This window comes from Pempheris klunzingeri, chromosome 14, assembly GCF_042242105.1.
Source record: "Pempheris klunzingeri isolate RE-2024b chromosome 14, fPemKlu1.hap1, whole genome shotgun sequence".
NCBI lineage: Eukaryota > Metazoa > Chordata > Actinopteri > Acropomatiformes > Pempheridae > Pempheris > Pempheris klunzingeri.
In genome coordinates, this window is record NC_092025.1 from 17,982,835 (window position 1) to 18,045,437 (window position 62,603).

At 39.1% G+C, this 62,603-nt stretch overlaps 6 protein-coding genes across 6 annotated transcripts in view; 4 read left to right on the forward strand and 2 right to left on the reverse strand.

The window, feature by feature from the left end:
• The first annotated feature begins 1,872 nt into the window (after positions 1-1,872).
• Positions 1,873-8,897, forward strand: LOC139212966 (organic cation/carnitine transporter 2-like). The gene is made up of 11 exons (XM_070843554.1): positions 1,873-2,079; positions 3,166-3,348; positions 3,982-4,085; positions 4,586-4,740; positions 4,904-5,075; positions 5,277-5,409; positions 6,196-6,290; positions 6,964-7,178; positions 7,535-7,717; positions 7,828-7,963; positions 8,395-8,897. The coding sequence occupies exons 1-11, from the start codon at positions 1,873-1,875 to the stop codon at positions 8,462-8,464; spliced, it is 1,653 nt and encodes a 550-aa protein (XP_070699655.1). The 3' UTR covers positions 8,465-8,897.
• Positions 8,898-10,592: 1,695 nt separating this feature from the next.
• LOC139212674 (organic cation/carnitine transporter 2-like) lies at positions 10,593-15,906 on the forward strand. Its single transcript, XM_070843175.1, has 11 exons — positions 10,593-10,799; positions 11,323-11,505; positions 11,983-12,086; positions 12,263-12,417; positions 12,575-12,746; positions 12,944-13,070; positions 13,287-13,387; positions 13,842-14,056; positions 14,749-14,931; positions 15,143-15,278; positions 15,781-15,906. The coding sequence occupies exons 1-11, from the start codon at positions 10,593-10,595 to the stop codon at positions 15,845-15,847; spliced, it is 1,650 nt and encodes a 549-aa protein (XP_070699276.1). The 3' UTR covers positions 15,848-15,906.
• A 767-nt stretch (positions 15,907-16,673) lies between these two features.
• LOC139212675 (organic cation/carnitine transporter 2-like) lies at positions 16,674-24,584 on the reverse strand. The gene is made up of 10 exons (XM_070843176.1): positions 24,110-24,584; positions 23,590-23,693; positions 22,347-22,501; positions 22,063-22,234; positions 21,594-21,724; positions 20,707-20,800; positions 19,989-20,203; positions 19,622-19,804; positions 18,215-18,350; positions 16,674-16,906 (listed from the first exon to the last, which is right to left on the reverse strand). The coding sequence occupies exons 1-10, from the start codon at positions 24,506-24,508 to the stop codon at positions 16,822-16,824; spliced, it is 1,674 nt and encodes a 557-aa protein (XP_070699277.1). The 5' UTR covers positions 24,509-24,584; the 3' UTR covers positions 16,674-16,821.
• Positions 24,585-27,911: 3,327 nt separating this feature from the next.
• On the forward strand, positions 27,912-34,103 carry slc22a5 (solute carrier family 22 member 5). Its single transcript, XM_070843379.1, has 10 exons — positions 27,912-28,454; positions 28,593-28,696; positions 30,616-30,770; positions 30,872-31,043; positions 31,201-31,327; positions 31,581-31,669; positions 31,886-32,100; positions 33,144-33,326; positions 33,486-33,621; positions 33,971-34,103. The coding sequence occupies exons 1-10, from the start codon at positions 28,065-28,067 to the stop codon at positions 34,074-34,076; spliced, it is 1,677 nt and encodes a 558-aa protein (XP_070699480.1). The 5' UTR covers positions 27,912-28,064; the 3' UTR covers positions 34,077-34,103.
• A 1,290-nt stretch (positions 34,104-35,393) lies between these two features.
• On the forward strand, positions 35,394-41,018 carry LOC139212803 (organic cation/carnitine transporter 2-like). The gene is made up of 10 exons (XM_070843338.1): positions 35,394-35,892; positions 36,630-36,733; positions 36,826-36,980; positions 37,576-37,747; positions 38,395-38,521; positions 38,887-38,987; positions 39,213-39,427; positions 39,702-39,884; positions 40,432-40,567; positions 40,936-41,018. The coding sequence occupies exons 1-10, from the start codon at positions 35,485-35,487 to the stop codon at positions 41,012-41,014; spliced, it is 1,680 nt and encodes a 559-aa protein (XP_070699439.1). The 5' UTR covers positions 35,394-35,484; the 3' UTR covers positions 41,015-41,018.
• A 20,492-nt stretch (positions 41,019-61,510) lies between these two features.
• The window catches only part of irf1b (interferon regulatory factor 1b), a 4,574-nt gene continuing 3,481 nt past the window's right edge, over positions 61,511-62,603 (reverse strand). Inside the window, exon 10 of the mRNA XM_070843577.1 lies at positions 61,511-62,346. Within this exon, the coding sequence (XP_070699678.1) occupies positions 62,237-62,346 (110 nt within the window). The 3' untranslated portion in view covers positions 61,511-62,236. The remainder of the gene's footprint in view (positions 62,347-62,603) is intronic.

Here is a 62,603-nt window from a genome sequence, read left to right on the forward strand (position 1 = left end):
TTTTCATATTTTTCACATCTGTTTGAAAACACTCACAATGATACTTCTTTACACATAGAAACAGGTTTTCTCCTTTTCAAACCTTACAAGATCCTATCCTAATGTAAGTAAAATATAATAGTTGAGTTCGACAAATCAAATTGTTATCATCCAGTGTTAGTCTTTTTAGCACTTCCACTGCAGCGGCAATAAGGAAAATTGTCTGATCCTTTCTGAAACTGGTCAAGTGCCGGTTCAGAGGAGAAAAACTACTAACTATAAGGACAGCAGCATGGGTCAGTTTTACAGATCTAGCCCAGACTTATAGAGGCTCTGGGCCAAAATCTGGGAATTGTTTTACTGATGGCCTAACCTTTTTTTTTTTGCTCACGCATTACAACAAGCCACATTCCAGACATTTACTTTAACGAAATCTTGCACTGAAGGCAGTGTAAGCATCATTACAGTGTGTGTAAATTATATGATGACTTGTGGAGACAATGGAAAGTCTGGAAAGTTTAGCGGTATTGGTTATAGTTTTGTTGAGTACAAATACCTTCTTTCGATCATTCAGTAAAACAATTCGGGTTCAGGTGATTTTTTTTTTTCCCCATGAAACTTGCTTGCACGTTGGAGCTATTTATTTCAGTGTTTTTATTCTGTATTGGTATTTATTGCAGGTATTCCTGTGTTCTGACTATTTTACCGGTTTGTTCATGCAGCATGGATTGCCCATTCTTTTTCTAGGAAGGTAGGTGAGAGGATTACTTTTAGATCTACAGCAAGAACCAAAAACATTCATTAGGTTTGATTGCCAATGAGGAAATAAAACTACAAAGAGAAACTTCTTCTTCTTAGCGATGAACTCAAGCTGCCAGTGCTGTGCATCCTTGTCCCCAAGTTTGTGCTGCAAAAACTATTTCTGAATGACTGGAGAGTCACCAAAACCAGTCTTTTTGGGTCTTATTCTTTGCAAAGAGGAGCAAACAGTAACAGAGTGGTCCTGCAGTCTGTTAGAGAAGCCCAACAGGCGTTGTCCTTTTATTGCCATAGGATGGTGGGGGGTTATCTGCAGAACTGGTTTAAACCAGCCGAGATGCATTCTGTAGATCGCATGGCACTATTACATACCTTTCTTCAGTATTTTGCACATTCCATTACAATGTACAATTCATCCCACAGCGCTTTAAATAGCCTTGACTTTAAGTTTGATTTTGATTGTGGAAATACAGTGAAAAAAAGTGTGACATGTTTTTATGGTACCAAGCCAGCGACAGCTGTGGTCAGAGGCATTACGTTTTCCAGTTTTCCATCTTATTCAACACTATAGCTCAGATTGTGACCATATTTCACATTTGGTTAGTAAATGAATAAATTACACTAATCTAGGGTCTGGATCTTATCAGATGTCCATGTTTTATACAGGATATGTTATCGGTCATGTAGTGTCGGTCGGCTGATCGGCCACTCAGCTGGGTGCGGGACAAGACCTTGTTTTTAACGCGCTTCAAACAATGATTTTCCAGGCGATAGTGCTATCGGGTGAGGTTCCCATTTAATTTAAATCAGCTTTACATACAAAACATTTTTGCTTATGAGATGGTGGTTGCATGCGTTGTGATCTCCCCATCACCCATGCATTATTACCTGGCCTATAGCACCTGTGCAATATATACACTTCCATGCCACACCACTACACTACACTGCCAACCGTGGTAGACAAACCACACCTACAGGTCTTATCGTCTAGATGAGCATGATTGGTAGAGGCATACAACTGCAAGCCAGTAATTCAAGTTTGTATTTGTTTTTTTACCTAGCACAGGGTGTGCGCAAGCAGACTGCAGAAAGACCATGGACACGAGAGTAGTCCTAAAAAGAAGAGGATTCTTTATGAATGATTATGCTGACACCATCGCTTTTCTGGGACAGTGGGGAGTTTTCCAGAGGGTTGTCTTCTTCCTGCTGTGTGCCAGCGTTGTGCCCAATGGTTTTGGTGTGTTCACACTTGTCTTCCTCACCGACACACCAAATCACCACTGCGCTGTTCCTGATGTCAACCTGACCGAAGATTGGCTTAAAGCCATCATACCAATAAAGGTGAGACTGCCAGTGCTCCTCTTTAAAGATGCACATTTTTTTATCTTGTCTGCACACGCTTTCCTTCGCGTTCTCACAAGGAGCTCCACACGAGTGTTACGTGCAGCAGGGTGCTGCTCTCTCTCTCTCTGTCAGCTCTGTCTCCCACCTTCCTCTGCCTGAGTGCGCACCTGAGGTGAATCACCACTCAGGTAGAGAGGAGGAGGGGGATAAGAGGGAGAGGACTCAGACAGACGGACAGACAGGCAAGGGAGACACGCGGACAGACAAGAGACACACAGAGACACGCAGACGCATAGTGACATACCTGGCGCACGGCGGACGTTACCTGATACAGGTAGAGAGGAGCGTCTTTTTCCTCCTCCGTTTTGAGTTCTCCTTTCTCCACACCCTTTTAGTTCCAGGCCCGTTTGGAGGCTGGGATTTTGTTGTTTTAGTTTGTTTTGTTAGTTTGGGTTGGAGATCGCCGGTAGTTACGTTATTCGTCTTTTGTTTACTCTAGTTTTTTTTTGTCTTTATTAGGTTAGGGGGAGACGTCAGGAGCGACGATCCGCTGCAGGGTTGGCCTGGCGTTTCCCTTCTTTTGTTCCTTTTGGCTGGGGTCTCCAGTCCTTTTTGTTTACCTTTTTGGTGGTTTGGGGTTTGCGTGTGTGAAATAAAGATTGGGTGAAAAGATCACGACCGGTATTGGCGTCCTCTGTTTTACATATGTTGCTGCCTCCTGCCCCTAGACAGACTAAACTGAGTCATTTGTGGGCCGTAACAACGAGCCTCTGAGTTAAGTTTGTAGACACAAAAATAGAGGCAAATAAATGAATTACTACAGTACTTTTGTAATTGTTTGAGTTTTCTAAGAATAATGAAATGTACAAGATATAAAGGTTCTTTGCCATATGTGCAACATTTTCAGTAAAGTAGTCATTGGCAATGAAATTCTTGATTTTCAAGCTCCCATCAACAAAGCAAAGAAAAATAGGAGGAAAAAACCTAAATAGACAATAGAAAAATAGAAAAAGACTAAATAGTGCAGATGTGAATATTCAGCAATAAAATGTAATGTATATTCTGTGTCATTGTGACTGTGAGGTGGTGAGTGGGAAACAGGAGCAGAGCAGGTGCAGCAGATACAGGCTGGATGTGGTGAGAAATCTCTCTGCTCGGGGATCCATTCCTGGCAGGGACGTCAACCTCACTGACCTGGAGCAGGAGGCCTGTGTGGATGGGTGGAGCTACAGCAGGGAAATCTACCAATCTACCATAGTCTCTGAGGTCAGTGTGTCTGTCCAAGACTGGGTGAACTTGCTGTCATATTCTGCTCTGTTACCATCACTGCAGTCTCCCTCTTCATCCTTCTCTTCCTCAGTCCTTATTCCCAATCTCCGTACTCTTCATATTCATATCTGTATCAGCTCCTTTCCTGCCTGTGTCTGTATTTTATTGATTTGAGGCAGGGCTTTTCTCTGCAGCATTTGGATGTGTCTCAAACTATTGTTCACTACGTAGTGAAACGCCAAGGAAGTCACCCAATTTCTAAGATCTACCAATGCCAAAATGATGCCAGTGCCCCAGACACAGCACAATTAAAAAAGAATGTCTTGACAAGCAAATGTAAGCATTACTATAGCTTTATGTTGAACAGTTTGTTCTTATTCATTTGACTTTTTACACTTCAGACTACCAAACTTCTTGTTAACATGACTAGGGTTAGGGTTAGAAACAACAGTGAAACATCATCAGACCAGAGGTGCACCTTAAGAGAAGTGATGTTTGAGGTCGCATATCGAAGCAGAAGCAGAGAGCACATAAATGCATTAAATTAAATGATTATAATGTTAACACAGATATCCCAGAGAATCCCAGAATGTATTTCATTGTTTAATTGTTACTGTATTGATATTCCAGTTTGATCTGGTGTGCAGTGAGCAGTGGAAGCTGCCATTCACCTCCACAATTTTCTTTGTGGGAGTTTTTTTTGGATCCTTCTTCTCGGGGCAGCTCTCAGACAGGTAGTGAAAACACCAGTTCCATGTGATATACAGGATATAGACATTCAGGGAAAATTGCATTTGTACAAGCTAATAATTGGTACACACCAATTATCTTGTGTATACACAATTAATGTCATGTCTTAGGACTTTGGTGTTTCTGTGACTTTAAAACTCTAAACACTGCCATTCTTTATGTGTACTTTTAACTTTGGTACTACATGTTATGCATAGTACTAAAATTCTCTATTTTCACTTGTAAAAGAGTATTTTTATTGAGATATTGCTTCTTTTACTTAAGAATCTGACTACCGCTTCCACCCCTGATGCCATAAAGATTTTGTGGACATTTTTATCCAGATCATTTTAAATTGTGTTCAGTATGTTTGTGATGAGCAGTTCTGCTGATCAGGTCTCCAACTTTGTATGTGTAGAAGAAAACAATTGGCCTCTATGTTCATTATACATATTTTGATAATGGTGTTGACATTTTCTAACTTTTACTTGATCTATTGTAATAGATTTGGAAGGAAGCCCATTCTTTTTGCAACCATGGCATTTCAAATGGTTTTTACCTTTGCTGAAGTCTTCTCTGCCTCATGGACGATGTTCACCATCCTCCTCTTCTTCAATGGTCTGGGACAGATGTCTAACTATGTTGCTGCTTTAGTGCTGGGTACATAAAAACATCACACTCTATAAATACACAACAATAGTTTGACACATTTGACAGATTTTGAATAAATGTTGATAATGCAGAAAAATACTGTACATATTTACTTGCCTTCACTTGTTCACTATACATTTTTCTCTTTGTTCATTTTTATCTCCACGTACAGGCACAGAGATCTTGACTGGCAATGTGCGAGTTCTTTTCTCATCTCTAGGCACATGTTTGGGCTTTTCTGTTGGCTACATGATGCTATCTCTCTTCGCTTACTTTTTAAGGGACTGGAAGTCTCTCCTTTTGGCTTTGTCTATGCCTGGCCTGATGTACATCCCCTTGTGGTGGTAGGTTGCACTCACTACAAGAAAGCTTACCACAAAAGACCATAAACTCATGCGTCCATGTATAAGACTTTTTAGGAGTCGATTGATTGACTTTAGACTCAGCCATTTTGTTAAAAGATACATTGTAATTATTATTAATAACTAATTATACTATTATTAAACTATTATTAATAACTACCTCTCTGTTGTCTAATGAGGCAGGTTCATCCCAGAGTCTCCTCAGTGGCTACTCACTCAGGGAAGAGTGGAGGAAGCTGAGGCCATATTGAGAGAGGCTGCTAAATGGAACAAAGTTCAGGCTGCAACCCCAAGGGTCATCTTTCAAGATTACAGTGTAAGATGATTTGCTGATGCCTGTTGTTGGTACTCCCTATAAAACAATTACTGTCACAGTTTGTGGGCAAGTGGACCCAAATGCAAAAGCACAGGATGGCAAAAATAATTTATCATAACATATTATAATTTGTTAGCCGCAACAAACACAAGTGTACATTGACCACTAACTGACAAGAAACACGCAGGTATATATACAGAGAACTAATCACAAGAACTAGCAACAACACAAGGGCAGAGCAAACCGAACTAGTGCAAGACAAGTGTGAAGGGGAAAGTAAGGCTGTACACGGCTACTGCGACACAAGAGAACAAAGAAACAGGGAACCAAAGGAACAAAAATCAGAATTATCTCCTATGTTATCCCTGTAATGTATGTTATATTTGGTGTAAACAAAACATCCATGACACACTGGAGGTTAGTAATGTGACTAAATAGATGCAGGCATTTGAAAAACAAATTCTTGTATTTTGTCCATAAAAATTTATTGTCAACACATCTAAATTAACCTGTAATTTCACCTCATTTAACATGACAGTACATTTTAAGGAAAAAAAAAATTAGTTCAATAGATAAATGTATACTCTCAGTCAGGTTTTTTAGCACATCATTGATTGGCTTTTAACATTTTATAAAATGTGAAATGTGAAAACATAATTTAGCATCAGAATATTGTAGGCTTTAACTATAATAGGCTCACTGTTTATTTTATATATGTATATTTATGTCTAATATACTGGGGGCACTGATGAGATTTTCAAACTGCTGAGTTTGTGCATCTTGCAGGTCAATAAGACAAACTCCAAACAGCACCACAATGTCTTCGACCTGCTGAGGAACAAAGACATCAGAATCACAACACTCATTCTCTGCATGGTGTCGTAAGTAAACACTCTGAGCATTCAGTCACCGTACACTCACAACAAGATTCTTCTTGTTAAAGGGTGAGAAGGGAAGACAAGATCTTCACTGATTTAACAAAACATACATGGCATCAAGAACACACTGCAAATACAGAAGAGAGAAAACTAAAATACAATTGTTGACTTTTTTATCCTGCTTATCTGGTGTGTGCTTATCTTGTTTAACATTTAAATTTGACAAATTTTGCACAGCCAAACTTAAGGCTCATCAGGGCTTGTCTGCAAAAGTGTACATGCATGCAGTGATTCTCCAATGCTTACCAAGCTGGTCACAAATTGTTATTATAGGCAAGCCAGTTCACACACTTCATAAATAATCACTTGAAATATTGTGTACAACCCATATTACTAGTTACTACTATTGTCACCAGACAATCATTTCATAAGAATGGAAAGCTGTGTATGTACTTGATTTTGTGGTTAGAATTTGCTCAATTCTGTAGCAATGAATTCATGAATTCTCAATTCACCAAATATATTTATAGAATTTAAAATTCTTTTTTGACAGGAGAAAAAACCAAAGTCCAGTGATCATGATTTGCCACTGCAGATAAAGTATCTGTCATTAAATGTTTTTTTCTACGCAGATTTCTACTATGACATCTCTTCTGTGTATCTTTGTATTGTCCAGGTTCACCATAACCACTTGTTACTTTAGCCTGTCGTTCAACACAGCCCAACTCCACGCCAACCCCTATATCAGTTGTTTCATCTCAGGAGCTATAGAGATTCCTGCATTCATTTCCAGCTGGCTGGCTTTGCGATACCTTCCACGACGACGGTCTGTCATCAGCATCTTGCTCCTTGGAGCAGTGCCACTGTATTTCATTCAACTCGTACCTCAAAGTAAGGAAGGAATAATAGGCTAACATTGACAAGAGATTGAGAGGAGAAGTGATGGTCCATGTGGTGAAATTCAGAGAAATCATTTTCAAAGAGCTAAAACAAATTAAGCTATTCACAAAGCATCTTAACCTTTAACGCAGCTTCTTGGGTTGAAGAACTTTTGCGATTAGGGGGGAACTAATTATATAAAGTCATAGTGACTTGATCATTTCTTTATGACAGGAGTTAATGATACATCCATGCATTGACTATGCCTCACATTAGCATGTATGTTTTGTAACTTTATAAGAAACTATTGCAGTGCCAGAGGAGAAAGTGGCCATATGATACCATGAACTATTTCTTTATCCTTTCAGGTCTATCAAATCTGTCTCTTGCACTGGGTATTTTGGGTAAATATGCTATTACTATTGGTATCGGCCTGATATTTACCTACACACCAGAGCTTTACCCAACAGTGCTCAGGGGCACAGCAACAGGGACATGCTCCACATTTTCCAGGACGGGCAGCTGCATTACACCATTTTTATTAAAACTGAGTGAGTAAACTGGGTTTGGATGATAATTATTGCTATTATTTCTAAATCTTATTTACTTGTCAAAAGAATCAGACTTTTCCTCCAAGTTAACTTCCCCTTTTCCTTTTTAGGTGTATACTTCGAGTACCTTCCCTATATTATATTGGGTACTTTGGCCGTTGTGTCTGCCTTTGCTACTCTCTTCCTTCCAGAGACTTTTGGACAACCTCTACCTGAAACTATAGAACAGATGTGTAAAAGAGAAAGGTAGGTTGCTTAGGAAATACACAGAGTGGTACACATCAGACATAAGTTAAAGCAACATAATTAATGTTGTAATAACAATGAATCAAATGACATTGTGAGAACAATGTGGCAACATGTCGAAGGGGTTTCGACTTCCATTTGTCAGTTGGCCAGGATTATAAATTAATGATAATGCCACTCTATAAGTGTTGGAAGTCTCCATATTGTATTTACTTACAAGGTGATGGCATGTCAGTGTTGTGTTTACAACTTGCTTCCACTGCCCCCAAGTGGCCAGTGTTGTATAGTATGTAGGGCTTGAGTTTAAATCACAGACCTGTTCCTTCCTGTGAAGTGGATGTGATAATGTGACACCAACCACTGCAGTGAGTTCTGTATAAATCACTACAACCAGTAACAGTTTATATGTTTGTCTTTTCTCTTTATGACAGAATTAAGTGTCCATGCATCACTGGAGAAGAAACCCCAATACCCATAGTACTCCTGGACACTCCAATGTGATTATTATGGTGGTCTGTTGTTTGAAGGATTTTCATTGTTGTCTTTTTTTTGTCCCATTTAGACATTCCCATATGCACATATATTTTATCTTAATTGGTGAGGAGGATCACAAAATATTCACTAAAAACAGTTAATAATGGTTTTATGTTCAGACAATTTTTATACCTCAAATAACCATGTCACAAATGTGTTTTAGTCACATAAACATAAATATATTTTAATCCCATTTATGCATGCATATACAGCCTTCAGGCATGATGATCCTTAATGGAAAACACACACACACACAAAATACTGTGTTGTATGTTCCAGCAGTCAAGCAAAAGTTGAATGGTTCATGTTTGTTTAGTGAATCTAACTATAGTGACCATAACGTTTTTCCATCCAAAAAAATCATAAATTTTTATTACCTTTGTTATCAAGTAATGGAATACCCAAGAACAATAAAAAAAAAAAAAAACACCAAATGGCAACTTGGCTCAGTGAACTTTGACAAGCCCTGCTAGGGTTGTGTGTTTCTATTACTGTACAACTAGCATGCAGGTGACTACTTGTTGGAGCCATATAAACATTTATATTACGTTTGTTTATTGATCATCTCACCTGGTATTGGTATGATGTCACGAGTGTCGTATCGACAATAATAATTCTCTTTTTATTCACCTGATCAGCTGCATGGCAAAAGGAGAGAGAAGGTGAGTTTGAGTTCTCACAGTTCAACTTTGAACATTAATTTTACTCACTGGACTTTGTTCTTGTCAAAATGGACAGTAAGTCTTAATGAAAGGAAACTGGAATATTAAAACTGGTGTTCACTGTTCCCTGTCTCAACCTGTCAGCAGCTTATGGTAGTCTCAAGAGTACGCTACATTACTGGTTCACTGTTTTGTTTTGTTTTGCAGCTATGGCTATGAAATTAGTGAAGAGCGTTTCTTAACAATGTTCCTAGTCCATTGTAGTGCTTAGCGGTATTGCTTGGTCTTGGTCTAATGTTTTATAACACTGTACTGTAACCCTTCCTATAACTTGTGCTTTGGTCAGTTTAGTTCTTCATTATCCCACTGGGGGATATTTGGCTTGCAGAAGAGCACAGACAAACAATGATAGGTACACAGTACAACAATCAGCTCCATAAAATAGGTCTGGCTCTAAAACCTGGCTGGGGATTTTGCTGCTCACCCTAACAACCAGTGTCTTTTATGTTTTGGACATTCAGGATCTTAGTGAAAAGGATAAAACTGACTCAATGAAAGATCTATGAATAGCACCATTAGTTTATGGTCAACCCATATGACATACAGCCTGCAAAGGAAATACACAATGTTCAGATCAAAGTTTCTTGTCTGTTAATGTACCAAGATTTTTGTTGCTCTCTTTATGCATTGCCAGACCTTTGATAATGGTCTGGTCAGGTTGGAAGTAATGCTGAAGACAGTGTCTCTCAATCAGATCAATTTAATGCATCAGTTAGTACAAGGTTTGCTCTTGAGTTGCCATAGTAACCATCAATAATCTTGTTATCTCTATTTTTCTGGTCAGTCGTGGTTGTCTTGCGATCTCAGACTGCCTTTAGATTATTGCTATAGAATTTTCTATCAGTTTTATCTTTGCATGCTTTTGGCGTGAATGTAAACAGATATAAAAATTTGGGGGAGCTCACGGTGGAGGTAGAACAGACTCAGACTCATACAAACAGACCCTTCGTCCTTCAACACGTCTGGGGACCAAGTTTCCATGAAGGCCACAAAAGATGCGACCATGAATTTCTGGATGTGGCTCTTGTTTTTTTTTTTTTTTTAACCTTCCCACTGGTCTTGTTTTGAAATGACGGGGGCAAAGCATGCAACATGGAGACCCCGTCTGTAGGGGACTCTGCTTTGGGTTAAAAAAACATCATGCATGCCCAAGGCCTGCAGCATAAGCAGGAGGAACACAGAACACAGGAGAAAGATCCAATAAGACGTTGTTTAGACCATTGAGGCTTTGGAATAATTGGCTGTCTGAACAACGGCCACTCCCAAGTTTATCTAACGCATGGTGTGGCTAGCAGAAGAAGTGAAACTATTCTGTTTTTTTTCTGCTGCAGGATCATTACATAAAGACTGTGGAGGAGTTAGGTGCTGAGGCTATGGAGGATTATGATGACGCCACAGCGTTCCTGGGTCAGTGGGGACGTTTCCAGCAGATTGTCTTCTTCCTGCTCTGTGCCAGCATCTTTCCCAACGGATTTGGTGCTTTCTCTGTTGTCTTCCTCACTGACATTCCCAGTCACCACTGCCTGATTCCTGATGTTAACCTGACTGAAGATTGGCTCAATGCTATCATCCCGATAGAGGTAATTAAGTTTTAGAACAAAGCTACTGGCAAAAAGGTGCAGCAGTTTTGCTGCCTTGTGTTCTCAGTATGAAAGTTGCACTTAATCAACAACAGCAAAAGAGCCAAACTGAAAACGAATCAGTCTTACTCTAATATTCTCATAGGTTTTTAATGTTTTTCCTTTCAACCAATCAACTTTCAACAGTATTACCAAGGATACATTTTTTTGCATTTGCTGTGATATTGCGAATTCTATAATGGACCAATTTTAGGTATTTTTTCTCCATCTGTTGTATGAAGTCAGCTTATCATACAGAGAATACAGAATAAAACAGTATAACTACATTACACGTTTATGTGCACATATGTGAAGGTACAGAAGGGTAAAGGTAGGCTACTGTAAGAACACAGTTATCAGCACCATTTTGTTGCATCACAGTCCCACATGTTTTTTTCACAGCATGGCACCATATATAATATAAGGAACAGGTTTATTTTAAAATAAATGTCACCCATAAAGTCTGTGTCATTGTGACTGTGAGGTGGTGAGTGGGAAACAGGAGCAGAGCAGGTGCAGCAGATACAGGCTGGATGTGGTGAGAAATCTCTCTGCTTGGGGATCCATTCCTGGCAGGGACGTCAACCTCACTGACCTGGAGCAGGAGGCCTGTGTGGACGGGTGGAGCTACAGCAGGGAAATCTACCAATCTACCATAGTCTCTGAGGTCAGTGTGTGCATCTACCCATATGAGAGTGTAGGTCTAGTTTAAGCCTTAGAATATAAATAGCACCAGTAATAGTGGCTGAAGTGGTAGCAACTGTTTTGCAAGTAGTAAAAAAGCATTATAACACTAATAATGGTAGGATTGTAACATTGAATAAAAGATTTTAAAAATGAAGGACTAAAACAACCACCAAGTGGCTGCTGAACAAAGCATCAAGCAGCGAATGATCCACATGATGTATAAATTCAAGACCAACACAGCTATAGACTTATATTTATCAGGTGGCCAGAAGCACATCTCCAACTGCATGCTAATCATGCTCTGTGTCTGCTAGATATGTAAGTAGGCAAACATGTTTGCCCAGTAACCAGGAATTAATTACTGCAGCTTTAAATCAATAAATGATCATAACATTGGCATTGATATCCCCTGGCCCATGTATTTAATTGTTTCATTTGTCATGCATGGACATACCAGTTTGACCTGGTGTGCAGTGAGCAGTGGAAGCAACCATTCACCTCCACAATTTACTTCCTGGGAGTTCTTGTTGGATCCTTCTTCTCAGGACAGCTGTCAGACAGGTACTGAGAGTGCGTTCTCACAATGAAGCAATATAATATACACAGGGGTTGGGAAAATGACTTTCTAGACTGCTTGCTGCTTGTTAGTGTTTTATATTATAGTTCTTTATGCAAACAGTGAAGATAATGTTTATGAAATTTCTACTTTTTTCATTTTTTTTTACTTTTCTCTCTAGGTTTGGAAGAAAGCCTGTTTTCTTTGCAACCATGGCAGTTCAGACAGTTTTTACCTTTGTTGAAGTCTTTTCACCTTCTTGGATGGTGTTCTCTATCCTCCAATTTATCAGTGGTTTGGGACAGATCTCCAACTATCTATGTGCTTTTGTGCTGGGTGAACATTTCATGCTCTTGTAAACACAAATAATATTTATGTACTCTAGTACATGCCTTGTTGTTTCTCACTTACTATGACCTTATTGTCATTGTCTATAACGTTTAAGTTAGCTTATTACTGCACTTTTGTCATGTGTTTCTCTCTCTTTGTGCAGGTACTGAAATCCTGACTGGAAATGTGCGGATCCTGTTCTCGTCAATGGGTGTATGTCTGAGCTTTGCCTTTGGCTACATGATTCTGCCTCTCTTTGCATACTTTTTAAGGGACTGGAAATCTCTCTTGTTGGCCTTGTCTGTGCCTGGCCTGGCGTACCTCCCGCTGATATGGTAGGTTATACTCTTAACAACAATATATATTCATAGTTTACCTTTTTGTGTACCATAAATGTGGGAACAAAACTAATATGTTTCTTTCATTAGAGAAATAGTAAACATGCATTCACCTCCTTTGTTCCTTTGTATTTTGAAGTCCTCTGGTCCAGCCTGACCTTCTTTGCCTGTTTCGCTGTTATATAATGAGGCAGGTTCATCCCAGAATCTCCTCGGTGGCTACTTTCTCAGGGAAGAGTGGTGGAGGCTGAGGCCATATTGAGAAAGGCTGCTAAGTTGAACAAAGTTCAGGCTCCAAGAATCATCTTTGAAGATGTCAGTGTAGCTGTAAGTCTGCTTTGCATTGAATCATGCAGCACCATTCATGGGAGCAAAAGTGTGCCTGAAGACACATATTGTTAGTACACTTCAACCTCTGGGGATCATTAACATCTATAAAAAAAGAACACCGCAACCATCCTGTAACTGTTGAGATAATTCATTGACCAAGTAAACCACAATGCACTGCTGGTGAGATGGAGGTTCTCTATGTTTCAGACTCATAAAACAAAGGCACACCCAAAGGAATACTATAATGTCTTCAACCTGCTGAAGGCAAGAAACGTCAGAGACACGACGATGATTCTGTGCCTGGTGTGGTGAGTATCCAGTCTGAGCATCCCACTCACAAAACACAAACAATTAGATCTAAAATCTAATTAGTTGTTTTCAGCACTGATTTCACATGACTGGTCAGGGGGCTGCAAATGCTAATCTTTACGCCTTTATACCTTCCCAGTAGGGAAAAAAGAAGCAATTGGGGAGTGTTAGTACGGAACACAGTACTAAGTAACATATTGCAGTGATGTGATTACTTTTCTTTTCAATGAGAATTGTACTGGATAGCAATTTGCAGGGGTACTGTACTGTATTGCATATTGCACAAGTGTGCCTTATGAATGGGTTACTCAAGTATTCTACATTGTGCATGATTAAGCAAAAGAATTTGAACTGTGCTTACCTGCATACATACATGTAGGTATGCAATGTGGGGTACCAAAAATGTAGGTTTCCTTTCAAACATCTCTATTGTCTGTATCTCTGTTTTCTCAGGTTCACTCTGAGTACTGGCTACTTTGGTCTGTCCCTGAACACATCCCGACTTCATGTTAACCCCTATATTAGCTGCTTCATCTCAGCAGCTGTAGAGGTACCAGCATACATTTCCAGCTGGCTGGCATTACGATTCCTTCCTCGGCAGCTGTCTGTCACCTGTATCTTGCTACTTGGAGCAGTGTCTCTGTACTTTATTCAGCTGGTGCCTCAAAGTAAGTAACATAATGACATGGTACATCACGATAATGGCGTATTTCCAAGCTAAACATTTTTAGGCCTTGAAAGAGCACTCCCCAGATTTAGCACTGTGCTCTTATGACACTAATGATCGGACTAATGATGGACAGTTTAAAAGAAATATTGGCATAGCAGAATGAGAGATATCATCTTTTTTTATTCCACACATTCTTCTTCTTCCTTGTGAAAACCTGGCACCTTCATTACCCACAACGCAACTCCACCACCAGTGGTTCAGTCCAAGATTCAGGTGTGATATGCTAGTAGAAGCTTTTAGTGTAGCCTCAGAAATTAGCCTCAAGTAGAGATGAGGAACGGGCTACAGTGTTCTGGTAAGCTCACTTGTTTGTAACTCCACATCCTCAGATTTTTCTTCATTTCATCATATTTGTAAACCAACGCTGACTCAAGTGACATCACTTGGGGCTTTTCTCATGCCATGGTACTCCCTTAGACCTGGACTGTGATGTGGAGTAAGACAGCTTCTTAGGTTGAAGAGCTGTTAAGACTAGGAAGAGGACTTAAAGAAAGCTAAGGAGTTGCTCAAGCAGAGGAGAGATGGAATGACGGCATGAATAAGTTACGTGCATATGATCTACAACAGAGTGGATCACATAGGGACAGACTGCGTGTTTTTTTATTAGACATGGTTTGTCTTATATTTCAGGTTTATCAAATCTGTCTCTTGCCCTGGAGATGCTGGGTAAGTTTGGTCTTACCACTGGTACAGCCCTGATGTTTGCCTACACAGCAGAGCTGTATCCAACAGTGCTCAGGAACACAGCGACGGGGACATGCACTATGGTTTCCAGAGTGGGCAGCTGCATTGCACCTTTTTTGTTACAGCTGGGTGAGTAACCTGGTCTTAAATAATAATTACCTACATTTCTTAAACTTAGATTTTTCTTTGCACGTTGAGAAGTTAAATGTATAACTATCTGATTTCACCTCTATGTAATTTGGATACTCTGTATACTGCATATATACTGTAAATGCACAAAGTGCACCAACACAGGACCCAGACTTCTCCTTGACCCTATTTTCCTGTTCTCCTCTGACAGGTGTGTACTTTAAGTACATTCCTTATATTACACTGGGGACTCTGGCTGTTGTGTCTGCCGTTGCCGTTCTCTTCCTACCGGAGAGTTTTGGACGACCTTTACCTGAAACCATTCAACAGATGCTAAAGAGAGAAAGGTAGGTTGCCTAAAGAAAACATACATTTTAGTAAACTCCCTCTCTGACAATATTATAATCCAAAATTATGATATATTTACAGCTTTTACTGTATGTGTGGATTTTAAACTTTCTGACTTTGGCAAGTCGTAGAGGTAAAGGGGATCATTTAAACTTTTAAGTTATGTTAAATTTTAACATACCAGCCACTACGAAAAAAGTGTAAAATGTATCACTTTAAGTGTTTGCCTGAGGTTTTTCCTCAGACTATCAGCCTATCTGATACCGGGTGTCCAGACAAGAAAATAGCAACAAAGAAGTGTCACAGATTATTCTTTAATATAACCACAAATGCTAATCCTCCTCATCATCATGATTCTAAGAGGTTCTGTTCATGACCACTATAATGAAATTGGTAGCAGTTAAAATTATTAGTAAGTACAAACATTAAAGCTTTTTTAGTTTTCTTTTACTGAACAGTAAACAAAATAATGTTCTGTTTGTTTGTCTTTTGTCCCAACAGCATAAAGTGTCCACTGATCACTAGAAAAGAACATTCAAAACCTGTGCTTTTCGAAACTAGACTCTGATTGTCTAAAACTAGTTTTATACATGAATGAGTTATTAATAAATATTGTTTCAGATCGTCTTTCATACTGTGCTCTGTTCTTACTATTTATTACAACACAGCTTTGTTGAGTACTTGATTCTGATTGGTCAATAGTGGCATTCTACGGCCTGCTATTTCTATATAACAGACATTTATAATATACTGTTTCTATGAATGCAGTACTAGTAGTAGAAGCAATAAAATAATTTTTAGATCAATAAACTTGATTTTAAGTCACTATTTTGTAGTACGAAGCCGTGTGTGGATACCGTAAGTGGGATACGGTACAGCGAGTGGTGCTCACTTTGGCAAAATGAACCCCCAACAGGGTGATGCAGGATCATCCTGAAGGGGCAAGTGTCTTCATTAATGACCAGCGGACTGTACATTTAGCTCTACTTATACTATTTCAATCAGTACAGGTGTATTTAATGACATTACGTGGCCTTTGTGTAAAAAGTGAAATCAAAAGAATTAAAGCTTGACCTACACATGTACTCATTGTGGAGTAAAAGACATTGTGTTTGCACTCTGAATTCTATCTTGAATCACAAATATGTATACAAAATAACTAGAAACCAAAATATGTAAGTATTAAATGTGTAGCATTAGGTGCAGCTGTACCATAAAAGCCTAAACGTGGCTTCTGGTTCTGATTAAATCAGAAAATTTGTTATGTGTATGTAATAATTACACTATTTTCATCTTTTACTACAGTCAGCAGCGGTATTACGAGTTTATGACAACAATTCCATTGGTGCTGAGCACTTCCTTTCCATTTCACAGTATTTTGATGCTGTCGCAGAGAAAACATTGTGGAGATATTTTAAGGCACCCTTATATTGTCTCTACGTCATGTTCATTGATCCCATTGAAGTCAGGTAATTTCACATATCCATTGACAACATGGACAGAGACATGTTTGTCAAGCCAAATATCAGAGATGCTCCTTGTTCATGGGACAACCGGAGACTTCCTTTCTGCAGCATTTTCCTTTTCTTCAGTGTGTGTGAGTGTATAGGGTGTCTTCTGACAACATCTACAGTTAAAATAAAACACAGTCATACAGTTAGAGTATCAAGTCACAGAATACAGAACAGTGTTGCCCAGGCCTGTTTTTAAAGGTAGGGTCTGCAGAATTGGAGAAATTAGCTAAATGATTCCCACTCCTCCCCTCCCTTCAGGCCTCATTCATTCCGTACACGACTGCTGCCTTTTCTCTGTAACAAATTAGCAACTCTGTTAAATGCCCTAATCATATCATCATAACATTACCTTTTGCTCATAGTTACTGCTCATCTGTCAACACACCTGTCACTCATACTCAGTGCATGTTGGCTTGTGCTGGGTAACGTTAAAACTTAAACTTAAAACAGTCTGTTACTGAACCGCAAATCAGATTTTGGTTGCACTTGCTCTGCTTATACTCGTGTGCTAACTTTAGCTTTGTGGAAGACTGCAGTCATACACACTAGGTACACAGAGTGCATGCAGGTACGTAGGCAGTCCAATCATTTCATTTGGTTCGTACAGCCTGATGAGGATTTATACCACTCTCGTATCAAATACAAGGAAGCAGCTAGCCTGGCTCTGATAGGAAGAAACAAAATCTGCTTAGGAATCGGCCACTTCCTAAGCTCACTAATTAACACGGTACATCTTGTTTGTTTAGTGTGTATATAAAACTAAGTGGAATTCAGCGCGTACAGACATACAGACAAAATGTCATACTGTTCCTTCATGTTCATTTGGGTTTGTCATTGTGGGTCGTTTGCCTGACATTTATATTTGTGACTGCGGTAGGTGTCTAGTTCATAGTAGCAGGAGGAAACAACCATGGTGCACTCAAAGCCTTGAGTGCAGATATAATGACCGTTGTGTGTGCACCTTAGGAGAGCAGTGTTTGCACTGGTTTTAGGCTGCCAAAGGTTACTTATTAAGCAATTTCAACTTCTCACCTTTTTCAGCTATGCTTGTAAAATAGTTAAAGGGCAAATTCTTGACACTTGAACAACAAAATGTGAGAATGAGATTATCTAGCAAAAAAGCATTTTAGGCACTTTGGTCCAAAGCGACCAACAAATAAGGTGCACAGTACTTTCTCAAGTGAAACTATGGAAAAAACGGTTGTGTAACAATGGTCACAAACTAAAATCTAAAATAAAAAATAATGTGTGCCTTGTCCAGGTTAAATAAAAAAAGATCAAACCCAGATGCACTTACTGAAACTAAGCTAAAATCAACATATAAATTGGGAGCTGTACAAAAATTACAAACTAATGACCAATCCAAAGCTATAGTAATGATGGTCTCTAGGACACTTCATTCTAGGGAGCAGTGGTCTTACCCGGGGAAGTGTTGCATGTGAGTGATGGTGTCAGGCAGAGGCATTCCATAGCTCTCAGGCAGCAGGAGACTCAGCAACCCCGCCAGAACTGTAAGGCTTCCCATGAGGATGTAAGGCAGTGAAATGGAATAGCTTCCTGTGGCAACACATCAGAAGAGGGGACAGTGGAAAAACAACCTTGGCTACAATAGTACCGCAGAGCAGTTAAAAACAAAAAGACAAAAGGTGGAGAGAGTTTGATGTGGCTGCACCAGTTGTTTAAATCCAATCCTCTAAATCACTAAAACTTCTAAATTTTAACTGAAAGCATTGGGATTTTCAGAAGACTGGTCTATCCCATCAGAGTACTAATCAAGCCTGCTTTTATGCCTTTGTTGTGAGTTTTGTTGTACTTTTGTTTCTATGGAGGCACCAGCTTTTTGTTAACCTCTTGTTTCCGACAGTGTTAGTGAAAGTCAGTTGCGAGAGAAATGGCTTGTCTTAACAATGCATCCAAATAATTCCATGGGAAAATTTAAGTAAAGACAATTCAGATAGTCCTTTTCGACCAAAATGTTCAAGGTGGTATGAAACCAGAGGAGCTAAACAAGCTCCTCTGGAGCTAAACTTTTCTGCATTCCTGTTTGTGCTTCGACTGCATCTGAAGAACCGTGAAGTGAAGATAAGTTGGCGTCTTGGAGTTTTCATGTCCTGTGTCTGTGTTCGAGTGCTCCAGCTTTAAGATAAACAGGTTAGGTGAACTGGGAAAAATGTTTTTTGTGTTCTTATCTTTAATTTCTCATACTTTTTCTGTGACGTTTGTAAGTGGTATTCATCAAACCTGCGCATATTTCTCATTAATTGCTTAAGATAAGTGGCTTTCAGATAAGTGGCATAATCAAAGATCTTGAAGACGTCATATAAGCCAACCCGTTCCACTCCACAGTTGTGGGCAAGTTTCAAGCACAAAAATCTTACCAAAGAGTAAAAAGAAGAATTTTACTTTGCAGAGCTTCAAGTCCTACTGTCAGAAATCACAAGTTTACCAGAGTCATAGTCGGGGACCTACTAAGCTAAAAAGCAATGTAACTGAATTGTTAATGTAGCAGGTAAGATCAGCAGACTTTACAGTTGTGTTTTTCATGCTTGTGCGAGCTGGAGAAAAAAGAGCTGGACCCTTGCTAATGCTGCTTAAATACTAGCAAACTCACACTTGTGGTGTTAAAGAGATACTTTGCAAATGTTCAACTGGGTTTGTATCATTACAATGTCTTTAGCATGATCATCATCCATCTCATTGTCTACCAGCTGTGTTCTTAGGCTCCGAGGCTCAAATGAGTAACCATAAAATAACAGTAACAACTGTATTGTTAAGTCAGTTATTCATTCGAACAACTAGACTTTGAGCAGAGGTAAGAGCATCCTTACTTAAGTAAATGAAGTACGGGGCAATGATACTGCCTATTCTGGAGACCATGGAGCAGGTGCCCACGGCGGTATTCCTCAGTGTTGTTGGATAGAGTTCTGCTGTGTATGCGTACACGATGGCAAATGCTGTCGTCACCGAAAACTTCCCCATCATCTCGAGTGTTATGGCTAAAGAAATCATGTCTGGAGGGAATCAAGTATTGAATAGTTAGAGGGTACATGTGAGTTATTAGTCAAATGAAGCTGGACATTCAAACAAATTCTGCTTGGATTGTATCAAGTTAAAGGATGTAAACAAATGAGAGAATAGCAGAAATCAAGGCTATATTAATGAAGAGTTAACAAGTTGCCCTTTGAAGTGTCATACTTGCTGGTATGAGCTGTATGAAGAGTAGAAATAATCCTCCCATGAAGAGGGTTGAGAAAAGACTCAGTCGTCTGGAACACCAGCGAAACATCATCCATGACAACGCGTAGGCTGGCATCTCTACCAGAGCCGACAGGAAACAGTTGAAGTATGAGTTACCGTGAAGGTTTGACGTATTTAGGGAAAGAGCAAAGTAGGCGATGGTCAGGGTGTTCCTGAGGGGATACAATTTTAAGCATAAATATCAAACTATAAAGTGTTAATATCCTGAGTATTTGTACAGTATGACATTCTTTTTTTTACTGCATAAAGTTTCTCTACAGAAAAAGTGACATGCAAATTACAGCTTATACACCTGCTATGATTAGCTCACAGCTTAAAGGAACCGCTTCGAAATGAAACCAAAAATCAGAGTCAGCAAGAAAGTGACAACAGGACTAAATACGAGCATGCTGTGCAGTTACATAAAGCCCGATTTTGATCTTGGTTGCAGGCTTCACAGCACCTGACAGGTCATTATTTATTGTTAGTGAAATGGGCTGACGTGGTTGAAGGTGATGCACGAACACGCATGAACTGTGTGCGCGTATGTGTGTTTGTAGAAGCCTCGCAACGTGCGGTCGGTATATGTCTGCATGTGTGTACTTAGGTGCGTGTATTTGTGCGTGCAGGGTCGCTGTACTGAATGTGGAGGTCAGGTGGGACAGCGGGGACTCACCAGACCAGCCACAGCGTGATAGAAATGAGGCGGATGTTTGGAAAACGAAGCAGGTCACAGATGTTGTGAGCTTTCCTCCTCTCAGACTGAAGTTCTTTCTGTGGGGCAGCAGATCACGTGGAACAACAAACACTTAACGAGCAGAGCCATCGGTCTGGAAATCATTTCATTAGAGAGAAGCTAGTGAATGCATGGCCTCTTGCTGAGTGAACCTGTGCATGTACATGTGTTCACACACATAAAGTAATCAAACGACTGGAGCAGGATTCATTTAGAGAAACAAGTATTTTCAGTGCACAAAACACCCTGAACTAGCCTCAGATTTTTGTGGTTTTGTTCAAATTTTAAACACCCAATAGCTCAACATATACAGCAATATAATATTACTATTACAGAAGAGAAGAGCTTAGTGTTTGTACATAAAATAGTCACTTTATAGTTACTATTAGTTGTTTTCCAACATCCTTGACGTGAAAGGTTGGATAATTTGGCAGGTGTTTCCAGTGACAATCTGAGGGCAGTCTGATTTATCCATCAACTACCATCCAGATTAGTGTTCACTTGTGAATAGTCAATGATTAAAACACGCTGAGCAATGAACCATAAACAATTCATTACCACTTAACCACTTGGAAGGAAATGTGCAAAGAGAAAGCTGATCAAGATAAACATTATCAGCAAGGAAACAGTCATGACCTGGTTAAAGGCTTAGATATAAGGGTTACAGGTTGACAGGTGTGTGCTTTCCTCTAGAAGACAATGGCAGATGCACATTCATTCCCCAAACAGGATAGCTTAATAAACATGACTAGATGAACCATATTTACATTATTAACAATTTATTAATCAGCATCTGCTTTTACAGAAGCCAGTTTTCCAGTGAGAACTCACCTGCAAAGGACTAAAGATGACAGATGGAGGCTCCATTTTATTTCTTTTAGCAGCATCTCTTATTATGGCCTCAGCCTCTTCTACTCTTCCCTGAGAGAGCAGCCACCGAGGGGACTCTGGGATGTACCTGTGGCGTTATGCGGCAGAGAGAGACGGAGCATGAATCCTCTAGGACAGAGGAAAACATAATGTTTGGCAAAAATCAATTGAGTAATTTTTTCTTATTTATTTTCGTAATGCTCAAATGCATCAGTTATGTTTGCAGGAATTGTGTTGATTGATTGGTGGCCAAGACAACTAGTCTATCAACTCAACAACTATACAGCATTCAGCACTGCAGAAAGATTATTTCTCAACAACACGAAATCAGTTGACATCATGTGTAGCAAACGAGTACAAAAAAAACTAAAGAAAATAAATAAATACCTCACACAGACACACACAAGCAAACACACACCCACCTACCACCAGAGAGGCACAAAGAGGAACCCAGGCAGGTTGAGGGCTAAGAGAAGCATCCTCCAGTCTCTGATGAAGTAGGCGAATAGCGGCAGCAGCATGTAGCCCCCACCGAAGAAAAGACACACACCTGCGGTGGAGAAAACTATCCGAACGCGAGGGCCTAATATCTCTGTTCCTTTGCACAGAAGAAAAGGAAGGATTCAGAACATGTGTAATGAACTACACAGTCTTTTGTATCATCAAATACAAGCTAGTGACCAGAGGGGAGTTCTCGCAAGCAAAAGTACCTAGCACAAACGCAGTCACGTAATTGGAGATTTGTCCCACGCCGACAACAAAGAACAAGGCGCAGAACACGACCCAGGATGGAGAGAAGGTCTGGATTATTGTGAACACTGTCTGGACTGCAAGGGTAACAAACAACACGATTTTTCTTCCATACCTAAAAAGGGTACAAAACACAGGTAAATTTACCAAGTGAGCAGTGAGGTCAACCAACCTCACCTAACATTCCCTGCACAGTAATACACACTCTGACTGGTCTTGTTAACCTCCTTTCCAGCAGCTGGTACTTTTCACCAGTAAAGTTCTGATTAACCTGTTGAACACCACCAGCCCAACCTAGCGACTAGCTGCTGAAAACGGTCAAAGCAACTCAGACGAGGAGGGAGGAGGAAGAATGAGGCATACGCTGAAAACAACGCCCTGTCTATAGTGAAGCATGGCGGTGGCTCGGTGACGCTCCGGGGCTGCTTTGCTTCTTTTGGCACTGGAAACCTGCAGCGTTTGGAGGGTAAGATGGATTCAATCGAGCATCGGGGAAATCCTAGGGAGAAAACATCATGCTGTCTGTGAAGCCGTCATTGAACCTTCCAACTGGACTGTGATCCCAAACATAACTCAAAGTCCACCGAGGCTTAGCTTCAGAAAAAGTCCTGGAAGATACTTGAGTGGTCATCACAGTCGCCTGACTTGAATTCCACAGAAAATCACTGGTGGGATTTGAAGAAGGCAGTTGAAGCACACAAACCCTGAATATAAAGGCTCTTGGCCATGAGGAATGTTCTAAGATTCCTCAGGAAGCTGTCAGAACCTGGTGTCTGGCTATGCACCACCTTTGCAGCAGGTCATAACAGCAAAAGTGACTGCAGTAGTCATTAAAAGTGGCATTTTGAGTTCAATTTGGAGAAACCACCTGTAAGATTAGTTGTGTTGAGCTATTTCAATTGTCCTTGTTTGAGTAGTTCATTGAACACAGCTGGAAGTTTGTACATTTTGCCAAAACACCTCATTTGCAGTGGGGGTTGAATAATATTAGGTGCAATCCTTTTGCTGGAGTGTTGAGTTGCACCTGATCCAAGTTCGAACACACGATCCTTGCATTTAAGTAGTTAAAATATAAATGGACAGGGAGTTGAAAGTTAAAGAGGACATCCTGAACTTTGACACGCTTACAGCCTGCCACAAACACACTTTTGTTTGGGTGGTAAAGTAGGCACAAAAAACTGAAGCTCATCTGTTGTCCATAACCTGTCAGAGATCTGTCCTGAAACGATGGAGCCGGCGAGAACTCCACAGAAGAAGAGAGAAGAGGTCAGCGGTTTCCTCCACCTGTCATCACACACCAAGTCCCACTGCAAAAACACAACACACACACATGCGCACACACACGGTCAGAGTTTATCATGTACACTAAAATGTTGAATCCTGAAAGTCCACACAGTACTATGGTTAGAATACATGTATCCAAAAGTACAAACCTATATGGAAAAAGGACAATAATCATAACTATCTTTAATTATCTTGATTATAACAAAATACATAAACTTTGCAGAATTTGAAAACCTTTACTGAGATTGATTTCCACCTCATTTTGACTCAGTTCTTTGGCCATTTCAAGTTCTAATTTTCTGCTGTTTTTTCAGTGGATGTGGACAGGTATATTTAACATTAACATGCATCTAATGAGGGCGACAAAATAACATCATTAGAGTTATTATTATCCTACAAACAGCTTCCTCTAAATTCAGGAGCAGCGCCGGTAACAAACCTCTGTAACGATGGTGGAGACGTAAACGCTCCGGTCATACTCCCACCCGTCCAAGCAGCCTTCTGTCGGCACACTGGACAGGTTGACATCGATGCCGGGCAGCAAGCCTCTGTCCGAGAAATTCACCATGTGCTCAATGTTGTATCTGGAGCACTTGCTGGGCACCAAAGCGCCGCTCTGGCTGTCCTCCTCCAGCGGGATGCTGCTGTTCTCCCACGCCGCGGTCAGGTTGGCGTGCGCGGGGATGAAGCAGCGGTGGGGCGGCGTGTCGGCGAGGAACACGATGGACAGGCCGCTGAAACCATTAGGGACGGTGGTCAGGCAGAGGAGGAAAAACACCTGCTGCTGGAAGCGTCCCCATTCACCGAGGAAGGCGACTGAAGCTTCGTAGTCGGTCATGTTGGTGGCTGCGCGCCCGGGCGCACGGAGGGAGGAAGAGTTAGGCGCGGACGCGAATGAGGGACTTTGAAATGGGCATTTCAGAAGCTGTGGTTTTGTTTGAGCTCCGAAACCATCCCACCCACCCTAAATTAGCCTTTTAAAGGCACAACCCGAGATCCCAATCTATGCAAAAACCAAAAGACAAGAATAAAGGCTTCTATCACCACCAATGATGAGTGATTTAACTGGGGTTTTGTTCGACCCATCAATCACTATTAGTTTGATTGATCAGCTTGATCTTCACTGTGGGAAGGACAGACAGTGAGATTAACCTACTGACAGTTGAAGCCTGTGCCACTGCAGTTTGATACCTGTTATGTAGGCATGCTGGCACCAGAGAGCAAGTCAAACTTATCCACTAAGGAGGTTATGATTTCGCCCATTTTTCAATAAAAAAGGAACCAAAATAGACTTTACTAATGACTACATTTATGGTTATTTATTGTCAACAATCAGCTATAGTAATTTTTCTTTTAAAATCTAAAATCTAATCTTAAAAAAAATAAAGTGGCCACATTGAGTGCCCCAAATGCTGTTGCGTCAATTCACGGTCAAGTTTTGATTCATTTGTGGTTACATTTGCTCATCCACAGCTATATTTTGTGGCCACGAGATAAATTTGTACGCAGGGAGACACCAACAATGGTGTCCCTGACTCGCTCATCTCCACTGGTATAGCCTGTTGGACATGTGGCAAACCAGGACAAATCTGTTAGGCCAGCAAACAAGTTTTTATTGGTTGTCCGGCCCCGTCTGTCTGTTTACCAGCCCTCTCTGTGAGCTGGCCCTCTTGGAGTTTGCTGTGAGCGTCTCCCTACCCGAGCAGCACTTAGAGCAACTGGACAATTAGTCGATGCTCTGGGGTTGTCGTGGACAGGAGCCAGGCCAGAGGCAGAGCTGCCATAGCTCATGTCAGGGGCGCTCTCAGGGGCAACCTACTGGGGTGGGATCAGCCCAGAAGAGCTGAGCAGGGGCCTCTGGAGAATGTTTTACACACAAGGTTGCAGCCGGTCGCTGCTAGTCCAGCTCACACAGCATGGGGGATGTATGCGTGTGTGTGTGTGTGTGACAGCTGCTGCTGAGGATAGACTTAGTTTAATCTTTCACCAAGTCCAGTGTTTCACTTTTATCAGTGTTAGCAGGTTTTTCTCATGTAACATGATGCTGTAGGAACTTGTGTTATAAATGGTATATATGTTACTCTCAAGTCAGCATTCTACTCTCCCGACTCCGCTTTGTCTGGACAACTGGTTGGTCCAAGGAAAGATCAAGTCCATATTGGGGCATCCCCTCGTGTACCTGAAACCAGATATTGCTTGTAGAATCCTATATAAGTGGTCGCTTTACCCTGTATTCTTTAGTCTCATCCACGCCTGTGATGTTGGACTCCGAGCTGGTGAACTTCTTGAATGAATCTTAGAATCCTCTCTTCATTACTACAAACCACAGAAAAGCATCCCTACAATCAGTTTGATGAATATGGCCCAGGTTACAGGCGAAAGCAGTATCTCTATTACTTAAGTGCGTGGAAATGAAGTGATGCTTCTGAAATGCCAGAAAAAAAACAAAATATTTTATTTATAGTAAAAGACAAAACTACGTACCATATGAAACTGAAAAAACAATGCCGGACAGGAACCCTTCATATTTAGCTACTGTAAATGCTGATGGCATTCTTGTGCACTTCTTACATGCGCAGGAAAGTCATTAAAGGCCTTTAAGATACATCCATCCATCCATCCATCCATTTTCTATACCGCTTATATAGCCTATCCTTTAAGATACAGTAAACCACAATCTTTGTTGATGACAAATATTTACATGCTGTAAGAGCCCGTATGAATGGTTATACAAGCCGGTTTCTAACTTCTTTAATAATGCAGGACAGGTACATCCCCCAGGATCACCACAAAGGAAATTATACAAGCAGATATTGGTTCTGACTTCATATCCTCCTTGAGTGTTATCAGATGATGATGGAATAAAATAACTTATTAAGAAGCAGATGGATACACACATCAATGTTTTAGGGCTTCTTAAACATGGAACAGCTCCAGATAAAGTGTTTTATCCTCATTATTTTCAGACATCATTAGCACAGAGGTGAAAACATGCACGTACAATCTTTCTTAATTGATAATCTATCATTTTATATGCATTTGGACAAATATTTTACCTTTAATGAATTACTGTAAAAGTCAGATAAATGTGTCTTCACCTCTTAAGCATTTGCTTTGGTACGGTGTTCTTGAGCAAGAAGCTTGGCTCTTTTTGTGCATGGAGAAATCCAGTCATAACTTGGGTTAGAGGTACACTGCTGTTGGATTGTCATGTGATTATCATAACTTTGTTAGAATAAATCATTTAAGCTCATTATCCACTTAGGAGATCGGGTTTGGATGCAGTAACTAACTTACTCAAATATCAAACCTGAAGTGTCATGTGAGCATCTTCAGCGCTGATTTACACCACAGAACCTCAATCTTTAAACCAGATCTTTTCATACATTTGTGAGTAGATTATCTCACCAGTATACATTTGATCAATTGGAAGCCATTTCATGTCTGCACTGATGAAAGACCACAGATGACCATGACCTAACCTCGCCGTGCTTTAATGTCCTCCTGATTCACCAATGAGTGGGGAAACAGAATATCACTGATCACCTTGAAAATGGAGGATAAACATTAGCAACGCTTAGATCAGCTGTAACATTGCTGATTGTTTTCCTGACAGGTAGATCATGCATGTACTGATAAACTGAATTTACCAGTAACGTTGCACAGTCGACCGAAATCTTTATAAAAATCCTTGAAATGCTCACATGAATATCAGTGCACACAGTTAAATGATGTATTCATGCAACAGACTAAAACAGTGTTACTGTCAAACTAATGTGTAAATAATCTGTTTTAGCAGTTATTTCTAAATGTAGTTCAATGACTGTGTTATTCAGGTAAAAGTCTACTGTACAAACAGGATTGCTACAGTTTCTGCCAAACTGCAGTGTGGCTTTAAAATAGCCCAATGGGAGTCCTAATGCTACTTAGAAATATTTAGAGTACAGGCACGTGTACTTCTTTGGGGTATTTAAAAGTGTGGAATGTTGTTTAGAAAAAATACCACTTTGACCACAGCGATGCGGGGGCTGGGCGAGTAGATTGGCCACTCTGAAGCTTTTGATCATTTTTCTTTCAGTCAATCAAATCTAATCAGTGCATAATGCATCTGTGATTCACCACTCTCAGATAAATTGCTTCCCTGTCTGCTCATAACCTGAGAGACAGTGGATTTAGCAGTCTTTAATGCTCTCCCAATACTGGAAACTGAAGTTTTTTTAGTTGTGACTCCGTCCCACCGAGGGACCAGCTCCCTCTGCCCCACAGAGAGCTCAACTCTTCCACTCGGGTACTAAGCTGAAGACTGTAAGAGAGGTACCACGTCTCATACTCTGAAGAATTTCAGAGAATTTTTTTTTCTCTCCCTCAAGAACAGGGAGGTATTTTTATAAATAATGGGAGACTATGATGAAGACACTGCATTCCTTGGACAGACAGGTCCATATTTCTGGACCACATTCTTCCTCCTAAACACAGTTTTTGTCTCCACCGGATTCAATGGACTGTACATTGTCTTCGTCGGGGCAGCTCCGAAACACCACTGTCTCATTCCAGACGTTAACTTAACTGAGGACTGGAAAAATGCCATCATTCCGCACACGATAGTGGATGGTGAGGAGGTGCAGAGCCAGTGCAGCAGATATAGGCTGGATGTGGTCAGAAATCTCTCTGCTGAGGGATATGTTCCTGGAAGAGATGTCAACCTCACTAACTTGGAGAAGGAGGGATGTTTAGATGGATGGAACTACAGCAAAGAGAACTACCAATCCAACATTGTCACTGAGGTCAGTGTCAATGTGCATGTGTGTGTTTTCTGTGTTATTTATCAGTTGTGGGAAATTTCAATTTCTAAAAGTTTTCAACTTTGTCTTGAAACTTTGTCTTCTCTTTGAAATGTGTGTGTGATTCTTGTCTCTTCACAGTGGGACCTTGTTTGTGACAACGAATGGAAAGTTCCCTTCGCGTCCTCGACCCTTTTTGTTGGATACCTTGTAGGGTCCCTGATCTCAGGCCAGCTTTCTGACAGGTAATTCATCCTTATTTATTTATTGTTGAAATACACTCATGTTGTTGTCCAATATAAACCATGATTGTACTTTATGTATAGCAAGACAGTTTTTGTCCTTCACTACATACTGTAGGTATGTTACCATTAATGAAAGGTTGGTGAACGTTTGGAAAAGTGAAGAAACTGACAACTGACAATATAATGACAACAGCCCCATCTACTGTTAGAGTTGATCTGGTGAAGGATTTCTTCACTGAGCTACAAATCTCCTACTATAAAGTCATCACCAGTCTTACAACAATTGGTTCCCAAATATCTAAACTCTTTTTTTCTTTATTAAATGCTCTGGAATGACAGACATTCAGTCAGGAGTAGTGTACCAGGAAGGGATCTACCACTTAGCGGTGGGTGATGGTCTCATGTGCACTCAGGCCAACTTTAAACTATAAGCTGCTATAAGTCCACGTTCGACCTTCATTTCCTCAATAGCACCGTAACTGCTCTTTGTTATGCTTATTTGATTGCATTTAGAATTCCAATGCCCTTAAATACATGTTAGATTATTAGTTATAACACTGTCTTATGTTTATTATTTCAGCTTTGTCTTCGGTTGATGGTATTTAAAAGCATTGAAACCAGATACAAATGAGCTTTATCTAAGAGACCATCAGCTGTCAGAAGTAGTACGTTAAGTTGGTGCTGTATTTTTCTGCCACACAGTTGTTGATCCTGAAAGGTGTGAGAACAATGTAGTAGAGTATTTGTAGAGTTTTTGCTGTTAGTTGAGGTGAGGGTTAGGCTCTGAATGATGGAAATGTTGTGTGCCTATTTGCAGAAAGCAGGGGGCTCAGGACACAGCAGTGTGGAGTATTTGTGTGTTGAACTATTCTGCTCATTTGCAGCTGTGAAAACTGTGCACCCAGTGACTGAGAAAGAGGGAGTGAGGGGGTTTAAGGTTTTAAAGCTTTTTGATCATTATGTCCAAGTGAAGGGTTTTAACACTAAAATAAAGCCTTTGGTAGATTATAACTGTATTTTGCCAGCAGTTTGGGAGAATATGTTAATATGCAGAATAGCCATTCAGGAAACTTTACAACAGTCTTCATCTTTCGTAACTGCTGGTAAAATGTTCATTTAAGCTTGTCTCTCCCAACATTCCTAACAAACCAGCCTGTGTTTATCTTCTGGAGCTTTGTCCTGCTAGGACCTGATTGAGAAAGAATGGTGGAAAAGTCAAGGCTACAGTGTCTTAAATTGCCATAAATCCCAGCTGTACCTAATCAAAAGTCATGTGGCATGATATCAGCGTTTTAGTTTGCTGTTGCATTAACTTAGTTTAACCTAGTTGTGTAAATTTAAGGCAACTAAGCTGCACACAGCTTCCCTTTCTTTGCACAGAGGTGCATCAGATATGAAATTGAGTTACACGCAGCCAAGTTTTGCAGAAAAAGTTGCTACTCCAATAGTAGGCGTTAAGGATAAAGTGCCTGACACTGAACCGAGATTTGAGCATGTTTAAATCCACAATATCTTCATCGCGATTGCAGGAATTGTAGATCTTTTTGCTGGACAGCAGAGCCCCAATTATAAGAGACAGAGAATAATTAACCAAATAAATCTAACCTGAAATTAAAGCTAATAATATTTGGTTGGTGCAAGTCATTGACCGGCTGCAGTCGCTCCTCACAGACATCAGCAGACACCGTCTGCTCAGTCTGGGCTCCAGCAAGAGGAAGTTGGATTGAAGTTCGGTGGCCAGCCGAGAACATTCCTCGGTCTGGCGATACAAAACACTCACTGTCGTTGTTTACAATCATTGCCTTGTTGAATTTGCCCAAATTACTGACTTTAGTATAAAAAAGGACAACGCAATCAAATGACTGTCATCACTGTGTCTGTGAATTACTGCCAATTATATATAATTCTTTTCCATTCAGGTTTGGGAGGAAGAAAGTTGTTTTCATCTCTCTTGCGGCCCAGTGTGTCTCGGTCCTGCTTCAGTCCTTCTCTCACTCATGGAGGATGTTCTGCATCATGTTCCTCTTTGTTGGAGCCTCCCAGATTTCTATCTACATTTCTGCATTTGTACTAGGTATGAATGACCCAGTACCTGCTATTATCTGCATAAATAACTCATTTGACTCATATTTTACTACGTACTACGTACTAAACATTTTGTTTTATTTTGGACAGGAACTGAGCTGTTAAGTAAAACCATGCGAGTGATCTTCACAACTCTCGGGGCCTTTCTTTTCTATTGCATTGGGTACATGACACTACCCTGGATTGCATATGGCATCAGAGAATGGAGGACTCTTCTTGCTGTTCTGTCCACAACCGCTGTGGTCTACATCCCATTGTGGTGGTACGTTTCCCGTAATACTTAAAGATTTTTAAACTACGGTTTTGTGCATTACTCTAACATTCCCATGGTCAGCATCAATGGTACATCAGGTATGTATGTATCAGGTATATATAACAAATCAAATTACTTTCATAGTAAACCTAAGTTTATTGCGCAGGTTCATCCCAGAGTCTCCTCGGTGGTTGATCACTCAGGGACGAGTGGACGAGGCTGAGGCCATAGTGAGAGCTGCTGCAAGGAAAAATAAAGTTGAGGCACCACCAGTCATTTTTAAGGAGACTGAGGTAAGTTTTTTTATTAATATCATTATATAATTTGTGACATTTGAATTACAAAGTCCTTTTCAACCCTTTGGTCAAATCTGAGTTTTTTCATTCATTAAAACACTGAACACAGTGTCCTCAGATGTGAGAGTGGAAAACTCACCCACCTTCAACACAGAAATGGAATTATTCATAACATATTTGAGATATTCTGTGTGCATGCTGGAAAACCTAACCGCATGAATTCTCTTGTTTGCATTGGTTTTATCTACAGGCAATGCCTGCAAGCAAGACATATACCATGCTTGATATTCTGAAATCCAAGAACATCAGATGCATCACGCTGATGTGCCTCATTTTGTGGTGAGTGGTTGTTGTTTTTTTTCTGACATCAAATACAGTTGATCATTTACAAGTTTGTTAATCAATGATCATACAGATTTCTGTTCATATGCATCTGAATGAACCAAGAGTATCATGACTACAACAAACTAGAAGAAAAATGACTTATAACTGTTATTTTATGATGTAAGTAACGGTGATGTGCCGTTAATTCTACTTTTCTTCATCTCTTCTCAGGATGGCAATTAACATTGGGTATTTTGGATTATCCCTTAATACCTCCAACCTGAGTGGCAACCCCTTCATGAACTGTTTTTTATCAGCTACGTCTGAGGTTCCTGCCTATGTCGTTTCTACTTGGCTGCTAAAAAAATGTCCAAGAAGAGCACTTCTGTCATCGTTCCTCGTCATTGGAGGAGGACTTCTTCTTCTCATCCAGTTCATCCCTGATTGTAAGACGTCTTCTCTGTTACGTAAAATTATAGTGTGACAACCCATTAAACACACATGGTGATCTACATTATAGCTTATAGCGCAGCTAAAACATTTGTGAACGGGAAATGGTCATCACAGCTGTGGGTGGTGAGTCTTCTCATTAACATGGCGGCATGGCATTTATGAAACTACAAAGCGAACATTTTCTCCTTTCCTTCCAATGGTATCGAGCCATGCAAATGCTTTTTATGCATATAGTCACCATGTTACCAAAGTTATCCAAAGAATTGGGGATGCTGATTTTAGAAAGATGTGTTCCAGTTATGAAAACATTTTGAACAACAACCCAACATCCCTGAAGCCCACAAAAACCTTGATTTAGCCAAAAATGAATAAAAACGTATTAACCTTTCATACTATAATACATAAAAACATGGTGGCAGTGAGATTTTTGCTGTATACAAATATTTGTAATTTTGCTGAATGCAGCTGTCTCCTAAGACGCATATTTGCTTTGCAGCAATGATTGCTCAGTTATCAAAGCCATCGGGCTTCCTGAAAAGTCACATTTTACATCCTTGTGATTCTGTCTTAAGAGGAGGCTATGTTCAACCAATGGTACAATGTTTAGCTTGTCACAAGGCGCCAGGACGGGCTGTTTCATAAGGCTTTATGCAAGACGGTGCTGGTTGTGCAACAGGCATAACTAGTTATGGCAGGCAATGTGATTGCAGGCAGTTTTACCGCATGTGTAAAGCCATAAATGGGTTCATGGAGGTTTAAAGAAACAGTGCTGTCGTTAAAGTACAAAAGATTAGATCACACACTCTTAGCTGATCAGCATTTAAACCAATATGCCAGACTAAAAGAATATACATGTACTTTAAAATAGAACTCTTCATGCTCTCCCTGAGAGTGCTTGGATGTTTTCCTCTCTGTGACCAGTTTTTTTCATCCTCAAGAGCGCAGGGTTCAATCCTCCTAACATTAACTTAGGTATTTTACAAGATTTGGAGGATTCATTCTTAAATCACTCTAAATATCTTCTTTCTCTCCTCAGCCCTTCAGTATGTTGCTCTGGCACTGGAAATGACTGGGAAATTTGGCTTCACCATGGCCTTCAGCATTGTCTACATCTACACCGCTGAGATTTACCCCACTGTACTCAGGAATGTCGGGATGGGAATGTGTTCTTCTGCTGCACGCATTGGCAGCATCACAGCTCCTTATGTCATCTATTTAGGTATGTAGATATTGAGGGCAGTATCTCGCCATGGTACTGCATATTCACTGTTTGATATACTGTATGTATCTAAGAGAACAAAAAAGTCTGTTTGGGATAATATGAGTGATATGTACAGTGAATGTTTATAGTGAATTTTGCTCCTTTTGTTATTTACAGGTACGTATAATAAGGTTCTGCCTTATATTCTCATGGGCAGTCTCACAATTGCCTCGTCTGTGGTGAACTTCTTCCTTCCGGAGACCCTCAATAGAGACCTTCCAGAAACAGTGGAGCAGATGCAAGAATGTCAGGGGTAGGTGCATTTTGCTCAGGTCACATATTTTTCAGGTCACCAGTACAATATTTAAGGATGATTCAGTAATGTATTTAAAAATTATTTATTGCTTCTGCTACCCGAACTGCATCCATAGCATTGGTCTATCATATAAAACAGCCGTAATTGACCAACCAGAATTGAGTATTCAACAAAGTTGTGTAATAATTTTTTAGAATTTACCTGATTAGATATGATAATGGCCTTGACCTATATGGCCCTGCAATGCAGACAAATCCAAAATATAAATATATTCTGCCGTTTATGTATCTGTGGGAGCTGTGTTACTCATTTGCTATTTTTAACGTGGCATGTCTTTTAACTCCAGGTTGTGCAGTGGCTCAAAAAAGAAGAAATATGTTGAAGAAGGAGGGAGGGGCAACCCACCCATTCAACGTGAGGCGAAACCTGATGTGCAAACTCTGACTCCGTAGTTTTTCTCAGTGGCCTTGTTTAACTTTTAAGAAAGAAAGGCCAACACAGAAATAAAGAAAGAAAGCAAGAAAGAACACTTATCACTTCTTGCTTGAAAGTAGTAATCTGAAAATAAAACCCAAAACATGCACAGTGGCATCCAACTGTTGGCTTTTTATCATTCAAAAAAAAAAAATCTTATATTTTTTTACTCAACTGATGCTTGCACATTCCAAAGTTTGCAGAAAACAATTTTAAATTGTTAAAAACTTTTGTATGAAATTGAAATGCATGTATGATTTGTCTCACAATACATGTGATTAAAATATGAACATAGGACCTCTCAGTGCAAAGTCTCATCTTTAAAAGATTATGTAGTGTTATGTTTCTTTGTTGCTCAGAGTGAAAAGGTTTACATTTGAAACATGAGAAAAACGATACAACTCAGGTGTGTTTGGTAAATATAAGGCTACTGCCAGCAGCTGGTTAGCTTAGCTTAGCTTAGCATGACAACTGGACACAGCCAGCATGGCTCTGTCTAACCATAACATCCAGACATCCCTTTAACACATTATGTCTTGTTTGTTTGACAGTTACGTACAGTACAATACAATGTACCTCATGTAAACGTAAAGTATATAAATCAGTGCAAATCTAAAAGCTACAGTTGTATTCCCAGCACTGGTGACTTCACATTAACAAAGAGAAGTATCTCTCTGTTGACCCCTAACTACGATCATGTCATAGTTGACATATGTCATGTCAGGAATCTCTGAAGAGCGAGGAAGAGCAAGGAGCCCCCTGAACATGTTCAGAAGATTAAGAAAAGGGAAAAGGTGACAGTTTTTATAATAATATGGATTCTCTATTTCTGTTGAAATGACGTCAATGTCTGGCAGAATGCACGGTGTGATTACTTTAAACCTTTTTTTAAATTATACTAGTTAAGTATTATATAGTATTATATGATGCAAATTATGTAAGGCACGAGAGTTACTGGTGGAAACCCTGTAAACTCTCCAAATAAGCAGCTCAAGCATATCTGGAAATGACAATAACAGGCTGTATTAATGTTTAACAGTGCTTGAAAATGATTAACTGATTTCCCAAGGATTCTTGAATAATCCTCGAATTTCCTTGCACTACAACACGTATAATGAATATAATGTCTTCATTGCTTGAGTCTGATAGAAAACATCAGAACATCAGGAAGTGTATATTTGAAAGCATTTTGTAACACAGCAATTTTTTTTCCTCCAAGCACTGTATGTAACTGTGTAACTTCCACATCCGGTTAAGCTGACATATAAAACCTGGAGTGTTATGGCATACTGCTCACTGTCTCTTGTGCTTTTCAGCATTGACAAGGTGTCTGTTTGACTTTTTCCTTCTTTTCTTTTTTTAAATATCAAAGATTTTTCTAAAGTAATGGGCACCTCAAAAATTCGGGACTATGACAGCATCACATCTTTTCTTGGATCTTGGGGACCCTTTCAGCGAAGGATTTTTTTAGCACTGGCTATCAGCATTTTACCAAATGGGTTTATTGGCATCTATATAGTATTTGTAGGTGATTCCCCACCTCATGAGTGCTACATCCCTGAAAACTACAGCATAAGTGAAATGTGGAGAAATGTGACAATCCCATTAGAAACATTGGATGGCATCACAAAGCGCAGCTCTTGCTCGAGGCTTAACCTGGAAATATTAAGGAACTACTCTCAAAATAACATCATCCCACATGTGGATGTGAATGTGAGTGAAATCCCTTTGGAGACTTGTCTGGATGGATGGACTTACAGCAAAATAATCTACGAGTCAACCATTGTCACAGAGGTGAGCAATAAGTCATCGAATAATAGCCTCTTGGTGACTATGCCTAATTTTCAAGGCGTTATATCCCACTATGAAAAGACTGCATTGCAATCATCTGATAAGACTTATCACTTATCTCATAAAAAGCACAGGTATGATAGCACCTTAAAGGTCCCACTCCTATTTATCATCATGAAATTAAACAGTTCCCTGGATGTACTGTATGTGTGTTCTCATCTGATTTAAAAAAAAAAAAAAAAAGTAATTGTAAAACTAAGAATAGTGATTAACACTGTGTACAAGCTTATTGAAATAGAAAGTTCAAAGTTTTAATATTATAGTTGTACCAGTCATTCCTTAGTTCAAACAGTCTAGGTAGATGTGTTAAATGAATGAGATTTACTAAAATACAAAATAGATTTCAGCACACAAACTGTACCGTCTATGTGATTACTGCAACTGCTGCTAATTATGCTGCTGCTACGAAAGGCATGAAAGTATAACCTGTGCGACTACTGTTATTGTTGTCACTATTACTGGCCCTATCTACTGATAACGTTGCTGCTATCACTAGGAGGACTGTAACAGACCGTGGATATTACTACAGTTATGAAATAGCAGTAATTTTACAGCTTTCAAAACGTCATTCAGATTTCATTTTATTGTCACAAAAGAGAGACCTGCATGAGACATGTGTTACTAAATTGAACAACGTCAGTAGCGTCACTGAAGACTGAGAAAGTGTGTGATTTTTGCAGTGGGACTTGGTGTGTGAGAATGGATTCAAAAGGCCGCTGACCACTTCTGTCAATTACATCGGTGTGCTAGTGGGAGCGCTTGTCTCAGGCCACATGTCGGACAGGTCCGTACTCCACACGACAACATCCAGTTTTGCTGTTAGTGTTAAAGACAAATCATGTTATTTACTCTACAAACTGTGTTTTTCTTATACAGGTATGGAAGGAAGCCAGTGCTCTTTCTCATGATGACTCTTCAGTCTGTGACAATCACAGCACAGATATTCTCCCCGAACTGGGAGGTCTTCACCTTCATTTTCTGCCTCGTAGGTGCAGGGGGATTCTCAAACTACATCATCGCATTTGTGCTGGGTATGTTTTCCATTAAGGGTTTTGAACATGCAACTTTTGATACGGCTTGTTCTGTTTAGGTGCTGTGTGTCGTAATGGCCCGCCTGACCTTGTAGGTAAAACAGATAAATAATCCTGCTCCAACAAATATTCTGTTTCAAAAGTTATTGGGGGCCTAAGTGAAAAGAATAAACATACCTGTGGAGTGTACCAATGTGTACAAGTATATCAAATGTGAAACACAGATGCATGTAGATTAAATGTGCGTTCAAAGGCAATGTTCAGTAAGAGGTAAAAAGACTTACATATCATATCACAATGCCCTAGGGGCATTTCAAAGTGCCCTTCTGGTGGCCTTTCTGCCACTGGTCAGCATTAACATTTTTATTGATGGTAATCTAGATGGCTTTGCGCATAAATTGTTGTTTGTTCGTTTTATTAGTTGCATACTGTCATGATGTTGTCACATATGAATGCCCCACAATGAACTGTTTATTCTCTTGCTCTTGGTCACTGATCTCACAGGAAATCTGCTTAAACAGAACTGAATGGCACCCAGGCACTTGAATCTGAGGTTTATTTTGATAAGTTATACTTTAATTTATTACACCTACAGGTACAGAAATTCTAAGCCCAAAGGCCAGAGTGGTCTTCTGCTCCCTTGGTGTTTTTATGGCCTCAGCTTTGGGCTACATGGCAATGCCAGCTGTGGCTTACTTCCTTCGTGACTGGCGGATGCTGTTAATTCCCATGGCTGCCAGTGGCCTGATTTACATCCCACTGTGGTGGTAAGAATATTCATATACTGTATTTTAGCTTGCCCTCTTGCACAGCAACCTTTATATTGTTTGGTAGTGTCCTGTTTGTAACTCAGAGGAAAACTTAAGTTTAAAAAAGCAGAAAGCAGCAGGACTGTAACTGACTGAATGATGGGGACTTAGTCTGGGTAAACATTAAGTTTGGTTAAGACACAGTGAGGGATGCCGTTAATTCAGAGATGTCCTACATTCCTGTTATGAAACACCATTAAAGTGTAAATACTGTAATTGATCAACCAAACAAATCAGTTGGTGAGGTTGCAAGTACTTCAAAAAAGTAGCACACCAAAATTAATTTGCGTGTTCCTGCAAAATCGGTGGTGGTGGAAGCTTGGTGACGTGACAATATCTCAGATTTTCATATTCTGTCCTCAAGAAACCGTAATAAAGCCACCAGAACATGGCATTAAATGGCAAGACTTTAACAAGCTGCAGAAAGATGATACAGCAGCACAGGTGGGTCTTTATCGGCATACTGAATTTGGTAAACACTTTATTGATAGAAATTCTGGTGTAATGGTTAAGGATCACAAACTGGTTTGTTTTGGTGCACTTCAGTCCTGTTTCTCTGCGTGTATCTGCACATGTTTCTGTATCCCTGTGTTTGAACTCTCCAGGTTAGTCCCAGAGTCTCCTCGCTGGCTGCTCTATCAAGGAAGAGTGGAAGAGGCCGAGGCCATACTGAGAGAGGCTGCCAAGAGTAATAATATAGAGGCTCCTAAATGCATTTTTACAGAGGCTGAGGTAAGTTTATTATCTTGTTTTTTACGTGATAAACATAAACTGCACATGCCTCACCTGTTCATTAGTTTGAAATGAATGAAACATAGCACTGTAGTATTCCTGTTACCTTGGCTCAATTTCAGTTTAACCTGTTATTCTTAGGTGACTCATCATACCACATGATGTGGCCCTATTTTCATGGCAGCGCAACGACAAGTGCAAGCTGCACTTTAACCACTGAAATTTAATTTCTAAAGAAAAAGAATCCACGTCTACTATACCATACTACGTGTTTGTGTTTCAGGGCTTGTGGTTCATTAACATATTAACAGGATCGGACCTTTCAGGTTTAACAGTTGCCGCCGGGTCTTCTTGTTTTTTCCCAGATCGAAGATGCACTGGCCATGAAAGACGAGAAACACAACTTTTCAGTTATCGTGCGCAGCTGCAATATATTCTCTATCATATTACTGTGTTCACTTCTGTGGTACGTTTACGATTTCCTCACAGCGTAAATCGTTTAAGCATCGAAAACCAAAAGACAATCAAATCAGTAACTGTCGCTGCACCTCATGCTCAAATTAGAATCAAAAGATCTTGTTCATTCAAGATAATTAATGCAGTTGCACCCAAAATTGTTTGACTTTTGATTCAGAGTTTTTTTTTTTTATTGTTTCCCATCCAATGTGTGTTGTTTTGGATGTGTCTGCAGGATCACCATCACCCTTAGTTACTATGGTTTACTCCTCAACACTTCAAACCTGCACGGCGACCCCTACTTAAACTGCTTCTTGTCTGCAGCAACAGAAGTGCCAGCTTATATAATTGCCTTGTTGCTGCTGAAGTACTGCTCCAGACACTTCTGCCAGTCCTCTACACTCTTCCTTGGCGGCGTTATGATCCTCTGTGTTCACCTAATTCCAATAGGTAATGCTCAAATGCTTTAAACGCTTTTTCCTGAATCTTATGTTGGTAGATGAGTCTAATTAACATCATGCTGGATATATTTTGTCACCAAAGAATGCAACAAGTCTACAGCCATGGTAGTAGCTCTAGGCTGTACTCACTGTAGGCAAAGTGGTGCTTTGAGGTAAATGCTAGCATCAGCATACAAATGTGTTTACAATCAAAGTGCAGCAGGTTTACCAGACTTTTTCTTTTTATTGTTTGCTGTAGTTAAAGTTATCTTTTCTTTCCTCAGGTTTACCAGGTGTGGCTGTGTTTCTTGAGATGCTGGGGAAGTTCGGCATCACATCTTCATTTTGTGTGGTGTATGCCGTCACATCAGAGCTTTTCCCCACTGTGATCAGAAATACAGCGATGGGCTGTTGCTCCATGGCCGCTCGTATCGGAACCATCATCTCCCCCTTTATCATTTATCTGGGTGAGTATATTTAGTTTTCTATTTAGCCAGTGCCAGGACAATTTCTCTGACCCAAACTGTGGCTGATGTAATAGATTTGATTATTTCTCATTCATCAAATAAATGATTAGGCAACAGAAAATTATTATTATATAATTATATTAGCTGTTTCTCTTTGTCATATATTGACTATAAATTTGAATGTCTTAAGGTTTTAGAGGTTTGGCCTTTGTGAAAATCTGAAAGCAAACTTTTCCCTAATTTTTTTCCTACATGGTTCATCGAGAAAATAATCAGCAGATTAATCAATGAAAATAACTTCAAGAAATAGTTAGTTGCCACTCTACTTTGGTTAGACACTCCGGGGTGAGATCTCTTGTCTTGTCGTCCAGATTAAGTTTCTTACTCCATGTGTTGAGACTTGACAAGAGAATAGAAGACGGTTAACTGTGTTTTTTTTTAAATCAAAATCATGTATTAGTCTTTATTTGGATCTGAAAAGGCTATTTTTCTATCATTTATGGTTTCTCTGCCCTTGTAGTTGTATTTTTTGCTTCTTTTCTTGCAGGACAATACTTCAAGGCACTCCCATACATACTGATGGGAGCTTTAGCCATTTCTGGTGCCGTCTTGTGTCTCCTGCTACCAGAGACGTATGGGAAGGCTTTACCAGAGACCATATCACAAATACAGCAGATATGCGGGTGAGTTTACACACTGGACCTACATTGTGTTTACTATCCACAGTGTTTCACTACCAGCACAGATGGAGCCACTTCAAAGGTCATAGCTTTACGCTTGGCTTATCTTTCAACTACAAACGGTTGGAAAAAGATTTACCAGCTGCTTCAGTTACAAGTTGTCTTCGACCAGTACCTGTTACATTTGATGTCAGATTATTATTCAAAGAGGAGAAGCTCTTAAATCCAGTCACTGGGAGAAATTATTAACATACAAATAAATAAAATAACTCAGTGCAGATAGTATTTATGGGTGACACAGCTTGGCCTCATAAAAGTGCTGCAGAAACAGTCGAGCATTTCATCATTTATGTCTCTCAATATTCAAACAGGAGAAGAGGAAAGAAAGAAGAGGAATCTGAAAATGAAGAGAGCACAGCTGATTATCACAGTAAAGAATCCAAGTTATAATAATTGTTTGTGTTTTTTGTATTTCTGTTCTATATTTAAGTGTCCGAAGTATTTTACTGACCTATTTACTTGTTAAAGAGGCTCTAGTGGGCTCAGTTTCAAAGCTAGAATAATGATATGGATACTATATGAAACTAGATAAGCTGGGGCATCCGTTCGGGAGCGATACAGTACGAAACATATCAGCCCAGGTTGTGGCTGAATAATGGTCCAAAGTCGGGCTAAATTTTGGCAAGGCAAAAACTTAGTCTGGTCCATTGACCTCTCACCTCAAGATACTTGGTGTATAGTATAAAAAATAAAGTTAGTGTCGGTCTTCAGTGTGTTTACACTAGTTAGTTAGTGTGTATTGGAGGCATATGGTGGTGAGAATGATGACAGTAAGCAAAAATGGCAATCTGCCACTGCACTGGGGAAATATTTTTATTGTATCAGATCACTGTTGCACTCAAAAAGCTCAAAAACTAAAAAATGTAAATAGTTCAAAAAACTTGGAGTGTTAAGAAATATTTCTCCATTCAGAGATGTTTTGGACCACTATATTTAGTGTCTTTATTTAGTCAACTTTGATAAAACACGCCTTCATTTTTGTGTTTCTTTTTTATATGTGGCATAATCTCAATTCCTTTATTCATTATTATGGTTTATTGACTTATTTGCCCTTTTAGCTGAGGTTGTTCAGATTTAAGAGATATGAAGCATTTGAAGCCATTCATATTTCAGAGCTCAAAGGATTAAGAGACTGTATTTTATGTGAAACTCTGTTTTGTGTGTCGTCACTGAAAAATGTCCTGAAGATTATGTGTGAAAAGTCCAAACAAAAGAGTTGTATTTTGTTTTATTCAGCACTAATTCACTCCCACTTATTGAGAGCATGTTATTTTGTTTGTTCTCCAATCTGCAGTTTCTCTAGCAGTTTTTTTGGTTCATTTAAACTATTTTAAACTTGGTGGATGATCATTGTTTTCCAGTGACAGACCCAGTCCTGTAATTATAGTCCTATTCCTATAAATCTGAACTTTTATTTCAACATGAATCTGCTGCTTTTTAATGTCTGTGCAGAGTGCATCTCCCTCATTCAGGTCATTTGAGTCTAGTCAAGTCTAATATTATTCACTGGTTTTCATTGTGAAGCTGTGAGCTGTTTGTTTTTCAGCAGAATAAATGCAACTTCACAATGAAACTCCAGTGGATCATTTTAACATGACAGGGTTGTAGTTTTATTTTGTTCAGCACAGAGGGAATGAACAAGCAAGAGAATAGTGTGCTGAATAAACCATTCTCATCTTGTGATTTGTCTTCATAACACTGAAGAGCCTGGAGGTGGAGGTAAAACACATGACAGTATATTATCGATAGCTGATGAACAGCTGGATAAAATAATGATCTTTTCCTCATCAGCAAACATATTTATCATCCAACAAGCATAAACAAAGCCACAAGTGTGTCAGGAGAGTTGAAATGCCTTAAATTCACACTAACAAATAAAAGGCCTTAAGGATTATTAGATTAATTAAATTCTGTTTGGGAAGGTCAACAAAATGTATGTATTGAATGCTGTAAGCCGGCCTCATTTAATATTTGACAAAATCACTTCTGAGTCGACTTCAAACGACATCCTTTTACAGTTCGGCTACATTTAACACACAACGTCTGCGACTCTGAATGTAATGACAGCTGTAATGATTAATATCACTGAGAGCAAATGTATTTTTCACATTAATATAATTGCAACAAGTGATCTTTAACTGCACCAGTTGTTGCCACTTTGCTGTATCAACTTTATCCTAAGTCGTGTGTATTCATACAACGATATTATCAGATTTTATTTTTATTTGTATTGCAAATTGGCCTTGAGTTTAATTAAACTGTGGTATTAAAAAGTCTTAGATTTAACTTGCTGGCACCCTGGAAGCACGAGTTAACAGTGAAGCAAGACGCTTTGACTTTTACATCTTTTCATTCTTCATTTATCTTAAATGTATGTGTCATTTGGGTCTAGACAGATAAAGCTACAGTCATGCAGCTATATATAGTTCTATATGTCTGGGGGAAGCACCATAAACACGTCATCTATTTCCGTGGAAAACCCACAGTCATTTCTCTTTCAGTAGAAACCTGACAGGAAGCTTAACAATTCAAAAGAAAAAGTGAAATCTTTGAGTGCTGATTTTCTAGTTAAGTGACACCATAAGCATTGCATCTGTAAATATAGTGCAGTTGTTCTTCCTTCTGTTGCTGAGGAGCTCTCGTGGCTGGGAATCATGTTGTAACGGGTTTGGCCTCGCCTGAAGGCTTTATTGAAATAAAAGTGAAAGTACTTACTGCGTTCAGCACACTGGCCGACCATTTGGTTCTTTGTTCATCGTTATTCACGGGCACAAATGGACTTTTTTTTTTCTCCCTATATATGGAATAACAACAATATGGCTGCATAAGTGAGGGTAAGTTTTCTCTTAATTATCATCTCTAAACTGTCGCACAGCATTGAGCTGGTTATGATGTTTCATAATGACATCGCTTCGTTAATGTGATGAGCAGCTGAAGGGACACTGAAGGATCTACAGTCGCTCTGAAGTTGCCTTTTATTGAGCTTTTCTCTGTTTTGTTTTGGACAAAACAGCAAATTCAAAGTGAAAGCAAAGTGAATATAAATAGCTGCAGATCAGCTGGCTTCTTTTTTCTATTTCTCTTTACTGCTTATTCCTTTAGTTCCGTCTACTGTATATTTTACATCATTACGGCTGCTGTGCACATTTTTTAATATATATTTAACATATAATTTGTGTATAATTATATAAAAAGCAGCTGATATATATGTTTTTAAATAATATAGCAGCAGTGTATTGCAGACTTGTAACTGCTGACATGTTTTTAAATGGCTGCTATCAGGCCAGTCCTCATTTCTCACTGCGAATCTGCGCAGTTGGTCTAAAATGTATTAAACGCTGTATCATGAAGAGCCGCTAGAGGTCGCTATATGCAGCCGTCGAATGGGCAGCATATAAATATTATATTAATATTAAGATATTATAATAAGTGATTTATATACTCAGTGGGTACTTGCAGTAATTTCCACAAAGGTGTAAGGTGTAGTCTCGGCGTATTTAAGAACAAACTTAAGGCTGTTGGGTATTTTGAATTATATTTTTTCCAAGCTGCATTCTTCTGACTGCTGTGATCACTTTGCACACCATTTAATGGTACTCCACTACATTTCAGAGGAAAATACTGTATGTGTTACACTACTACAGCTATTTGATGGCTTACTTCACAAATGTATCTTTGACACAGAAAACAAAAAGGATAAAGCTGACGATGAAGCTTACGAGATATACATGATTAAAGATTGATCTATTAAAGATTAAAGATGTTTTTGTTTTTTTTTACTTACATGAGGGAAATGTGTGCTTCTTCCTCCACTGATCGCAAAACGTTAAATAGTCTCATGAAATGACCACAACATGCCAACAGTGTTTTGATAGTTTAAGCTACCCAACAGAATAATAAACAGTGGTGCTATTAGATTGGTATTTTGATAGATTATGCAATATAAAATGATTCCATCACAAATAAAAGTCCTGTTTTAAACTCTTCTCAGAAAAACCTAAAAGTGCTCATAGTGCAGAAAAATGGCACCCATGATTTTATATTGTACTCTTAGATTATTATTATTATTACAGATCCATTAATGTAGCATTTTACTATTGTAGATTATGGAGGTGGAGCTATTTGAACTGTTTTCTAAACTGTTGAGTCGTTTAATCTGTGACAGAGCGTCATAATTTATAAAATAATCATTTGTTTTGTATGTAAAATCTTTATCTTTTAGCATTCCGGTAAATGTAGTGCAGCAAAAATTACAATATTTGCCTCTTCATTGAAGCGCAGTAGAAACAGTAAGTTGCATAAAGTGGAAATAGATAAGTGAAGTGTAAGTACCTCAGATTTGTAGTAGAACAGCAGTTGAGCAGTAGGATTTAAGTGCTTTTTGTACCATCTCTGTCCCTTGGGGAGGGTAAACTGAGGTCAGTGTCAACGTCAGACCAGCAGATTCAATAAATGAACACTAGATGTCACCATTGGTTTCACATTCAGATAAACATTGTATCATTATTAACCACTAGATGGCACTAAAGCCTAAACTAGACCCGACATGAACTTCACACGCTTACACTGTGCTTTCTTTGTGTCATGTGTCATGTGTCATGTGAAAAAGGAAGTCTGGTGGTTTCACTGCTGATGACTCACTGAGCACTTGGTTGTTATTTACTCACCTTGAAACTTAACTTGCCTGCTGATCTGATCACACATATTTTTGGGGGGATTTGCATGTGTGAGAGTGTTTGTGGGAGAGAGTAGACCACGACGGCTCACCGTAGAGATAAACCAACTTTTTATTACAATCTCCCCGCAGAGCTGTTGAATGACGGTCCTACTGTAAAAACAGGAAATTCATCTTTCAAACCTGGGCAGTTGTACTTGATCTACTTTTAAACCCAGTCACCTAGAAGAGGCCATTACATAACATCATTACGGGAACCTTTGTGCTTCATAAATAGCAGCAGCGCAAACTTCCCCATACCAACACCAGGCGAGATGACTGAAGGATACCTATAAAAGCTTTAAATCTAGTAGACTGTGTGTGTGTGTGTGTGTGTGTGTGTGTGTGTGTGTGTGTGAGAGCCTTTGATATGCCTTTGTCTCAAATCCATGAAATCTCCTTTGCTCTCAAATGCCTCTGCTATCAGTTACAATCAGTTACTGAACGAGATCTAACCAGGGCGATGCCAGTAGATAAGAGGCTGCCTCAGATGCACACAGATGGAAGAGAATAAAAAAAACAGAGTGTTTTGAGAGTCACTGCAGTTGGAGCACCTTAGTTTGCAGAGTGGTTGCAGCATGTACCACGTGACGGCATGGTACTTTGCTGGATTTCACACCAAACTTTAAACCCTAACCTGCTTCCTGTTGGCCCACATTGTCTCTGTCTACTGAAATATTAATATAGAAATGAATAATTTAATTTAATTAGTATACAACAGAGCTGCTCAGTCATTGCTTAACTGTGCAGGTCCATCGCCTTATCTGTCATTTTGCTCACATTTTGAGTCGTTAATGATTGGCGCTGTGGATCTTGTTGCTCTGCAGTGCTCTTGTGTCAAAGTTTCCGATGTGGTGTTGCACCTTAACTCAGAGTCACACCGTGAAATCACAGTGGGTTTGCAACTTCAAGGGTTCACTCTCTGATACCTTCTAGTTGAATAACGCCAGAGCTGTACAAATAGCAGATCTCTCACTGTCTGAGGACCAAGACAAAGCCGTGTCTTTTTCGTGTGAGTGGTCCAACAACCATCGGGTTATTCTTCAGGATGGCTGCTGGTATTTTTGGGTAGTGTGTGAGTGAAAAATGTTACCAGCACCAAGATACTCACAATCTAAGAACCAAGACCCATGCACACAGAAAATGTATATTTTTGGTACATTAATGTATATTCTAGGCCTGCCAATAGCTTTAGCCTTGCTCTGGGACTTTCTCTCAGTGCAAGCATTCTTCTTCTTGTCATAAAACATGCATCATACCCTCATGAGAACAATAACTCTTTGAGATGATTTCTTTGTAAATGCCACAGTTGCAGTGGCCTCTTACAAAGCTCTTACTGTAAGGAAACGGCTGGGATGACAGCTTTACATGGAAGGGTGGAAGCCCAGAGTTGGATTTCCCAAGTAGAGGCAGGTTTCTTAGAAATGCCTCGGCGTCCCCTCTGAGCAACACCACCCTCTGGTCAGATGATGTAACTGCACCGTAATGACTTCTTTCAAGTCACGTGATTTATAGGAACTTGAGCCTCTGTTTATCTCAGTATTGCAGAGGCTGTATAGACCCATAGCTCAGCAGCTGCCTTTTACTGCATCATGTGTTTGTGCAGTTTTATTTCTCTTTTCTGAAGATTGCAGAGTTAATAACTGGCAGTGAGTGGGAGATGCAGTACGGGAGTTGATTTCTCAACCATAGTATTTCATCCCGCATGCATGCACCCCCTACTTTGGAGACGTGCATGTATGAAGTTTTTGGCTTTAGGGGTCTTGAGGCTTGAACATAAGGCAATAGCGACATCATGTTGGAGGATATTTTTAAAGTCAGACGCCTTTATTGGGAAACTCCTAGCAAGAAGTCTGAGGTTGAGACAAGGTGCCACCATAACACCATGTGAAGCACAAGGAACCATATCAATACGCTCATTTCTAAAACAAATAAATAAAAACCTATGGTATGTTTCTGAACAGGTCCTGCACGTTTTGCCTCTCTACTCCTTGTTTTCTTCCTGTTTTCTGCTTTTGTTGTTGTTGCTAAGACTTAGCAGGGCATGGTGCCAGCTGGCAGTGCATTGTTTCCTGCTGAACGTCTGCCTTCTGCTAATATGGGCTCAGTCCCGATTTCAGAATTAGATTTAATGTTGTGAACACAGAGATATGCGGTGCAAATTGGCCTAAACACATTGCGCATTTTAAACACTAACAGTGGCAAAGAAGGAGAGGCATTCCCAGGAAGTTAGTAGCAACAGCATAAGTGTTTCCGGTCTCGTAAGACAAAGAGCGAGTCAGCACTGCTGAATAACACACACCTCATTCTTTTAGTGCAGTGTGCAGTGTACAGTGCTGTGGGCTGTGCCAGAGACCTCAGATTTACACTTAGATAGACTGTGATACATTGCTACACTGCTATTACATACATACTGACATATAAATATACCGCCTGTAGTTATGGGGGTCAGTTGCAGGTCAGTTTAAGAGTACAGGAATTCCAGTTGCCAAGACAGATTACTATGTAACTTTAAGTGAATAAGGGAGAAAGTGAGGCCAGATGATTGATACAGGTTCTCTGATGATCAGCAAGCATTTTCAAGATTCTCCGAGTCTCCGGTGTGTCGTGATGCAGAGATGTTGGCATTTGCTCCCAGAGAGTCCCACCCTTAGCTAAAGTGATGCCACTGTCTTTAAAAACATCACATAGCTATAGTAGGTTTGCACATCGCTTTGGTCATAAAGATGTTCCTATATTCAGTTAACGAATGAAATAAAGCATTTACATTCAATTGAAGCCCTCCAGCAGTCGTGAATGTATCTTCTCATTTATGTTCAGCAAGATTCATGATTTATGGCAAAAAAAAAATTCTCAGAAGTGTGACTGCACAAGATAAAGATTTCACCAACACATGCATGTTCTCCTGGAAGGAACAAATGTACACTTATACGAATCTACACAGACACTTCACCCAATGACCGTGACAGGCATTCAGATGTTCACATGGAGCAGGAAAACACCAAAATGACAGTTATGTATTTTTAGCTAAAGGGAGTTCTTTAGGGAAGAAAAGTCACTCATCAACAATTTGGTTGAGTCACGAAATTATCCAACGCCTTGAGTGTTATTTCAGATGCATCATTCTGTGTATCGTCTATGTGATGCATCAGGTATTCTCATGACTAGAGAGCCTAAAGTTGCCTACAGGTAGCTATTACTGATAATCACTGACGATGCAAATCCCCGTGGTTGCTGTCTGATTAAAATCCAACCGCTGCCTCATCTGACCTGTTTTGCTACTTGATGTGCTATTGTGGGCACCAGAGCCTGACATCCACCCCCTGCGTGTGCATGCATAGGGGTGTGTGTGTTTGTGTGACAGACAGGCTTCTGGTCCTTCCCGTAAATCATCTGATTCTAGCAAACTGTCTACTCCTTTCTTTCTTCCTTTTCTCTCTCATATGTTCCCACAGACCTACGGTACCTGTGTCAGCTCTCTCTCTTGCCAAGTAAGGCCATCTAACTAGTATACAATCTAAAGCAAGAGACAAGGCTTTAGCTGACTTCCTTTCTCTCTCTCTCTCTCTCTCTCTCTCTCTGCACCTCTGTCTAGTTGTTCGTTTCTCTCTCTCACACCCATACATGCACACAGGATGCACTCACACATCATTGGATTTTTGGCAAACAGGAATGTCCTGTTTACACAAATAACACAGTCACACAGAATTTGATTACATTCAAACATGACAGTTTGCATGAATAGGTCAACTATGTGAGTGTATTTCCAAAAGTAGTGGAAATATATTCAGATTCTTTACTTAATTAAAAATAGCAATATCACATTGTAAAAATACTCATACATATGAATATACATAAGTAATGGACTTACAACCAACATAATTTAGCCTCTTAACAAGCTGTGGCATGAATACAGGGCAGGATGAGGGATTGTTGTCTTATTTGGGATCACAACCAGTTGGGAAACCATTTTTTACTTGGTTATCTGTTCTAATTTGAATCAGATATGACGTACCAGTAGGGACAAGTACATATGAGCATAAAAAACCTTTGAGTAAGCATTAAATAAAGGTGCTCTGCGTCGCCATGGCTCATTTCCGTCTTATGCTTATGCAGCTTGTCTTTTGCTCGCTCGTGGTGAGAGACAACAGTAGTGTACGCGGGAAGTACATGTGAAAAGGAGATTTTATTTATTTGTAATCTGAGTTGTTCTCAATCTTGTAGACAGTACTATAAAAACAAATCTTGGCTGACTGACCTGACCAGACAATGTTGCTGATTTAGATTTGATCTAAAAATCCTGATGTGTGTAGTTGCTGGCATGAGTGACTGCAGACCCCAGGCTTGCTGGAACAGTACCAGTGAGACCATTATCAGATTAAAACAGACAAATGCAGAGGGAGACGGCACTCGGTTCCTGTCTAACCCACAGCTCCACACTTGCTCCTTGCCTGTGCACAGCGCAGGGGAGAGGGGGAGACATAGGATTCAGTGCAGGCAGACTCAGTGCAGCATGCACAGGGTGTAAAAGAATAATACATTTCAATAATGTTATACTTCTCACCTTTTCCCTGACGGTCTTACTCATAACCCCAGCAAACAGCTAGCAACAAGCTACTAGCCATCAGTCACAGCATCCACCTGTCCCTCAACCTGTTGTCCTTTATTATGCATAACTTTAAGCCTTAATATGATTTAAATGAAAAGGTTATATAAAATTCATCTGCCTGCAGTGGTCATGAATACAGAAATTAGTTATAAATTAGTTATGACCCAAACCATTTTTTCTACCAGTACCAGTACCATTTTAACATGGAGGTCAAAGGGGACTGACTTGCTTTTTTCTCAAGCGACCGTTCGAAGAACTGCAGCTTTTGGCACTTCCACATTGACTTTATTTTCCAGCCCTGGAGGCTGCCATTTGATAACAACAGCTCGTTTCCAGTAAATCAGCAGACTATTCATCACTGTTTGTTTCACTCCCTGTGTCTCTTACACACACTCTCTCTCTCCCCCCCCCCTCTCTCTCTCTCTCTCTTTCTCTTCTCTCAGACAGACACATACACAGACACACAAACAAACACGCCTCAGTTAATTTTTTTTCAATCAAAGTGCTCTTTTTTTTTTTTTCTTTTCAACCTCAAGCCCTCACATGCAAGCCCATAGCAGACATGTTGACAAGTTGCCACTCGATGATTCACATATAGATGCATTCTTAGTCATGAATTATTATTTTTCTTGGGCTGGTATCTGCTGAATCATGGTCAGACCTTGAGGTGTGAGGCCTACTGTAAAATGTTTACTCTAGTTAGACTATTAAACAATGTTAAAACTTTTTTTTTTGCCCTTTAGATATGCTCCAGTGCGATGACAAAAAACTTAATTTAGAAAACCCCTTTTTAGTGACAAATGTTAAAATTATATCATGGATTACTGAGATAAGCCCTCCAAGTGGCCAACTGCTGCTTCCTGCCATTGTTGTAGTTGTTGTTACTTGGCAGCTGTCTTCTGGATAATAACACTTCTTGAGAACGACTTCAATAACTTAAACAAAGAGTTTTGGGATGTGAGTGACTATGAGTGTACTGTAATGAGCTATAATTGGCCTTGAATATGAGTCACAATGAAACTAGAGGAATTACTTGTGCTTTGGTGGTTTTTTGATGATTAGTTTGATAATTACTTGAGTCATCGCATCAGTAAAGGTGGTGAGAACTGTGTATCTCTCTGCTCTGCTCTCCCCGCTGTCAAGTCAAGACATTAGATCAAATTAAGGGCATTTCTGGGTGAAAAGCAGGATGGCTGATTTTTATGTTTTCAGGTATGGTTGCATCAAGGGCCAAAAAAAATAAAAAGGGCATGTGGTGGGGCACCAACACACAAAAGGCTATGACTATGGTGAAATAATACAAACCCTGGTTAAGATTAAACTTGTTTTATGATGTGACTCACGTTTGCAGTAGTACCACAACACCTCTGTAAAGGCACGTAGAGCCCAACACATTCCACGGCATGTAGGGCAGCTCTTCTATGGCACTGCATCAGTTCTTGTCTACCGTAGAAGGAATGTTGAGTCACTATAGAGGTCAGTTTTGTTTAATATACCAATTTGGAAGCATCCATAAAGGCTCTTTTGTTGGTTCATCAGGGGTTACATCAGTCATCATTGTACAATCATTGTATTTCCTTTTTTCAATATATAAACTAGGCCAATTCTTAGGAAGAGGATATTCTCATTTTTTAACCTTTATTTAATCAGGAACAGCTCTGGAGCAACAGCAGACAGCAGGGACAAGTGCAAATTTACACACACACACACACACACAAAAGCATTTTTTCCCTCAAGAGACCTTTTACTTCTTCCTCTACACATTTACTCCAACTGACACTTACGAACCGATTATTTGCCAAGTTGACACAACATACAAATCCAATTATTAAGATGTGGGCCAACCTGCAGGATCTAGTGAGAACATGACACTAAATTAAACTATGTGAACAGTTCAGATAACAGAAATCGTTACGCGTGGTATTTTGATTACTCCGCATACAAGCCTCAGTCACTGGATCACGGCCTCTGTGACCCAGTAACGTGCATGTATTGTGCTGGCATGTATTGTATGTACCCAGTAGCAGACAGTAAATCTTAACATTTAATGGCACAAGAGGACATCTGCAAACCTGAAAATCCACCTCTGCGGTTCATTGTTCGTTGTGACTATGTTTGCTCTGTTTGGCTCATCCTCCCATCTTGAGGCTTCATATCAAATAACCAGAAACGTTGTTCGGTGTATTTCTGGCTTATACACCCATGTTTGTTTAAACTTTCTGTTTTTATTTTTGAGGAATGGACGTATTGGTGCCAGTTATTACAGTAGTGGTGGGAGATGTACTCAGATCTGTTACTCAGGTGATAGTTGTAGTAACACCATTTAAAAATATTCCATTACAAGTAAAAATCTTATATTCAAAATCTGAAGTATTTTCAGCAAGATGCACTTAAAATATTTATAGTACAATTAGTAATGGTCCCTGTGAGTGAAACATTAGCACATGGGGTTATTCTATTATTATTTTATTACTACTAATGCATTAACACTTACAAGCAGCCTTTAAATGCTTTAGCTGGTTGAATGGGAGCTAATTTAACTGCTTAATATAATTTGGGCAGTTTATATCAATGCGTCATATTTTATAATTGTATGTTTTGTATGTAAACTTTTCAGCAAAGTGAATGTAGTTGGCACAGTGGTGTAAAAAGTACAAGATTTGCCTCATATTTGTATGTTTGTACTGTATATACACTTATATATCACAAGGGTTAGGTATCTCTATACTGTACTGAAGTTCATACACCACAGATATATTGGTTTTCAGCCTAACACACTCAAAACTCTGCAAACAGTTTGCAGAATATATTGTTTAACAAGTATTGTAAACGCTCATGCACTGGATACACAGTAGTTTTTCAGTAATGGGTGATTTTACTTCCTGTCAGCAAAAAAAAGCTTGTGGGAATCAAATGACATTAATTTAATTAGAGCCTAGAGTGCTGCTGTACGCTACAGCACTTCACAGACTGCTCTCGTATTGTTGATATAATCATCTCCAATGATAAATCAGACTCAGTTTGTCTTTTTCTATCTATGTATTTTGTTTTTCAACCCAAAACACTCTAGGAAAGTAATGTAGTGCAAATGAATAATTAACAAATACAAAAGTATATTGACAATATTTAGTTCATGTTCATGTCATAAATCAATTAAGAACAGCAGGGTGGGAAAAGCATTCATGTTAGCCTCTGAGTTGTGAAATTTAGTCTGAATACAGTATCTGCTACCTGGGGGAAAGAACTTCAAGTGTCAATGCACATTTTGCATCTGTTTCGTTTCATAACCATCTGCTACAAATATGTAACGCAAGAAAGGCTTACTTAGGTTGTTTATGTGGTTTGACTACAAAGCTGCACTGGCAATAACTCTGTCGAAATAATGCGTCAGAGCTCCCAGGTTGCAAGAACAGAAGGCTTCTGCTTTTGCGTAAATGCAGTATTACAGTCAGATAAAATGTTTGGTACCACTAGTAAAAGCAACAAACATATTCACAAGTCCCCTTGAAGCTGAAGGGCATCAGTCCATCCCAATTCAGCTGCAGTGAGGCTCACTGACAGATCCAAAACGAACAAATCCAAATAGGAAAATGCAAAAGTCGAATGTGATTGTAGCAATAAGTAGCAGCAGTTGCTTATATTCAAAACCAGAGTTTCATCCTACTCTTATATTAAGCTATTGTGTGTTTTGTTGCCCTACAATTTCGTCTGTGCATAGAAAAAGACAGAAGGACGTCTATTTTAAACCTCTGCCATAGCCGTTCTTTGTCAGGTTGTGTTGGACAAATACACCTAGATGTGTTTGCAAAGAAACACACTGACAGATGCATATGTACACATGCATACACAATACTACGATAGTCTACTGGAAGAGCAGAAAACATAGGAGCTAATATTTCTCAAAAAGATAAAATGATGTTATGTACTCACAGTCCTTCCAACTCTAGGCTAAACCCTCTCTGACTGTAGATCATAAATCATCAAGCTTACCTCAGTACAGTTTTGTTATATAACTTTCACAAACTTTTCACAATTACTTATTGAACCAAAAAAGTTTAAAAGATTAATTTGTCTTAAACATGTTTAGATTTCCACATCTACACCACCCAAATATACAACATACAAAAAAAAGTTAATGGGATCTAAACTGGATTTTGGCATTAAAACAACAATATTTTGCTACACATGAAAAAGCTGAGGGATCTTATTTGGTCGTAGTAATTGATATCCACCAAATTCAGCCTCTCAATAAGTGTGAAGTGTCAATTAATGCCGGAAAGGCTGACATTTCTTGACTGTTAGTGCCTGTTAGTGACTGTTAGTTTGTTTTGAGGTCCAATGTTGCTGGATCCTACACCTCCCATGATGCAACTCAACACCATCTTTTTTAGTTTTACTTTTTGAAGTACTCAAGGTTGAAACTCAGGGTTTCTGTTGTCTGCAAGATACGAGATACTCAAACGGGGACAATTTTGACAGTTTTTTTCAGACTTGACTAATTGCCCGCACAGTCATCAAAGACATAATGTTGTCAAAGACCGTGTGGCACTCTGCTTTGGGCAGTTCTGCTTTGTGCCGTCCACCAAGTCCAGGACTTTGACACCTGAGCACCATCTGTGGCTTAACCAACAAAAGCACTTTGGTTAAGGTCAGGGGGAGGTCATGGTTTGGTTAAACGTTGGTTAAACGCTTCGAGTCATTGCAGGATTTTTCAAACCGCACCACAATTTTCCCTTAACCTTAACCAACTTCTGTGATTGCCTAAACATAACCAGTATGCCACAGTGCCTACAAATGAATATTGGATTGCAAGATCATATATGTTGGTGGAAAACTAATTGAATACACCAACAGTTAATATTATACTGTTCATTATCAATATTTTTGTGACTTGTGAGATACATTACATATCATTTAGCATTTCCTGATTGTGTTAATAGAAACATAAACTGGAACTACTTTTCCTTCAAAATGTATTCATGTTGCAAATTAGTTGTATATAAACATAATTTCTAGGAGACAGGGTTGCTCTATGACTACTCAACTGACTTGAAAAATTGTTGGACTGCATCTTCAACATGAAAACATTTTTACATTTTTACTCTAAACAACAGACTTAGGAGTTAAAAGATGCAACAAAATCTAGAAAAAAAAACATTCATTTAATTGACAAAAACAACACATGGCATTTTGAATGTAAAAAAACAGTGTAAAAGTAAAAACTAATTATTTGCTCAATCAACACTATGCATGAAAGCACACTTAATTATCTATTATGAGTATTATGTAGTGTTCAGTTGTGAGTGATATTAGTCATTGTCACGAGAGTGAAATATCAAAGGAAATACCGAGACAGCTTGATTTTACTCTGCTGGTTACTATGGGGTGTGTGTGTGTGTGTGTGTGTGTGTGTGTCTTCAGGGGAAGTAGCCTCACCCATGTGTTGTGAAGATGAGCACCTCATGAGTTTCAGATTAAAGTGACTCAGTGTCATTAAAATGAGCACATTGTGCACGAGCATGTGTTTACATTCGCCAGTTGGAAAGCACCAGAGATATCTCTCTATGTTTCCCCTGCTGCATCACACACACACACACACACACACACACACACACACACACACGCACACACACACAGTCCCTTCTGTCTCCCTCTGCAGTCTTTTTGGTGTTTTTTTTTTGGTGTTTCAGCCACTATCTCATCTCTGCACAGCGCTGTTTGGTGTTGTGGGTTTAGTATCGCTACACTTTTGCGCCACCTTTTCCTGAGACATAATCAGGGCATTTTAGGGACTCCTGTCGTGGTAACCCCCGTATGTTTTTTTTTTTTTCAACTACTGATAGACAGATTTCAAAGGATGACGTTCTAATCTATATTTTTCACATCATCAACAAACCCCATGACAAGACCAAAACCAACAGTCAACAGATCTTACTAGTATTATTAGCCAAAGCTGATATAGATTCATTTTTGTTCTTGAAGTACACATCAGTTAGCCATACTGTTGTGCTGAGTGTCATATTTTTTCATTACCATGAGCACACACACCGTTGTTTGTTTTACATAAAACCCACATACACCACAGCTGCTCTAAATACTCAACAGAGTAACTAAATGTGTGTTCATCCACAGCTGAAAATAGTCCCCATCAAATGCACTATTTACTCCTGTTAAGAGTGACACTTGCTAAAATCTACTATAGGAAATTATATAACCTTATTTAAAGAAAATGACTGTTGTAAATATAGTAAACGGGTATGCAGTAGCAGGAATGATATGCCTGGATCATTTTGTCCTAAATTTGGGTGAAATTTGTATAAAATGGAAGTACTAATTTGTTAATATTATACATCCAAAATATTCATATTTGATAAAATGGTGCAAACTTAAAAACATGGAGTCTTGGGCTTGTATAGTTTACTCAGTGTAAAAATCATAGAGCTTCAGCTAAGAGCTGGGATATGCTGATTGGTAATATGTGATATCGTCAGATAGAGTGAGATCATTTGATGTTTTTAACTGTAAATCTACTTAAGGAGCAATGCAAGCAGAAAACTGTGAGTTAGGGAGTTAAGTAGATATCGCTTACAGCTGCACAGTAAAGCTGATATTAAGTGGTGCATGGCCAGATAATTCCAGCACATCCACCAGCAAACACCGCTGTCATTTGTTGTCTTCTGCCTCTAGATCTGTGTGGTATATGTTGCCAGTATCAGCATTCACATAAGGAAACAGCAAAGGCAGTTAAGGCACTTCCCAGGAGACATTTTCCACTTCCTTCTTCCTTGAACTTCTCTGCATAACCAATTGTGCTGATATAGCAGATTTATACCTTTGCTCTACAAAAATTGAATAAAAAAAAACTTTCAACAACAACCACAGACCATACAGTCAGTCAAAGAAACCTGTTAATACAGTTGACTAAATCAGAATGGCATCATTCAACTGGAAGTAACCTGCAAATGAAAAAGTGTTCCCACCTGATGATTCACTGCCAGGTGTTTTTCACTTCCAGGGAGGTTCTTCAAACTGACAAAATGAATTCAACGTTTTTATGGCTGAAACTGGCATTAAATTAATCTTGAACTTTGGATGCAGTTGAATTTAGTCGCTTTGTTTAAGTGTGTGTGTCTCGTGTCCAACAGTGAAGGTGTGTAAAGTGGGTACATATAACGTTGTACCCACGTAACAAAAATTGTTGTATATGCATGTTTTCATACATCTTTTAAATTCCTGAAGTTCACGTAACTTTAAAATTAAACTGTGCAACATTTTTTTTGATAAGGCAATAAGCTGTAAGCAGTAGCAGTAACCCTGCATCAGCAAAAATATTTGTCTTTTGTTTAAGCTTGTACCATAACCAGCACCTGAACATTTCATTTGGTCTGAGTTTACTATACAGAGGCCTCAACTGATAGTTAATCATATCAGATGTTTTAAGAGGAGGAATTACGGGTGAATAAGTTGAACTGGTCAATTTTTAGATATATTTAGTCCCCAGAGGTTTGTGTAGTACAATAATCATTATTATACTTTTATACTTTTATTATACAATTATACTTGATATTGCCAAAATAGTTTGTTATTTTAGTGACCAAGCGTCATGTTGTATCACTTTTACAAGAACTTTACAAGGTGATTGTTGCTTATGAAGAATATGTGATTTATGATAAGAGAATACTGGCAAGTTGCTATGATAACATGCAGCTAAAATGTGGAAATTGTTTGTGTTTTTCCTTTATTTCCACGCCTCTTGAGTTTTAAAAGATACCAAGAATCTTTTTTTGTCCTATTTTTCTGTAGATGCAGTCTCATTCAGATGGCCTCATTTTTAGCAAACTTTCTGGATCCTTCCTCATACACTGGATGTTTTTGTGTCTCTCTCTGTGATTTCACTTGTTTTTCTTAATTCACAAGCGTGCAAACTGGAGTAAATAACACTGGTATTTTGAGGAACCTATAACATAGTGTGCAATGTATTTCAAAGTTACGACAAGTTAATAAAAGGGCAGTTACTAAATGGGCTTTGGGAAAATCTCTGGAAACTTGGATAGAGAAGTTATTGAAGAACATAACTAAAATATATGAATTATGTTCTCACAGTGGTGACGAGTGGACTCACCAATGTTAAGGTACAGCAATGTAGTTTTTGGCAGGAGGCTTAAAGAAACTGGATACTAATCTGGGAATAATGCAGGACATTAATGGGGTACAGCGACATACTTAAAATAAGAAATTTTCTCTCCCTTTGGTTTTTTTTCCCCATTTTTTGATGGTGCAGTCAAATCTGACACATGGTTTAAAATGACTGGTAGATTGGTTATCACTGCACCACCCTTAGGGCTTAGGTGACTGAGTTGTGTACCACAAATATTAGTATTTGCCATGTGATAAGACAGAAAGGTTTTTACTCATGTAATGTTTGTTCTCTTTTCTTATAGGTGAACAATCTGCAAAGTATCAAAAGTAGTCCTGGTGCCCCCCCCCCAACCTCTACGTCTGCAGCAGGAGAAGGAGGAAAAGAGCGCGATGGCCGTCTGTCTGTAAAGGAACTAAGTCTGAAACTAAGATGGAGACGGACTGAGGGAATTGTGCAAATATGTATTCAACAACAAAGTATGGACATGCAATAAGTATAAGGTCAGTATTTATGCAGTTTTACTTTTTTTTTTATGTTTTACCAGTTGGTCCAGTCTATAGTTTACCATCCTCAGGAGATGTGCTCATACACTGTCAATTAATATATCGCCTATTTAGATAACATAGATTTTCTTCTTCTTTTACTCTAAAATATGTTGATCTGATATATTTATAGGACTTGACAGTGATAGAAAACATAATAAACTAAGACATCATAAACTGAGCAGAAGGGGCAATTCATGCTGTCACAGTAAACATGGACCTGACCTCAGTTTGATTAGTTAATTATTCATTTGTTATTTAGCCGGCTACTATTTGCATTCAACATATGTTCATACAAGTCCAAAAAGAAAAAGAAAGTACCACAGTGTATTTATTAGAATACTGTAAAATATTGTTACGGTTTGCTGATACAGACGGATCACAAAGACTTATTTGATAAAGTGTACTGTGTGCTGCTATTATCCATATGTTATAATAAAACTACAATTCTTCATAAAATCAACCTTCTAGTGTTTTTTTGCACTTGGTATTTTTTATAACTGGAAGTCTGCTCTCCTCCCATGTCTGCACGTGATTGAAAACAAAGTTTAACAACAAACTACAACAAAATTACTACAAAGTTAGATGATTCATGTATCACTCTATCATCACATTTATCTTCAACAAATAATTTTTAAAAAGTGTGCTTGGTATTTCACGTGTGTGCATCAGCGTATCAAACTGGTTGGACAGTTCATTGTGACTTTATTGAGGTTGTTAACGGCAGCAGCGGCCGCGGGTCATTTATTCAGGTGTTTAACCACAATGGGCCTGAGTAGTGTCTCAGGTTACAAAGTGTTGTCTGTGTTTATCGATACTCACATTAAAGCTCACTTCAAATCCCTCCTTCAATAAACATCAACAAAATGCACATATGCCTTTAAATAGTCAAGATGAGAATTGCTTTAAAATCAGCCCAGTCATTATTTGTTTGATATCCAAAGAAGGTTTGTATGTACAGAGTTGCATTAAAGGAACAATCCACTGTCTAATTGATAAAATACAAAAAAAAAACCTTTTATAAATATATTTAAAAAATAGTTTTTTGAAAACTTTATATATTCAAGGTGGAAGGGAAGTCTTGGACTCATGACTTCAGTCCTGACAAAGGCCCTTTGTTTTATTTACAAGTGGAATATTATTACCCGTCTATTAATATGTAAACTCAAATTGGAGTGAATTGGGTAATCTGTATTAATCTCTATTTTCCATCGAATCTTAAATTTTACAGTAACTAGTAATTATAGCTGTCGGAGTAATGTAGTGGAGTACAATATTTGCATTTGAACCGTAGAGAAAGAAGTTTGAAGGAGCATTAAATTGAAATACTGGAGTAAAGTACAAGTACATCAAAAAGTGCAGTTTTAAACTAGATCTATCTATTTGGTGGGTATTTCATTAAATTACACAATACCGTGTCATACTTAGATGTTCCTACTACAGCCACAAAAAAGCAGAACTATTATCAGCTGTCTTACACATAAGCAGTTTTAGTTCATCTTATCAAAATGCACGTGCAAATTACCATTTTGGGGAGTTGCATTTTGATAAGAAGCACTTGCATCTTGTTAAAATGCAAGTGCTTCTTTACAACTTACCATTTTGCAGCAACATTCAGTGATTACACTGATTAAAAAAAGGTGTTAATGAGGAGGAGATACCTGTTTGTCCACTGGAAATAACCTCAAAAGACCAGAATGCAATGAAAATTCATGGCGAATCATGTTACTGAATGTTGGATGGAAGGCATTTTAGCAAATGTGGGTAATCATTTTTTCAAGTACATATAGAGACACTCAAGCAAATACACACTACAACATCAAAAGCAATCCCAGATGTTCAAATGTAATTCAAAGACACATCTAAAATGAATCCACAGTTGCCACTTCTAATCTGAGAGTTTAACAGGAAAAGTGTCGTTTTCTTTCAAAAGTCTTCACTTGCCCCATATGATGTCTCATGATATACTGTAAACTGTAAAGTACGTCTACTAGTCACACACACAACAAATTAATCCAGGCCTTAAAATCCTGTCTTTATTTATCAGCTATCATTACCTGGTTATCATCATAACAAATCTACTGACGCTGCTTACAGGCATCAACAAACACCTGAACAAACCTGAAAAGATTCTTCTGATGAATGAAAGGAATCTCATTGTTGTCGTTGGGGTGGTTAATCATGAAAGAAAATGGCAGCTGCTTTTTATCAATCAATCGGTCAAAAGGCAGCCTGGTTCCTTACATCCTTTGCCATTTTTAATGCTATTTATTGTGATTTATACTGATGCTGACAAATGTCAGCATGCAGGGCTGAAATATGTTTTACAACCACATTATTTCCTCAAAATCAGTGGAGATTATAGGGGAAGCCTAGACAGGGAAAGGGAAAATTGCTCATGCAGCTTACTTGCACCATATCTAATAATAAAATCCCACGTTAATCATCAACAATATTTATTGTAGGCTCAGGCAAGCAATTTTGGCCAACATTTTAAATCCCATTTAACAGTGAGCTGTATTATTAAATAAAATATTTAAAGGAGATACACTGTCGTTTTTATTGTGCTTTTGAGCTTTACAAGACTTTGTCAAGACTCAAAAATCATGTACACTTCATAGTGATGATTTGGACGATCATAATTGTACTTTTTCCAATGAGACTCTTAATTTGCCATTGGACGGAAATTTGCTGGTCAAAGGACAGGTATCAACGCTGCTACGGCTGATTTTTGTTTTATTGCCTTGGCAAGGACACTTAAGTTGGGGTTATCCTTGCCAATATGAGGCTTAAACATCTGGTCAAAGTCATTGATTTCATGACAGCAGAGCGCTTGCGCACTTAAGGCCCTTTGTGTTAATAATAAAGAGTCATATGCATTAAAATTTTTTATTTTTTATTTTAGAAAAACACACATTATAACAAATATATACAGAAATCATTTACAGTTGCCTTAAGCAAGAAACTTGGAAAGGTTTGAAATTTGAAGAAGAGCTTTCACCAGAAGAGAGTTTATTCTAAATGCCTTTTTACTTTTTAACTGAAATTAAATTATACACGTAACGGAAAGTTAGATGTTATGTGATTATTATTTGACATTATACATGAACTACCTGTCAAATGTAGAGAGCATTGAATATGAGGTTGTTTGCATGATGAGGTCAGTATCATACTATTTATGTATTCATGGCAAAGTATTATCATGTACATGGACTGCCTGAGCTAAATGTGTGTCTGTGCCTTACAAGTTATCTTCATAAAAAACTTAACACCAAAATGCCTTGAACCAGCCAAACACATAGAAAAGGAACAGCATGTAAGATCCTCTACCATAGCAGTGCATTTGATAACGTCTCTTCATAACTTCACAGATGGAGCTTGGGGAAAGCTCTCCGAATGCTACCGAGCATTGAACATGGAGGTGGGGGCAGGGTGGGGTGCTGTTTTAGCTTATAGTTTTGACACCGTCCATTGTAGGCTGCAGGGGTGATGATTGGCCATTCAACTGTGAGGAGGGGTCAGCTGTCACATTGAGAAGATGGTGGGCAGGAAGAACTCTTTAAAAGTCCAAACTGTCAAAGCACTGTCCTGTCCGATCCTGTAGTCCTCAGAGCATGGGGGGGATCTGTTGACAAAAGCTGTTCCAGAGGTCGTCTGTGGGATTTGTGAAGTCTGAGCTCAAAGTTGTGTACTGTGGCATGTCATCTAGCTCGTCAACTGCAAAATAAACAGAAGAAATCCGAGGTTAGAGACTGTGTTATGAATGTGGACTTCGACCAGAGAGGTGTCTGATACATGATGCATTATGCGAAATGTATGGATCTTAAAGTCAGGATACCTCAGCCTCTACTGCAGCAATTTTGACCTTTCTTTTGTCAACGAGTCTCTTGTGAGTCACCTAACTTCATGTAAGTGCAATATTGCTGAAGTACCCCTTTGATAACTATCAATTGCGTAAAACCTCCAAAATAAAA

What these genes read in the sequence shown, in the direction of transcription:
- LOC139212675 (XM_070843176.1), bottom strand. Translation starts at nt 24,508, where the DNA reads ATGACCGACTACGAAGCTTCAGTCGCCTTCCTCGGTGAATGGGGACGC. An exon ending in TCTCCACCATCGTTACAGAG is followed by an intron (nt 23,694 to 24,109) that starts GTTTGTTACCGG and finishes GTGTTTTTGCAG; the next exon opens with TGGGACTTGGTGTGTGATGA. An exon ending in ATCACGCTGTGGCTGGTCTG is followed by an intron (nt 20,204 to 20,706) that starts GTGAGTCCCCGC and finishes GTATCCCCTCAG; the next exon opens with GAACACCCTGACCATCGCCT.
- LOC139212674 (XM_070843175.1), top strand. Translation starts at nt 10,593, where the DNA reads ATGGAGGATTATGATGACGCCACAGCGTTCCTGGGTCAGTGGGGACGT. An exon ending in AATCTACCATAGTCTCTGAG is followed by an intron (nt 11,506 to 11,982) that starts GTCAGTGTGTGC and finishes TGGACATACCAG; the next exon opens with TTTGACCTGGTGTGCAGTGA. An exon ending in ACCTTTTTTGTTACAGCTGG is followed by an intron (nt 14,932 to 15,142) that starts GTGAGTAACCTG and finishes CTCCTCTGACAG; the next exon opens with GTGTGTACTTTAAGTACATT.
- LOC139212966 (XM_070843554.1), top strand. Translation starts at nt 1,873, where the DNA reads ATGAATGATTATGCTGACACCATCGCTTTTCTGGGACAGTGGGGAGTT. An exon ending in AAGCCATCATACCAATAAAG is followed by an intron (nt 2,080 to 3,165) that starts GTGAGACTGCCA and finishes TGTGACTGTGAG; the next exon opens with GTGGTGAGTGGGAAACAGGA. An exon ending in AATCTACCATAGTCTCTGAG is followed by an intron (nt 3,349 to 3,981) that starts GTCAGTGTGTCT and finishes TTGATATTCCAG; the next exon opens with TTTGATCTGGTGTGCAGTGA.
- LOC139212803 (XM_070843338.1), top strand. Translation starts at nt 35,485, where the DNA reads ATGGGCACCTCAAAAATTCGGGACTATGACAGCATCACATCTTTTCTT. An exon ending in AGTCAACCATTGTCACAGAG is followed by an intron (nt 35,893 to 36,629) that starts GTGAGCAATAAG and finishes TGATTTTTGCAG; the next exon opens with TGGGACTTGGTGTGTGAGAA. An exon ending in TTACTGTGTTCACTTCTGTG is followed by an intron (nt 38,988 to 39,212) that starts GTACGTTTACGA and finishes ATGTGTCTGCAG; the next exon opens with GATCACCATCACCCTTAGTT.
- slc22a5 (XM_070843379.1), top strand. Translation starts at nt 28,065, where the DNA reads ATGGGAGACTATGATGAAGACACTGCATTCCTTGGACAGACAGGTCCA. An exon ending in CTGATGTGCCTCATTTTGTG is followed by an intron (nt 31,670 to 31,885) that starts GTGAGTGGTTGT and finishes ATCTCTTCTCAG; the next exon opens with GATGGCAATTAACATTGGGT. An exon ending in TCCTTATGTCATCTATTTAG is followed by an intron (nt 33,327 to 33,485) that starts GTATGTAGATAT and finishes TGTTATTTACAG; the next exon opens with GTACGTATAATAAGGTTCTG.